At 38.1% G+C, this 72,089-nt stretch overlaps 2 protein-coding genes, 2 long non-coding RNA genes and 2 other non-coding genes across 6 annotated transcripts; 5 read left to right on the top strand and 1 right to left on the bottom strand.

Annotated features, from left to right (window-relative positions):
- The first annotated feature begins 417 nt into the window (after nucleotides 1-417).
- Nucleotides 418-16,911, top strand: LOC118805020 (B-cell receptor CD22-like). The gene is made up of 12 exons (XM_036565623.1): nucleotides 418-428; nucleotides 2,425-2,477; nucleotides 2,654-2,693; nucleotides 3,668-3,711; nucleotides 9,031-9,072; nucleotides 10,289-10,558; nucleotides 10,680-10,919; nucleotides 11,006-11,099; nucleotides 13,925-14,042; nucleotides 14,185-14,271; nucleotides 14,421-14,454; nucleotides 16,383-16,911. The coding sequence occupies exons 2-11, from the start codon at nucleotides 2,435-2,437 to the stop codon at nucleotides 14,424-14,426; spliced, it is 984 nt and encodes a 327-aa protein (XP_036421516.1). The 5' UTR covers nucleotides 418-428; nucleotides 2,425-2,434; the 3' UTR covers nucleotides 14,427-14,454; nucleotides 16,383-16,911.
- A 2,830-nt stretch (nucleotides 16,912-19,741) lies between these two features.
- On the top strand, nucleotides 19,742-21,474 carry LOC118805328. The gene is made up of 5 exons (XR_005007046.1): nucleotides 19,742-19,853; nucleotides 20,236-20,316; nucleotides 20,829-20,879; nucleotides 21,069-21,126; nucleotides 21,318-21,474. It is a non-coding gene; the product is annotated as an uncharacterized LOC118805328 (long non-coding RNA).
- Nucleotides 20,923-20,995, top strand: LOC118806257. Its single transcript, XR_005007093.1, has one exon. It is a non-coding gene; the product is annotated as a small nucleolar RNA SNORD49 (small nucleolar RNA).
- LOC118806255 lies at nucleotides 21,180-21,251 on the top strand. Its single transcript, XR_005007091.1, has one exon. It is a non-coding gene; the product is annotated as a small nucleolar RNA R38 (small nucleolar RNA).
- On the bottom strand, nucleotides 21,473-46,331 carry LOC118805327 (fas-binding factor 1 homolog). Its single transcript, XM_036566054.1, has 29 exons — nucleotides 45,891-46,331; nucleotides 43,567-43,594; nucleotides 43,437-43,481; nucleotides 43,178-43,256; nucleotides 42,776-42,836; nucleotides 41,829-41,879; nucleotides 41,091-41,226; nucleotides 40,900-40,980; nucleotides 39,887-40,012; nucleotides 39,361-39,493; nucleotides 37,729-37,910; nucleotides 37,432-37,528; nucleotides 36,060-36,536; nucleotides 35,220-35,288; nucleotides 34,531-34,613; nucleotides 32,874-32,995; nucleotides 32,642-32,776; nucleotides 31,910-32,010; nucleotides 31,464-31,670; nucleotides 30,490-30,597; nucleotides 28,504-28,643; nucleotides 27,810-27,928; nucleotides 26,980-27,102; nucleotides 25,558-25,743; nucleotides 24,408-24,584; nucleotides 23,175-23,312; nucleotides 22,487-22,586; nucleotides 22,048-22,187; nucleotides 21,473-21,580 (listed from the first exon to the last, which is right to left on the bottom strand). The coding sequence occupies exons 1-29, from the start codon at nucleotides 45,891-45,893 to the stop codon at nucleotides 21,497-21,499; spliced, it is 3,531 nt and encodes a 1,176-aa protein (XP_036421947.1). The 5' UTR covers nucleotides 45,894-46,331; the 3' UTR covers nucleotides 21,473-21,496.
- A 15,271-nt stretch (nucleotides 46,332-61,602) lies between these two features.
- Nucleotides 61,603-64,633, top strand: LOC118805021. Its single transcript, XR_005007023.1, has 4 exons — nucleotides 61,603-61,868; nucleotides 62,838-62,872; nucleotides 63,629-63,743; nucleotides 64,587-64,633. It is a non-coding gene; the product is annotated as an uncharacterized LOC118805021 (long non-coding RNA).
- The last annotated feature ends 7,456 nt before the right edge of the window (nucleotides 64,634-72,089 follow it).

Here is a 72,089-nt window from a genome sequence, read left to right on the forward strand (position 1 = left end):
TGATTTTATTACTGCCATTTCTACGGCAGTAATAAATGTCACAACAAGTATATAATAAAGAAATTATTGTCTTAAGAGTAACAAAATGATGCCTCATTGTTATTAGGGAGCCCAATAGACACACAGAAAAAAATCTCTAAATATCTCTAAATGCAATAGTCTAAAAAAATATATTTTTCATTATGAATGTAAGCTGATCTTAACTTTCATTTGTAAACAATATTTGTTTTTCAAAATATACAAAGTTTTACTGTTAAACTGTTGTCCTAATATAAAGGACATATATTGTTCTATTACCGTAGAATGACTGCATAATTCGGACAGTCACGTGTAATAAAGACGTTAGCCACGTGTGGCCTCAACGCATTAAAAAAGCTCAGCATTTCCAGGAACTCATCATTTGCTGTACGTGTTGGGGTCTTAATAAGGTAAGAGATTTTATCTTAGTTCAAGGCAAAACAATTTTTTAAGAACAGATATTAAAACTAATCCTTGCCTATTACTGACTACTGATATTCTGAAAAAAAATGTTTTGCAAATTGAACATGCATAAATCTATCAGTCTATCCAGTGATGTTATATTTAAAATTATTGTTGGCATCTCATTGTTTTATTGTTTAATCAACACTATGCATTATTATTTTTGAGATAATTTTAGCATTGAGAATAACTTTTAGTGATATATTTAGAAATCTTTCCATAATGTTCTTCAGAATAAGACTGGGAATAAAATTCTATACATGTAAAAAAATATATAATCTCTAAACTGAGATTTTTGGCTCTGCATATAAAAAATTATCTTTAAAAACAATTTTAAGCATTAGCCAATGTCCACATAAGCATAACAGGTCAGTGCATGATAAATGTAATTTATGAATGGTTTTCAGAAGCATGTTGCACTTTTTAAAAAAAATGAGTTGAATTGTAAGGTAATTACCAGTTGTACATAGTTAAATAGCTAATGTATGTAATGTTGTGGCAGGATGAGCTGCCAAATGTTCAGTAGTAGCTGCTAAATGCTTTTAATTAACAGAAACTGAAAGAAAAAAAAGAAAAATCCTAGCAATTCCAATGCAGTTCCACCACCTACATGCTTTGACCCCTAAATATACGTTTATGACTTACAGCTCAGAACATTGAGGCTGTTGATGTTGCTCAGTGACAACTGACATTGGCTTTGAACCCCACACCTTCAGTCAAGAACCATTTTGGTATTTTTTATCCCAATTTTCAATTATTTTATTCTTGGTAAATTTTATTAGGAATTAAATTAGCAAATGTTTTCAGTTTATGTTTATTTCAAGTTTGGTCACAATTGAGTAATCCTTGATATAAGTATAGGCCATTGAGTTAGAATAACCCAGGCCGCACTTGACTGATTCATGTGCAAAAAAGTATTTTTTTTTTTTGGTAATTGTTTACAGCTAAACAGATTCTCTATCAATTTTGAGAAAATAACATGAAAACTGAGTGATTAATTGGTTAATTGGCTTTATCAAACTTTGTATAATCACCAAAAAAAAACAAAACGATTTTCTAAGAGACTTTTATTTGGAAAACTGTCAGTCTTGGTGCACTGGATCACAAGAACTTATTTTCATTCCCACAAGACGAATCCAACAGGACATATGCTTTTTTTTTTTTTATGAATAGTTAACTTCCAACTTGTTTTTTTATGAATAGTGAACTTCAAACAGTAAGTTGATAAAGCATAAAACAGATTCTTGTTCCTTTAACTCACTATTTGAAATTCAATGAACTAAAAATTTTAAGGCAGCTCAAATCCTTACTTTTTAAAGTTAAAACAACATTTTTGTGTGTGTGTTTTGTGGTTTGATGAGTTTGGTGTGTAGGAACTCCAGTGGCCTGCACAGAGCCCTAATCTTAACTTCACATCAATCGATAATGCACTTTGGGTTGAATTGGAACGTCAACTGCGAGCCAGTTCTTCTTGTCCAACATCAGCACCTGACCTCTCAAATGTTTTTTTGACTAAATGGGCACAAATTCCCACACAAGCACTCTTGCGGAAAACATTCCCAGAGAAGTGGAGGCTGTTGTAGCTGCAAAGATGTCCAACAAGCTCATTTAGTGTGATGGTCAGGTTTCCACATATTGGCCATGTAATGTATAAATGGGGATGAAATAATAAAATACTGCACAGTAATTGAGGATTAATAATTTAGTTTGTTTACATTTATTTCCCAATGTTGTTGAAAGTGCAGATAAACACAAACAGTTGACTGACATTATTTTTCAGGTCTAGATTTTATTTGTTAGTAATTTTTTTGGGGGGGAATTGTTGTTATGGTGTGGGGGGCCTCCAAAGACGTTTACGCCCAGGGGCCCCAGTACCACTGTGTTTCCATGGAAAGTCAGAAAATAAATGCTCTCTTTACCTCTTTTTTTCAAACTTTACAACAGTATAAGTGAAATGGTTCATCCTCTATCTCTGGTTCTTTTGCTCATGATGCCAGGTAAGGCTCTGCTGACACATCATCACTTCAACAACAATGCATTATTTTTTTTTTCCTGTATAAACATAAGCATATCAGTAGGCGTATTGATAGATTTACATGTTTGATGGTGTGTTCTCACTGGTGAGTCAGTGCTAATTTATTTCTTTCTTCCTCCAACCTGACCGATCAAATAGCTCAGCTTGCAGCGTACCACTGGTACTGGGAAAATAGCACGTAAGTTTCTGTCGACCATAAATTATTTTATCAGTGTTGTTTTTTTTTTTCTTTTGGTGAAATCATCATAAAAAAATGTAAACATATATATCCTTCAAAGACATAGCTAGAAAGATATCTCAAGGGATCCAAAAGCCTGCTAGAGGAAGTGAAAAAAACTGTCTATGTTGTCTGAGAGTCATCAGAGACCTCTGACAGGAAAGAACCGGATTGACAGGGTGGCAGGGGGTGCCTCTCCACCCTGCTTGCCACCCAATTCTGCAGTCCCTAAATTATGATGCAAAATTGTATTCAGCACAATGTTTTTTTGTCATTTAACAACTACTTTGAGAATATGCTAACATTCATACAATCTCAGTGTTACAAAAGTACATAGAAATCAACAAAGAAAAAAAAAGAAAAAAACATATATGCCTTATTCAAAGTTGCTGAAAAAAGTGCAGATTTGACTGCCTTTAATTATGTACAAACTACTCTGTGACCTCATTCATAAAACGTTTGTTCGACGTGGAAAGAGGTGGAGGTTGAAGCACAAATGAATAAGCAACTTCAGTGCTCAAAATCAAGCATCATCTACCTGTACCTGATTTACATATCACTTATATGACGCATGCCCTAATTCAAATGTTTATGGATACAATAAAATGTCAGCAATCAGCGGCTCGTGAGCCAATGGCTGTGCTCAGCTTGAGGTGTTTCTACTGTCCAGACTCTATAGTGTTAAAATTACATGACTGAAAAGATGTCTTTATGTGAAAGTCACACGCACAGGCTCGAAAAGAAGGTCCTGCTAAGTGTTCGGGTCACAAATGTAAAATCAACTTTATACTGATGATGGTGACAATAGTGGATCATTCACTTACACCTCAGAAGACACACCTTTCACCATGTTTTGAGTTCACTTTTAGGACAATGTATCAGTAACCACAGTATTTCTTTCTCCACTGACTTATGTACTATCCTTGTCTCTGCAGGTCTCATATAACAACATCTGACATTACAGAATCTGAATCAAGCAGTAAGTCACTCTAGGTATTTTTATCTACTGTAATTTCACCATAAGTGTGTGTGTGTGTGTGTGTGTGTGTGTGTGTGTGTGAGTGTGTGAGAGAGAGGGGGTCATCCTGGCAGTAATGCAAGCTATCAGCCTTCTTTCCACACTCACCAGATAAAATGAAAAAAAAAAAACATAACAGTTCGACCCCAAAAATTCAGCCAGAAAGTTTTTCAGAACTTTGTCTCACCTCCAAGATACATCATCAGAAAGGGGTTTTCTTAGTCTTAAAACCGGAAACTCTTACTCTAGAGAGTACTGCAACACTGCTGCATGCAGAGTCATGATTATTTTTTTTTATTATTTTGGCCAGAGTATCCCTTTACACGTCATGTTCTCTACACTTCTGAAACGTACTGGTTTAACTTGAGAGGTATCCAGGAGGTGTGTTTGTTACTCGAGTAACAAATTTGATGACTTGCAACTCAACTTTGACTACAACACCAGTGACTGACTCGGACTTCAGCCTTAAGACTCGGAAAGACTCGAAAAAGTAGAAGGAACGTAGAGAGAGTCTGACTGCAGACTGCTACACAGTCGATTATTTTTCATGTGGTTGTCAGTCGATCTGCAAAGCATCAACAGCATCAATGCGCGTTCAGCACTTAAACTCCGCTCTTACTGGAGAAACTCACCAGGCAACTGACCATTTTCCTCATGATAGCAGGACAAAAGAACAAAAGAAACACAGCTCTCACTGTTTGACTGACAAGCGCCACATTCACCACGAAACTTTGACTTCTTCTTTGCCAGCTTCGTACTGGAATTTGTCGTTCCACCTTAAATGGTGCAGCAGTGGCTGTGTTTACATGCAAAGATTTTTGCCAATCCGATTGAATACAATCCGATTACAGATTCAGACTGAGGTGTTTATATGCACACTCTATTCAACGATTTGATGGAAAATCTTCGTTTGCATGCTCACTACAAGTAATCCGATGCAAAATGTTGCGCATGCGTGGAGTAGCGCTTAGAGTAAACGTTACCATGACAGCGAACATCACGTGAGTCCAGTCAGAGTGAGATGAGCAGCAGTGAGCAGTGCTTGTGTTGTAATTGCTTTAAAATGATGTCAGACACAGGTAAACATCCTTCACATGTCCTTATTAAAGAAGGCCGAGAGGAAGAAGTCGTGTTCTGAGACACATAAGCTGGACGTCCATCCCACCGCCGTCTTTTAAAGATCAGAGCATAAACTTTGTCTCCCCTGCAGACCAGTTTCTGCTCCGATCTTTAAAAGACGGCGGTGGGACGGACGTCCAGCTTATGTGTCTCAGAACACGACTTCTTCCTCTCGGCCTTCTTTAATAAGAACGTTATAAATGTTATAAACTTATGTTGAACGTTATAAACTTTCGCCATGACGCGACGCACATGATCAGAACGGACTTAAACTTTCTGATTGGAATGTAATCAGATACAGGCGTTTACAGGGATATTACTTTTCTATTTAACGGATTATTTAGAAGTTTACTCACCTCGTTTAATCAGATAGAAATTGTATTCCGAATAGGCTCAATCGGACTAGTCTATTCCGATTAAGGTGTTTACATGGACGTATTCTATTCCGATTGAGCTATTAGTCGGATTATTAATGGATTATCAGGCTGCATGTAAACGTGGCTAGTGAGGTGCCGGAATGTTACAGCTGCACCATTTAAGGTGGAAAGTAAAATTCGACTAAGAAGCCGCTGGGGGGAAAAGTCAGCTTCAGCTTCATACATTCACCATCATCTTTCTGTCTTTTTTGTAAACTTTGTTCAGCTCGGTTGTTTTGGTTTCTGTCCCACTTCTATGTTTGATTTTGTTGTTAAATCTCTAACGATTGCTTACACGTGTAATTATTCTTAGTTTAAATTGTCAAAAAGAATCAAGCAAAATAAAAAGACTTCACATTCTGAGTTGGTAGAGAGAGGAAAAGGCTTCAACCTTCATTCAAACATAGCTCAAAGCATTTTAATGGCAGAGGTCTCCGGACAACCAAAGCACAGACAGCATTTAAAACAGCTTAAATACCCTTTTTTGGGGGAGGTTGGGGGAGATAAGGTAACTCCCTTACCTTGTTTAGCCATGTAGTGTTTAGTATTATTACTTTTGGTCCTCCTAGGTGCAAATGCATCCTATATTAGGTTTTTAAAAAAAGAGCCTTATCCAACTGCCTTCCCTTTAAAAGACATCCCATATAACATGGTTATATAGCTCTTACTCAGCCTTATCCAACTGCTTTCCCTTTTAAAGCAATTCCATACGCTTATGTAACTCTTCTTAATCTAATATTTCTCCTTTTCATCAATATCTAACCTGCTGATTAATAAGATATTTATTCAACTCAGCCATCAATCCCCCTTTTTCGTGGCTTTAGGCACAATCCCTATAAATGGTTGTTAAATGAATGTTAAACTAATAGTTAAGTGACTATTACACTCTGTGACATAATACTAACTATAAACTATAAATAACTATAAATATTTGAGTAATATACCAAAATATCGTTCAGAGGTAAAACTCACAGAAAGTAAAGTAATAAAGTAAAAGTAAGGTAATAAAGTGAAATCAAATCCAAATTAAATCCAATCCAAAAATCAAATCCATCATTCCCTCCTCAAGTAGTCAATGTTTGTGAATCGGGTGTCATACAGGCAGTGAAATGCATGCTGCCAAAATTATGGCAGCTTTTAGAAATTCAATCATGAGTCTGGTGAGCTTCACAAGGGGCAAGAAGAAATAATAGCAGCAGTGGGCACAGTTAATCTGGATAACCCTGGTTAAGAAAGCCATCAGGCTTACTGTACCAGGTGCTCCAAAAAAACAGTAAGCCCTTGGTTGACCTTTTCCAGTCCCAGTTCATGACCCCAAAATAGATAACCGGTACTTAACTCCTTGAATATCACTAACCAGTTTTTCATGTCATGAAGTTGTTGTGCAGATCAATCTCAGCCAATGGACTGTTGGTTGTTGAAGTAGAATTTCATCTCTAGCTGTAGTCAAAACCATTTGCCACAAAGGTGTTGGAAAGTCCACTAAAACTCCATCAGCTCCAGCTGGGCTCTGCTGTTGAGCTTTGCCGCACTGTTTGCTTCACCGTCTTCCCAAGCCAGCCGTCTTTCTCTTGGCTGGCTGGACCTGTCCGGGGCAGGCATAACACTTGGTATCCCCGTCCACTGGGTTCTGTCTTTTTCACCATCCGCCTTCCAGTTCATTGATGTGCAGCTCAATTTCTTTCAGCTTGGTGGTCATATCCCACTTCTGACACTAATGTAGTCTAATGTAATGTGTTGGCTCAGAAGAAGATACAGTAAACATAGTGCGTAGAGGTGACTGCTCTTTGATTTAGAACAGGCACGCCAGCAAGAAATGCCCCACCCAGCGCTTACCCCACCACGAAGCACAGGTGAGGGGTAATGCGGTAGGACATTACAATCAAGGAGGGTAGACACTTCTAACTACTACTTAACTGCTAAGGCACAGTTTACTCTAAGCAACACAACTACACTAATAACAGCAACACATCAGCAACAACAGCAACAATGAGTGCCCTTCTTACCCAGGTGTGTGACATGCTCCACTGCCACTTTGCATGGCTGCACCCCTTGAGGTCCTCATGGCATTGGGCCCTTGGCAGATGCCACATAATTAAGAAGCTATTAAATGATAGATGACATAATGCAATTTTCTATTTTCAGTAGTGTCTGCCTCAAGATTTGCTCATCACTGTCTAAATATGAGTTATTGTGGATATTATTTTTTATAAAAACATAATTCTTGATATTATACAGTTTTCTTAGTCATCCTCATTTCTGTCTATCATTCCATATACACTATATTGCCAAAAGTATTCGCTCATCTGCCTTCACACGCATATTATATATATTCTTAATCCACAGAGTTTAATATGATGTTGGCCCACTCTTTGCAGCTATAACAGCTTCAACTCTTCTGGAAAGGCTTTCCACAAGGTTTAGGAGTGTGTTCATGGGAATTTTTGACGATTCCTCCAGAAGCGCATTTGTGAGGTCAGACACTGATGTTGGACGAGAAGGCCTGGCTCGCAGTCTCCGCTCTAATTCATCCCAAAGGTGTTGTATCAGGTTGAGGTCAGGACTGGGCAGGCCAGTCAAGTTCTTCCACACCAAACTCGCTCATCCATGTCTTTATGGACCTTGCTTTGTGCATTGGTGCGCAGTCATGTTGGAACAGGAAGGGGCCAAACTCCCCAAACTGTTCCCACAAAGTTGGGAGCATGAAATTGTCCAAAGTCTCTTGGTCTGCTGAAGCATTAAGAGGTCCTTTCACTGGAACTAAGGGGCCGAGCCCAACTCCTGAAAAACAACCCCACACCATAATCCCCCCTCCACCAAACTTTACACTTGGCACAATGCAGTCAGACAAGTACCGTTCTCCTGGCAACTGCCAAACCCAGACTTGTCCATCAGATTGCCAGACAGAGAAGCATGATTCGTCACTCCAGAGAACACGTCTCCACTGCTCTAGAGTCCAGTGGTGGCGCTTTACACCACTGCATTTGACGCTTTGCATTGTGCTTGGTGATGTAAGGCTTGGATGCAGCTGCTCAGCCATGGAAACCCATTCCATGAAGCTCTCTATGCACTGTTCTTGAGATATCTTTTTCTTCTTCTGCTTCTTCTTCTACTTATATTATTAAATCTAAATTAAAATGTAATAATACATTGATGCATTGAAAAATCTCCCTTCTTTCTCCTCAGCAGCATCAATTCAACCTCTAACACCTGCTGTCAGCACAAGCTGCACAGAAGGAGAGTTCATTTAAATAGACATGGTTGTAATAGATTAGTTGCATAGTTGCATAGGTGCAATAGAAATATCCAGTGAAAAATCTTTTAGATTTTAATGTTATGAGTTTGTGCTAAGTAAAACAAGGTGAGTTGAAATTCTTACTAGTTCCTATATCAGAAAATATTTTCAAAGGTTTTGTTGATATATTCACATTAAGCAGCATACTTACTGTGTAAACTCACAAGTTCCATGAATTATCTGTAATTTTTACTTCTAGATCCAACTAATGTCTCAATGACTGTTAGTCCTTCTGGTGAAATAGTGGAGGGCAGTTCAGTCACTCTGATATGCTATAGTTTAAGCAACATGATTGTGATTTACACCTGGTTTCATGGGAGAGCACTTACAGATACCAGACAGAGCTACAAGATTGTCAGGATCAGAGCTGGGGACAGAGGAGAAATCTTATGTTTTAAAAACAGAAAGGGTCCAGGCATAATTTAAAAAATCTCCCTTCTTTCTCTTCAGCAGCATCAACTCACACTCTAACAAGTGGTGTCAGGACAGAAGGTGAGTTCATTTATATAAACATAGTGGATGCAATAGAAATCTCCAGTAAAAATTTTTTTTAGATTTTAATGTTAAGAGGTTGTGGTAAGGAAAACAAGGTGAGTTGAAACTCTTACTGGCTTCAACTGTTTTGTTGATGAATATAGTTCATATAGAATTGACAGAAAAAGAGGGGTGGTGGAGTTGCTATCTACATAAGACATAATAGACAAGCTAAAATTCCAAATGCAGTCTCTAAAGAAAAATGCTTTGAATTCTTTAAAGGGGGCCTAAAACAGATTATTCCTTTGTCATAGTGGGGATCTACAGGCCTCCATCTGTTACTTTTTCTGCAGTTGAGGAAACTTGAACTTTTATCACTGCTACAGAAGTGCTGATCCTGTGCAATTTTAACTGGTTGAGATTAAATCCAATTGTTTAAAGAAAATTTGTGGCAACCTCTCCCTTGCAGTCAACTAGACCAGATCTTAGTACGTCCACCTTGATCAGCCTCCTCTTATCTAATGAATGTGACAAAATTACTGCATTTGGTGTTTTCATCTTGGTTTTAGCAACCACTGCCCTATCAGATGCACTCGACTAAAAAACCGCCTTGTGCATAGTGGTAAGAAGAAATTTTCAAGATTTTAATGAGCAGGTTTTCTTCCTGACTTCCTGCCAGATTCAGACATCACTAGACCATTTTAGCAAAACATTCTTAAATACGGTCGATAAGCATGAGAGTAGTCCACCACCAATCTCATTAACAGTGGTCCCGTGTCCTATATTGTACTTCTATATAATAGACCTATAAGGTAGGAGAATCTCAGGAATGTTCCATTAAGTGGAAGTGCAAGGTCAATTTTTCTAATAAAGGCTATACAAATACCTCAAATGATGTCCTTCTGTAAGAAAAGTATTTTGTTTTAAATCAATTATTATTCATATGTGAACAAAAAGAAAGCAAACTGAAAGTAATGTTTTTGTTGCATGGTGGCAGCTTATTCTGTAATTTTGGAGTAAAAAAAATCTTGCTTTTTTGCTACCAACTGTCAGAAGTCAGATGTTGGCAAAGAACATTTGCATCAAGCCAATAATTATGACACATAATTTTGTTTCAAAATAAATATTCCTTTTTTCATAGGGTTTTTGTTTTCTTCAACTAAACTTACCAGGGTGTTAATAATTATGGGGCCTCTATAGTTATTATAGTATTTGCTTTTATTATTTCTTGCAGATAGCCCAAAGTGGGTCTTGGTGTCTAGCAGACCATCTGGTGGAATAATTGAGGGGACTTCAGTGACTCTGACCTGCAGCAGTGAAGCAAACCCATCTGTGGAGAACTACGCCTGGTTTAAGAGATCAGGAACTGAAGATATACAAATAGGGAATGAGCAGAGTTACAGAATTAAAAATATCAGCATTGCAGACAGTAACAAATACAAGTGCAGGGCATCCAACCGGCACGGATCTGCATCTTCAGAGTACACAGCCTTTGATATTTTATGTAAGTAAAGAGCCATTTATATCTAATATAACACAATATTTCATATATATTGTGCACGTAAGAGTTTAACTCTGACTGAGTTGTAGGACCAGTAGATCAAAATGATGTGTTGTACCTCTAGACTCCCCAAAGAAGACGTCAGTTTCAGTGACCCTGACATGCAGAGCTGTTGCTAACCCACCTGAAATGGAATACACTTGGTTTAAAGAAGGTGAAAGTGAACCTGTGGCATATGGGAAGACCTACAGTGTCGCAAATATCACTGAAGATGATGTTGCTCCATTGCAAGGTTGCTACTATTGCAAGGCTGGTAACAGAATTGGCCATCACTTTGCACGTCCTGTATCAGTCACATACACTGGTGAGCAGCAATGGTTACTTGATCTCTCAATCTCTCTATTCCGTTTTAAAAGACCTTAATTTTATTATTTTAATCCTTTAACTCAGAGGAGAGTCCTAAAGCACAGGTTGCAGCTGCTGCCATCGGTGGATTCTGTGGAGGACTCTTTGTCGCCGTTCTCTTCACCGTTCTGTGGATAAGGTGATGCGTCTCTAATGTTTAAAGCATCTCTGTTTAATGTTTCTCACACTCACAGTCAAACTCTATATTCAGCTGTCCAACATTTAGGGCCAGTTTCCCAAACCCAGTTAAGCCTAGACTAAAAACGTGACTCAGCATTGCAACTGCATTTTAGTCTAAGACTAGTTTTAATCCATGCCTAAAGTGGTTACATTAGCAAATAGCACAGCGTTTAAAAGAGTGTTCTGACTTAAAGCCCCTGTGAACACATTTTGATATTTTTTGAGTTTTTTGCACACAGCCTTGAGACAGAGAAGTTATTTTAGCGTTTTCTAGCTTTTTACTCCAAATTGCGTTTTTCACAGATCTTAGAATTTACTCAGATTTTACAGCCATACATGTACGAACCTACCAATGAAGAGTTTGAAGATGATTCAGAAGTTGCAGCAACAAATAACTCGCATTCACTGCTGGTGACAGAATGGTAGGTTTCTTTAGTTACAACTGTGTGTCCACCGTCTTCTGTGGGAAGGTAATGTCTGTTTGACAGCCTCTCCCTGGTGAAGTCTTGCTGACACTGACATCCAACATCAACTGTGGTGTTTTTCACTGAGTGCTTCGTCATCTGTGTGCAAACAACGTTCGAGAATAAGCTAGACTCCCTCCAAAAGCAGCTAACAAATTAGCCGCTAAGATATTAAGCTTTATACAACAGTTAGTTCCGGCCACGCAAGCTGATTGGTTGAGAAGCGTTCTAACCATTCTGTTATTTCTCCATAACATAACGGGTTTTTCACAAACACTATCACTCCGCTGAGACGCCGTTGCTATGTGTGCAGCGAGTGAGTGGAGGTCATTACTCTGATGTCGCAACAAGCTGCTTGTTAAGGAACTATAATTTGGCGGAAGGAATTGCTAACATTAAAACATATTAAATGCCACGTTCCCGGCCTAGTTTATTTATTTCTTACTTTATTTATTTAACTGTAGTATAAAAGCAATAGAACACTCGAGGTTGTGTGTTATTGCGAATAACATCACAGCTGTGATGATGTATGGCGACCAAATCACAGCCGTGATGTTATTTCGCAATAACACACTACCTCTGGTGTCCTATTGCTTAAATATACAACTTAGCTATAGCCAGTGGAATTTATGACCACTGGTGTTATCTTTTACAAGTTTGCTTAAAGTTAAGGAAAAATACAGATTATGTTGAAGAAGTTACTCACATGTTGTGGCTGTAGACTCTGTTCTTCGTCTGATAGAAGAGGTAACGTTAAAGTAGGTTCAGTACCTAAGAGTCAAGCTAAGAGTTTAAGCATAACCGCATGCCTTCTGAGTGAAGTTACTGAAGCTGTCCTCAGTGAAATGTTTATTACATACACTGTTCATGTTGTAGATGATGCCACTGTGTCCAACCTTATCCAGTTTTTATGTGATGGTACTTTAAAGAAGGTCAGGCTTTTATCCGCTTTTCTGTTGGATGGGCATCCAGGGAATGCACACACATGGAATGTTGGAAAAACTGGGTGAATGAACCTCAGGTGCACCAAACAAGCAAATAGCTGGATAGCTAGCTAGTTTACTAAAATGCTTACTAAGATAGCTTTAGCTCACCAGGTTACTCAGACTCAATGGGAGGGCAGAGCCATGTTAGCTTGTGATTGGTCTGGGTTATGCTGACAGTAGACAGACCCACTTTTAGGACCACCCATTCAACATTGAGAGGAGAGCAAGACTGGTAAAATACAGCAGACATTTATTAGACTTTGGAAAGATACTCATAACACATACTTTGTATGTTTACATTGGGGGCCCTGAGGAGCCAGATTATCTTAATTAGAAAGAAAACTCAGATTTTCCCAGGGGCTTTAAACCAGATGTAGTCCATCAGCCAAGACATGTTTGATGCCCAAATGTTGCTTCTTTGGTTTAGCACTGCACCTATGAGTCTAACATACCTAACACTAGAAGTCAATAGTCACCCAAATCTTTTCCATAAACACATTCCCAAAACTTTTCTCAACCCACTCAAATCGCATCCACGTCTTCAATAAGGTTGCTGATCAAACTTTTTTTTGTAAGGACTCTCGCTGCAGCATTCTGGACTGACTGAAGCTTGTTTAGGCTTAATAGAGGTCCTAAAACAGAGCCTTGTGGAACACCATACTTTTGTCCAAACAGCTGATTCACTATTTATATTCACAAACTGATAGCCTCACTCAGGAAAGAGCTATTCCCATTATTCCTACAGGGTGTTCTAACCTGTCTAGTAGGATAGCGTGGTCTATCAAATGCTGCACTAAGATCAAGCAGAACCAGCAAAGATACGTTTCTTGTTTAGAGAATAACAAATCGTTTACAGTTTTCACTAGTGCTGTCTCTGTGCTATGACGTTGTCTAAATCCAGACTGAAATTATTTATGCATATAATTTCTATGCAAGTAGGATGTTAGTACGCTTGACAGGATAACATATGAGATCTCATATGAGATTAGGCAATGATCTGAAACTGCTGTACTCTGGGGGGGTTTAAGGTTCCCGCTAATGTCTGGCACTTACGTCATCAGCATAATCATACAGGGGCTTAGATGGATTTATTTTGTTCATGTCTGTAGTTCACAGTCATACTGTGTCCTAAACCTTTTGAAAAATCAGTTTTAATGAAGACCTAGATTAGTTTCAGTAGGTTGAGAGAAGTTTAAAAGATGTATTTACAAAAGAAAAAATTTGGGTGACTATTGACTTCACCACCATTATGTTTAACTGAAACAACACTGCTATGATAATAATTAAGTATGATAACATGCAATGTAGAACTGTTGTCATTTATTGCCTAAAAGAAGGAAGAAGTGGACAACAAATGGAAGTGAACGTGGGACAACAAGTGGAAATTATTACGTTACAGGTGAAAGCAGGAGGAAGAAACAGAAGAAGACATCAGTAAAAGATGATTATGAGGTATGTGATCTATTACAATGTGTGCATCATTATTCATCCTGGCTTCCAGGTAGGGTGCAGAATCATGCAGTGCTGTTTAGCCATACACTTGCACAGTGAGGCAGCTGTTCATGGTGCTGATGTACTCTTTTTCTTCAAACAGAATTTTAGCCCGGAGAACAAGGACGACACATACACAGCTCTTAATCCGATGACCAAGTCCACAGATGATGTGTATGATGCTATAACAGTAAGAACCTTACTTCAAAAACCAAATTCACCCAGAAAACACAGTTCCAAGAATGAACAAATGAAAATATTACTGCAAAATTAATGAGAGTGTTTAATCCATCTTCCTCTCTATTGCTTTCTCTTGCTCCTCCTTTTGCTATGATGCAGGTGTAGGTCCTTAAAGCAGCCTCTTCTGACTCCAGTAAGTGATTTCATTTGCACTTGATGCTTTGTCAGTGTTGGTCAGTGTTTCAGTGTTACACAGAGTTAGTAGTGGGCAGTATATCAGTTCATATTTGTATACCGGTATACCACAAATATGCACAGATAATGCAACATACAAACAGTGCAAATATTGCTAACATTAGCCCGTTTTAGAGCTGGGCGATATGGCCAAAAATGTTATCACGATAAACAAAATACATATCGTTCGATATTGATAAATGCGATAAATGTCAATTCATTATGTCTTTCAAGTTTGAAGGCTGATTTTTGCTCCTGGGTGGTTAATTGCTGTTTTAAACTATCCTTTATGGTATAGTTCATGGGAGAGTGTGAGAAACTGTCTAGTGAGCTGCTTTTTATCAGCTGGAAAAGCACAGCCGCAATTTTTGTAATAGTCATAATTTAAGAAAGAAAATATTATTTTTAGCTGTCTGGTGATGAGTGCTCGGCTACGAAGTTAGCTTCTTATTTAAATATCTTATTCCACCTTACATGAAGCAGCAGTTATGCTAAGGTGTCTGTACAGGTGACAGAATGTAAATGCTCCTCTATTTAAGTTGGGACATAAAATTTGAACAAAAAAACTGCTGAATAAGAAGCCAACTTCAGCCTTGTAGGAATTCAGATGGGAATTACTATTTTGCACAATATAAATATTTCAGATTTACTTTGCGTGTAAAAATGTTTATTAAAAAGTGAAAGAAACTTAAATAGGTTAAAAGTAGGTTAGCATCTAAAGCATTTTTATTTAAAAGTATATGTATGATGTATGCCCAAACTGTCAGAAATTTTAATTACACTGTGATATACATTTTTGGCTATTTTCGGTGAACCTAGCAACAAAGCTTTTGCGAGCACAAACAGCTGACAAATTAAAAGAAAAACTTGAATAAATGAGTGGGTAAACATACTGAGGGTAGATGCTTCTAGCCAGATGTACTGCATGATACAATTAATCAGTTATGCCCTGTAACATGTACAAATATGCTAGGCAGGCCCAGTTGACCTTGATTTAGGCTCAAGGTGGCAGGTATAAAAGATTTACGTGAGTTTGGAAGAGGGTTCATTATTGAGGCACAGATGGCAGGAGCTTCATTTACTAAGACTGCTTAACTGGCTAATGTTTCAGCAGAAACAGTGACGTCTGCATTTAGATCAATTGGAAAGCCATTTTAGTAAACTGTTTTGGAAATCATGGTCAATAGTGCACATTCAGTGTCCCTGATACTCACATTGCTGCAATGTGTAAGTAACACCAGAAGAGCAACTGTTCCTTAGGTGACTGAGAATGTCAGTGCAGGACATGTCCACACTGTCAGCAACTGCACAGAGAGGGATATTACAGCGGGGTTACAGTAATAAACCCCTAATTACAAAGATGAATGCACATTTGAGAGTCTAGTGGTCTACAGAGATGTGGAAACAAGTGATATGGTCAGATGAGACATCCTATGACATCCTACATCTTGTCCTATCCAGATATCCTGTGATGAGAGTGGTCCCTTCTAGAATGACAGTGCTCTTGTTCACAGGGCACAAAGGATCACTGAATAGTTTGATGAGTGTGAATATGATGTATGTCATATGCTACAGCCTTTACAGTCACCAGATTTCAGCCCTATTGAACATCTTTAGGAGATTTTGTACAAATATGTTAGGTAGTGCTCTCCACCACAATTATCGAAACACCAAGAATGGAGTTTTATCCCACCAGTACAGTTCCCAAGGCTTGTAGAATCTATGCCAAGTCACACTGAAGACCATTCTAAGAGGTTTTGTTGTTTTTTCCTTTAATTTGTCATCTCTCTGTATGTCCATTAATGTAATAGAATATGTCAGTATGCTGATAGTGAATGTTATTGTCTTGGCTTTTAGCACTATTACCTGTGTGTGTTCTTGCCTTAGACTCATCATCATCAGAACCATCACAGTGGATACAAAGATGGAAGAGGAGGAAAACAAAGAATGAGATGTTAATGCTAATGCCCATAATACAGTGTTTCTTTTAAAGCATGCAAGTTCCACAATTACCTGCTAAAGCTTTGCAACAGCCTGTTTGACTTGTGTGGCAAACCAGTGTATTAGTCAATTAAGTACAGGGTGGAAAATACTTCAGTAGCTGTAATTTGTTATTATATGTTGTGTAGTTTATTCAAGTATCACTGAAATTGATTGCTTGTGTTTTTTCTGTTATATTTCCAATATACATTTACTCCTTAAGTTTTTATTTAAACTCGAATGTCCTTATTACAAATTTCAAAGGCCATGAGATTTTTCAATGCTCTGTGTATTCGAATTTTGAATTTAAGAGCTGATAGGGACAAGACAGACGGACTCATCTGGGTTACTTACATGCAGCATGATCTGTTAATACCCAGCATTAAAGTTAATTTAATGTTAAGAACAATAAATGAAGGATGAGCAGACTCTACTTTTTTATATACTTAAGGTTGTTAAAATGTATATTTTTTTTACATTAACTCACGTTGATTTTTGCTTCCATATTTCAGTATTAATACTTATTAAAGGGGATTTCCGGCCCAAAACTAGAATTTAATTATTATTTTTCAGGTTATATAATAGTTGGTAGCTCATTATTGCATACCTCTGTCTCATCAGTTTGACAGACTTTATGGTTTTGTGTCCTTTTTGTGTTTTTGCTCATCAGTTTTTTCTCATTGTAATACCCAGCATGCATTATGCAAATACTTAATACAATCATTGGAAACCCCCCTACCCCACAACAACAAAGAAAACCACTGATGTACCACTGAAGTGGATGTTAATACAGATGTGGTATTCAGCTTCCTAGCTGTAACATTATATGTTGGGGTACCTAGTCTTTAAACAACACCAACTGTTGTTTAAGTATTAAAGTATTAAGTGTCCCTATTAATGCTAAAGTATCAATGCTTTGTTGCTAAAACTCTCTTTTCCTAAAGTTTTACTCAAAATAAAGTTTGATTTGGAGTACAACACAGCCTATTGCCAGTGCATTCTCATTACATGTTCAAGTATGGAAGCTGCTGAATCCACTTCAATCAGTGCTCAATTCACTGCAAGGCAGAGCTGACCCCCCTACACAAAAAAAACTCTCCTTTCCATTTGGATTCATATTGTCATTTGGTATTAATTAAGATGTCTATTAAGCTAAAAAGTTTTAATTTCATCCATATTTGAGATGTTTTGACACCAAGTTGGCTTAGATGTATAAAAATACCAAACCTCATGTAAAAACAACAGAACATTATTTAAAATCTCAATTGGTTTGGAGGTTTGCTGTTTAAGTTCATAGTTGATAACCAGAGATATGTGAAAAGCCTTTTATCCCTTCACTAAAATATAAAAAGTATAACAGAATACAGAATAACACAAGTATATACATATACATAAGTATATGTGTACATATAAGTATAATTAATGCAGTTAATAAAAAATGACCCCACACACCCACACATGAATCCTTCTTGTTGCCCATTCAGTGGTAAGATGTTTCAGAAAGTAAAAAAAGTTCAGAAGATATTCAGTTAAATAGATAAACTTGATGAAGCTGAAGTTATAATTTTAATATTAAAAAAATTACTTTCTGTAAGATTTTTTTTCATTATTCACACATACACAGAGAGCACCCCTTCATCTCTTCTGAATTTAAAAAGATGAGCATCTTCTGTAGAAGTGAAAGATAAAATTGTGAATGTATAAATATATATATAAACAAAATTGCCTTTAAGTACAAGTAACTCATTTTTATAGGCTCCAGCTCAGAGGTTCCAAAACTGTAGCTCAGTACATTGTTGAAAAAGTAGACAAAAATTTATTGGCCACCTTATAGTCCAGACCTCAACATCATGTGTTCGGAATTACTTGGATTGTGAGAAGCTGAAAAGACAACCAACTTCTAAGACCAAACTTTGGAGGTGTGTCCACTTTATTAGAAACACGATCTTATACTTCGGCTTACTGAGCAGTTTCTGAGATCTACCTACTTCACGTGTCGTTTGTGTCGTATGCTGGATATTGTACAATACACAGTGTTGAGTATAAAAAGATGCAGTGTGCAGTGGGCAGTGACCAGTATACAGTGGGCTGTTTTGAATGAAACGGTTACCGGTTACACGGTAAACCGCGGTAAAATTAATGACTGTTACTGGTACCGTTTGAACTTTAAAGTATCGTGTGAAAAACTCGCTGTACAGAGTCAAACAAAGGCAGAATCATTCTCTCAGATGCAGCTGTGTGTGTGTGTGTGTGTGTGTGTGTGTGTGTGTGTGTGTGTGTAGAGGGGGGGAGGGGGAAGGGGAGAGAGTGAGAGGGAGAGAAGGGAGAACATGTTTGTGTGGTTTAACTTATGCTTATGGTTCGTTAATAATATAAAATGAAGCTTTTAGCGTCAAAAAAAGCTTCAAAAAAAGACAACAATCGGTGAATCAACTGTGAATCGAAACTAAAGCTTTTAACACATATTTCTGTGGAGCAGAGTCTCCAAAATGAGCTCTGAGTTAAGCCACACAAGCTCTGGAACGAGACGCTGCAGAAGTTCAATCTGCACAGCTCCCCTTTCTGAGAAGACAATAACACTGTCTCAGATCACTCAATGTCCCATACATAGTGCAGCACTTCTTAGAAGTAGTAATTTTCCATTAAGACCCACCTCAGAGTTGGTCGAGGTTTAATTCTCTATGCAGGGAAATCCCTAGTTATTGTAATTAATAATAATAATAATAATAATAATAATAATAATAATAATAATATAATTACAACAGTAATAATAATAATAATAATAAGAATAACAGTAATAATAATAAGAAGAAGAATAACAATAATAATAATATATTTGCTATTACAAGTATTGTAAGTAATACAAAAGTAATACTAAAAATGTATTGACCTTATTTTTTAATGTTTATGCAAACAAAAAGTGCATATTGCTGCCAATTCTATTTGTGTTAATATAAAAGTTGGTGAAACGAGTTTCAGTTTGTGTATCAGTATTTATTTATTAATTATTTTACTTTTCAACACATTTGAACAATATCATTGATATCATCAATAATCGTGATAATTTTGGTCATGATAATCGTGATATGAAATTTTAATATCGTTTCATCTCTAGTTTTGAACACAGCCACTATAAATTCTCTAGTCTTATAAAAATCGCGGTAAAGCGGAAACACGTTCTGGTTCCCCATTGGACAAAAGTCATGTGGATTGTGATGCATGTGGTGCTATAAATCCCGCCCGCGTGCATTTGCTAAGTCTTTTCTCATGCGCAGCTGCAGGAGGCGGACAGGACGGACGTTACGTTTACGTAACCCCTTAAACATGTGTAAAGCACGAGGAACAATGGGCGACCACTTGAGACCACCGTAAGAAAAGGTAGGTTTATTTGTGTCTTTTTTTAAGGTTAAAGTTTCTTAAGGTGTTTAGCTGCTTTGGATACCTAGATTAGCGTTACTGCAGGCTAACCAGCCACTGAACAGAGAAAACCGACTTTGCTGTGTTTTCTTTCGAGCTCCATTAGATGAAGGTCTGAAATTTGAGAAATATGAGCGGCATTATCTGAAATGCAGCAGAAGTGCTTAGTTAACGTTAATCGCATGCAGGGGCGGACTAATGTTAATAGTCCTAGCTAGCTAGCTTAGCTTATAGCTAATGAGCACTGTGGAAACGTTAAGTAGAAATGCGCGATGGATTAAATGTTGCCTTTCCGAAATGCAGCACAGTAGTTAAGTCTTACGTTTTTGATTTTTCCCTCAAGGTTGGACAGCTGAAGTGATTCTGATGAATGTCTGACTGAACCGGACCACATGGCTCTTGGCTCTTGAGAACGATGGCTGTGGTAAGTTAGGTTAGCTATGCTGCAGAAGTCCCACCTTAAACTTTAATCATTTAAAAAAATTAAATTGATAAGTCAATGAGGGGTTTGGTGTGACATGCTTTGTTGTAGAGAAACTTGGCCGGTCAGAATTGTTCAGTGGTTATGAAGTGATGGAGAAAGCTTTTTGAGGCAAATGTGAGGCAAAAAGTTATTACATGAAAGGGCTATTAATGTTGCCCAATGTCCCAAAGAAAACTTTAATTCATTGACCATTATTTTACCATAAATATTGCATAGACCTTGAGACCTCTGGTTCTTGTAACCACTTCTGTAAATTATGTGTTGGTATGTTTCTCTGCAAAAGAACTTCCACATCAAATCACAGACCTTTTTAATCTTAACTGCTGAATTCTGGAGAAATTTAAAAAGAAAATTGGTGGACTTTCCCTGTAAATCAAGTATTGAGTGTGAAGAAAACGACTAAATTTGCCTGAAACCATATCCACTTATGTCCTTTCTCTCCCCTTCTAAAGGTATCTGGCATGTGACTTGACGCTACTGATGCAGCTGGTGCAACAGAAATGGTAAATATCGATTATGTAACCTAATTACAGTAGTTAACATAATTCCGGAGATGAAAATGCTACATAGGAAGTGCCGTCTGATGCGATAACTGACGATGGTAAAAGCCAAACTGTTCTGAGGAATGCTCAATGTGCACAGTATGTTCACTGTTTCCTGTACAGCATATCTGATGTATGATGTCTTGGCAGGTGGTCTCTGGCTTGCCTGGCTTATCCTGGATCCACAATGTTATGCATCAAGGTGCAGGTATGAGCTCGCTTACTTGTATCTTTAGAATTATGAATCCTAGAGATTGTACCTCAAGCCAGTGATGATACAAAGTTATCCCTGTCTGAAATGATCGTGTGGAGTCTTGGTAACCTGAGGCTTGTCTTGATTGTGCATTCAAGATGTTACATGATTATTCTTGCAGTAACTAACTGGTGTTTTTGTTTCAGGTGTTGAAAGCTGAATATTTCCAGTGTGCCTCAGAGCTGGAGTCCACATGGATAGTTGAAAAGCAAGAACAGGATGCAAATTAATACAAAACTTTTATTCATGTGTACAAACATTGACCATTTTGGCTTAAATAAAGGAATGTAAATAAAGAAATGGCACAGTTTGCCTGTCTTGTTTGTCATGCAGTGTGGAAGGCTGAGTTGTAGGGTGCTTTCTTAAGTGTGTCCAGGAAAAACTGCTCATCCTGAAGGAAGTCCCGGTCCTAAATTAGAAAAGTGATTAGTCAAGGAGAAAAAAGGCATTTGAATTGATAACATGAAGTGATTCCAACCTCAAACAACCACTTAATGAGTAATTGCTACTCCAGGTGTTAAAATAAATGCAGTAACTATAACCTACACAAAGTAAAAATAGACAAGCCAATAATGATTGTAAATCTTAGTCAAAGGAGGATCAGAACACATCTAGTAACTGATTTCAAAAACTATCCTAGCATTATTGATGTTTCGGATTGTGGTTTGTATTTTGTGAAAGTAATGGCTATAGGACCCTTGCCAACTAGGGATTTTAAATGGGGAGATGTGCCATTCCTAGCATGTTTATAGGTGTTGGTATGAGTGCCAACACCTATAATCTAATCCATATGTAGCTCATAAAATGGTCAATGAATGTTTAGGCTTAAAAATCCAGCAATTGTACCTCACTGTGAAGGTGAGGTGGGGTCTATACCTTTTCTGCTGTGTGTCTCAGCAACGCCAGTGTTGCCTGTAGTTCTGGAGAAACACCACTGGAGACAGTGTTCACTACAGGAGGAGGAGGAACAGCCACTGTAGCACCCACCTGAGTGCTGGCAAATGCTGGGGAAAATTCTGAAATAGTGATAATTTTTTGAAGCGAAGTCTGGCATGTAACCAGAATCCCTTCTGTTACATGTTTTTTGTACTATTCCAGCCCAGCCACAAGAGGCCCATAGGGAACCACAGTATTCTAAGGTTACTTTTTCTGTTTGTTGGATTCCTGTAATATTCAGACTGGACCAACAGAACATTTGTTCATGGTTTCTGCACTTGCAATTCAGTTATCAATACAATGTAAATGAGTAGGTTGTTCCATTCTCTCACGTTAATAAAGTTGAAGTGTTAGTGCTTGGGCCAGTGTGTACATATACCTGTTAATAACGGTGCAGCTGAGAGAGGTAAAGCGTTGATGGGAAGGCTTTGTCTCATTCTCTCCACCTCTTTGCGATGATCAGTCATCATCATTCGCTCCTAGAAGGGCAAGCCAACAAATTCTCACACACAGGGACAATGAACCTAAACTGTTAAAATTGGGTAGATCCTACTCCAAAATCTGATGGGCCTAGTCACATTCAAAACTGCTGTAGAACACAACATATACACACAGTACAACAAGCATCAACTGAATCTCTTAGTGAGCAACAATTCTAGTATTGTTTTAGGATTATTACTATGATTATTAATATTCAAACATTATTTATTAAACATTGGTGTATTTTGTAGCCATTTTATAGGAGCAATAAGCCACTTGGGCCATGCATCAAGAGCCTATTTTGGCTAATTGCTTGATTTCCTTGATCTGAGGAAACTTCCTGTGCACATTCTTAAAATGTGATCTCTCTCAATGTCCTTTGCAGTGCACTATTTCATTGTGGAACCAGTATTCCATAACCAGTACATGGCTTCTAGACTAGAGTGTGAAATGTAGTTGATCGGTAAAATCACGTTTAGTATCCTGAAGTAGGCGTCTTTAGTTTCGCACTAAAGAGCTATGTGGCTGATGTAGCAAACAAAGTAACTGCATGCTTAAATCCTCACATTGTAGAACTAGAAGGCTACCTGCTGTAGGCTCTGCTCCTGCTTCCTGAGTCGCTCCATCTCGGTGTGGATAGTGTGAAGTCGAGCCTTGTGTTCTGTCTCCACCTGCCTGGCCTCCTGTAGTGCCCGCTCACCCTCCTCATACCGCTCTGACGCCAGCTACACAAGACAAGATTAAAGTGAGAATTCATAGGAGTTCATGAATAATAACTCTTAATATTAATAACTGAATAGTAAGCCTGGGATTTATGAGGTTCAACAACTTAAGTTCGTTTACGTGCACTACTAAAACTTGAAATTGAAAAAAACAGTTTGTTGATGCAAATTAGCAATGAGTAAAAAAAGCATAGTGGTTCTTGAAAGCATCAGTGACAGCAATTTTCTTTTATCTTTTAGACTTATGGCATGAGGTCCACATGTCCAAGTTTATGTCATATGTATCTGTAAATATCACTGGACAAAAGGAATGGGAAAGGGTTCTGTAACAGAGGGAAGGCAGGTAGTGGCATGGCACGGTGTCTTTGAGGCTTCACATACCCCTAATCATCAATTTATTCATATGAAAATCTGCCACAGAGCATCTCTGACACCCAGGGTAAGGCATTTAATGTGTTTAAGTCCATACTCTTACTGTACTACTTGCACATATGGGACACTGGGGACTTTTATGCACCTTAATCTCTTCCCTAACAAACAGGCCCTTTCCATGGACCCCGACCTTCACCTTCTTAATGATGACTCAAGATTCCCCACCACAGAAAGCACTCACAATATCTGCCTGGCTGGCTTAATAGCAGCTAAAAACAGCATCGTCCAACAATGGTTACCCCTTTGTGATCTGTCCTTATTTACAGGATAGCCTCTATCCGAAACTATCATCCACCAGAATCAACAGCGCAGCTCCTAAAACTCTTCATACATGGAATGATGGAATAACCAAAGTGAGGTGCCTTTTGCTTTCTTAACTGTATAATGTGTTTGTGTTGTGACCGGTGTTTGGAGTGTCCTTTGCTGCTTGTATGATTAGTTTCTGTTGAAATGGCCCAAGTGGGTTTGGGTGGGGGATGGGAAATAGATATTGTTTGGCATTTTTTTAAAGGAAAAAAATACAACAAAATACAAACAAACATATTAATTTGGATCAACTGTGTATCATTTCAGTGGGTTTGAATTCTTCGTCAAGGTACTGTTTATGCACTTTTCTCAGTGTGTTTAGTGATTAAGTTTGACAGTGCTGTGACTGTTTAGCTGTACCTTGCTGAAACTCTCCACCTCCTGTGCACGGCTTTTGAGCCGTAAAGCTGCTGCACTTAGTTTCTCCTTCTCTCTCTCCAGCTCCTCTCTCAGCTTATCCAGGTTCTCTCTTTCTCGCTGAAGCGCATCCTCTCTCTGCTTCAGCTCACCTGCTCGCAGCTTCAGCTCGGCCTGCTCCTGAAACATAAACAGTCCTGTCAGATTTGGCACTGCAGGCTTATGATGCAGTTATTCATTTTAATGCTTTTTATTTAGTAACTACTGTCAATAATTCAACAAATACTACTGAAATAAAGTTGTGTAGTTATGAGAGTGTGAGTCATTTGAGACTCAGACCCAGCACAAGAAGAGGGCACCACTGGATTGGTACTATATAAGACTAATGTTAGCAGTGTTCATTTGGTGATCAAAAAGTACTTATAAAGTAAGTACTTTAATTCAAGCCTGTTATATTAATGATGGAGTTGTTTAGGCTGTTGGCTATCTTTTAGCCTGTTAGCTAGCTGACCAGCCTAGTTCTAGTTAAGAACATAAGTTGCCAGCCCCTCAGTTCAAACAAAAAGCAGGTTCTTAAGTCATCAATATACTCGGTGGTCCATGCGAGCATTATGAGAGTCAAAGATTATTCCATTAACAGCACAATGGTTTTTTTCATGCTGTGTCACAATAATACACAGTTGAATTGTTGTGAGATGGTCATAGGTGTGCGTATATCATAGGTTTTACAACGGCTTCTAACGCAGCTCAGCCAATCAGATTTTAGAAGCGCAACTATCCGTTTCATAAAATGCTTTTTACTGTAGGTACTGTCACAGAGCAGCTTTACAGAAAAAGTGTAGTGAGCAAACCAAGGGAGAGAGTGGCAAGAAAACACTCCCTAAAAGCAAAAGAAAGAAACATTGAGAGGATTCAAGACTCAAAAGGGGAATCCACACTCTTTTGACACCAGATAGCAAAACATTAATACAACAAGAACAATATGAATAAAAGATAAGACTCTACAATTAATATAAAGTACTGAATATGGAGGAAAGAAAGGAACTGGCTCGCTGTTGGTCAAGACTGAATAAGATGATAAAACAAAAAAAGGTAAACAGTTCTAATGAAAAGTTCCACTCTGATGTGTGTGTGTGTGTGTGTCTCTCCCCACCTGTGCGATGCTGATAATGGTTCCCTCTCTGTGCGCCTCTCTCTCCATTGCCCGGCTGGCTTCACGCTCCGCTCGATCCTGACGCACTTTCTCCTGAGTGTGGAACTGCGTCCACTCCGCTGCAAGCTTCCTCCGCTCCTCAGCACAGCGCTGCATCACCGTCTGCTGCTCCTCTAACAGAGCAGACTGAGACAGAACAGAGAGAGAGAACCAGAAGAGCAAGATCGCAGAGCGTCAATATCAACTAAAATGATTTGAAACACACCTCAAGCAGGTAATGAGGGGTTCTGGAATGCTGATCATGTCTGTGAGTGATGCTGATGATGATCAGGAGGGTGCTATTTCTATATTAATCCTTTAATGCTGAAGTAAAAAAATGGCCATTTCTGCCATTTATTCTGTTTAATTTTACAATCCTGTTGCTGCATTTATTTGATATGTAAAGATCGTGATCTACCGAAGCCAAAAATATGTATTTTTTTTTTTGGTCACAAACTACATTTTTGAAAGAGCAAACACATAAATATGTAAATCACCCATCAGCTTAGTTTTATCGTTACTCTAATAAATCTAGCTTACTCATCCAAACTGTGCTCTGAATGAGCTCCTGTGCTCACTCATAAAAAAATCATAGTGCATCCACTGTCAATAAACTTTATGTATCTTTTACACAGTGATAGAAAACATAGTAGCACACAAAATGCTGAATCTACACACTGATCCATTTCACTATGTGCAGCATGGACATGCATGCACTATAACCCCTCTCATCACAGACACATGTTTAAGGGGTCCACCAGCAAGGCCCTCAATATGGTTAAAGCAAATGCTTCTGGGTATGTATGGGGTAAGAGAAAAAAGATCTGTACAAATAATATTGCAATATTTTTGGTGAATAAATAGTAGAGTTAATGCGCTATGGTGAAAATATATCTGCCACACTTTTTATTTTTTGGTACAAACAAAGAAGAGCTACATTTCAAAAATACTAACAAAACTGTGTACAAAGTGATTTGTATTCAGCATTTCACATACTGAGCTGCATTGCTGACTGATGTAGCTGATGTAAGCTGATGACGTCCACTGAGGAGAAAAGACCTTGTGTAGAAGACGACGAGTCACCTTCAGAATCTAGCGTTGTACCTTTTAGTCTCAGCTCATTGGCTCCTCTGAAGAGGCAGCTTCTGTTACTCATCCAACATGAAAACCTACCAGTTTCAATCAGCTGATATTAAGTAATAAAACAAATTTTAGCCTCCAGTGCTATCATCTCCTATGCTAATTTTGGTCAAAGTCATTTTTTTCCCGTTTTATTGTTGTTTTTCTTCCCTTTGGTCAACCAGATATCTGTTCAATAACTCATTAAAAGAGTTAAAATGATTAGGAATGCATATTCCTAGTGTGTGTGCGTGTGTGTGAGACCTTGGCTCTCTCCAGCTCCTCTCGTTCCATGGCAAAATGCTGCATCATGCTCCGTCTCTCCTCCTCCAGGCCCCTTAACGCTGACTCAGCTTTAGCCTGCTCCGCCGTCACCCGCCAGCGCTCCTAAGACACACACAAACACACTTCTAACTCTTCTTCTTGTAAGCTTTTGGGCAATAATCAAACATGTAGAACAGGGATAGCCTGTGCAGTGCTGCGGCCCTGAAGAACCAGGTTCTCCATCTCTAGTATAGAAAATGACTGAAATCAGTTCCAGTACAGCTGAAATTGTTAGTCCTTTCAGACCTTCACTAAGGCCTGCCTGCTTCTGCATAACATTGTTTACAGTGATGTAATTTTACAGAGTGACTTCAAGGGCCTGTTTAGAACTTGCATTAATATGTGTTTTCGGTGACCAGCTAATTTTTGGAGTTCGATGCGTAGTAGTGATTGAATTGCAGTTCGATCTCTCAAGCCACATTCAGAGACTAATCTTGACCACATTTAACACAAGCGTAAACAGAATGCATTTTCGATATCCGTATACAATTATGTGTGTAGAAATGCATCTGACTAGCAAGTGAGAGAATAAATAATAAAATGAAAAATGGAGAATAAGCAAGGATGGAGTTGGTAAAACGTCACTGGGCGCAGGCCTAGCTCAATATCTCCAGTTTCAAATGAACTGTATATCTTTTACTCAAAGAACTGAACGGCAGCAATGATCTAAAAACAATACGGAATTTCATCTGATAGTTCGTCTAATAGGGTTAAAATGTTCCAACAGTGCAGCTGTGAGGTGCTTGGCACAGACTCATGTAAACACTCACCTGCTGAAGCTGCCTCTGCTGCTCAGCCAGCTGTGTGTCCATCTTGGCTATGACCTCTTTCAGTCGGGCTCTCTCCTCAGCCATCTCCCTCTGCTGCTGGGTCAGGCGCTCTTGCAGCACTAAAAGAGCACACACAATTACAAAAACAGGAATACTACAGTATACCTCAACAGACACGAACATGATAGGTCATACGTGCCAGCACTGTATCATAAAAGAACAAAGTTTGACTTGCTGAACAAGGACAAGTGTCACTGATGCGAAGCACAGCTCGTAATAAGCATCATAAAGCTATTTGACAGCTGATGGCGCCCCCTTTTGGAAAACTTTTAACCTCCTAAATGTTAGTAAGCGAGTTATCGAGTGATTGAAAATTAACTACAAGCCAGTCATGAAGTACTCTAAGAATTTATGCCTCTTAAAGCTCCCTCACATAAAGTTATTACATGAAATGTTTATGAATATGTTGCCTGAGACATTGAATTATGATAGTTTTGATATAAAGTTCTGGCCTAAACAACTTTTTTACAATCCACTCATGGCAGAGAGATACATGCATGGCGTTGTAAGGCAAAATAGTACTCAATGATAGAATATATGTTCAGAGTTACCACTATTTTACCATTATCAACATTGCATATAAAACATATATTAAAAAAGACAAGACTAACAGGTGGTCTGTTGTTTGCTGTACCTCGGAGCTGCTCGTCTCTCTGCCTGGCCCCCAACTCCAGACCTTGTGCCGTGTTTTCATGAGTGATCTCCACACGAGACGACAGATCACCCAACCTGCGAGAAAACTGCTCCATCTGCTCAATCACTGCTGTCAGAGACCTACATTAAAAAAACACAACAAAAACAAAAAAAAGCACATAGACACATAATTAACACTCTCAGAGATACATCCAGCACTGCACAAAAGTCAGAGACCAGCCTTCATTTATTTAGTTTCCAGTCAAATCAACAAATAAGTACAAGTTATTCATTTTTCAGCATCAGGGAAAAAGGTAGAAAGCTTACTAAACTCAAAATCCTCAACAAATAAACATAATATTAACTTTTTCAGTATATAATGTGTCCATCCTTTTCCTTTATTACAGCTTCCATTCTTTTCAGTGGACTTGCTTTCAGTTTTTCAAAGAATTCCGCAGGGATATATTTTCTACTCCTCCAAAGTTTAGTCTTAGAAGTTTGTTGTATCTTCTGTTTCTCAAGTAATCACAATTACAAATGTAGACTCATCAGTCAATAAAACTTTACTCCACATCTCAGATGTTCAGTTTTGGTGTTCTATGGCCCTTTTCTCAGTAAGGGCTTTTTGAGAGCTACACATCCTTTTCGGCCCTTGGCACTGAGTGGTCTTCTCACAGTGGAAGGATGGACAGAAACACCTGTGGATTTTATTATTTTTTTTTATTTGAAGCAAGAGTGGGGCTTGATCTTCTCCTATCTCAAAATTGAAAGCTTCAAATACTGTTTAACTAATCTTGTCAGATTTATCCCAGAGAAAGAAATAACCTAAATAAATAAAGGGTGGTCTCTGACTTTTGCACAGTACTGTATATCCACACATATTCCCAAAGAAAACACTGGGGAGGAAACTGTGACAGTGTATGAGAGAGACATAACATGCAATGTAGGTACGCATGTGTGTAAAGATATCTAGTGCCTGGTCAGGGACACAGCAGGCTGTGTGATAATTAGGGCTGTCAAGGTTAACATGTTCCTAGTTTGACCACTCTAACCATTCAGTGCAGGCTGAAGCCCAACTGCTCCTGCACTGCATGTTACAGACTCCACAATTGTAGCCCTTTCATTCAAATGCAGCTTTTAAATGCCTTTTAAAGCGATACCTTCAGCACCTCTGGCAGACTATGCTGGACAGTGCTTAATGATCAATGAGCAGCAAACTAACAAAAGAAATAGCTAAGTGGAATGCTCCAGTTCCTCTCAAGAGCCTTCACCGTAACAGGAATCCACAAGCTGTATGAATGAGAACTAGAGCATAAGGCTACTATCACGGAGGAGATGGAACCATTGACTGTATGTATACGATATACATTACCGTGCAAAAAGGGGACAGCTTTTCCTTTTGTTTTCTTTAAATGTTGAAGTTTTGTGGGTAAAGTTTCAAACAGCTTTATACAAAAAGAAGAGTCAATATTTTTCCACTCAGCACTGATGGCTTCAAACATTTGAAAAGCATTACCAAGCTAATTTGTGTTTTTGTGAGACCAAATATTCTCTGACCAGATCAAAACCATTGGCAAAAAAACAATACTATGTTGGGCCCGGCCCATTTTTTGTTGCACGGAGTGTACGCTCATTGGTTGGAACATGCAGCCACTTCAGTGATGAAAATTAGAAACTGCATTTACTCTGTGGATATCATGTGATTTTTCATGTTGAGTTGATGTGAACCCTTAAAGTAGTAAGTACATTCTGATTACGCTTATAATGTCCACGTACATAGCTATAACAGAACATAGTGCTTTTTAAATGGGTCAAATGGGTCAAATGGGCCTTTTTTAGGGTCAAATTTGCGCACATACTGTGATTATTTGCTCAAGCCCTAGTGTCCATACCATAGCGTCTTGCCTGAGAGAGAGCACATATATCTGTATATTAGCTGTAGAAAGTGTATACATGTGTGGGTCTGTGTGTGATTAAACTGCAGTACCTAGTCTGTGAGGTAGCACTGGTTACTGCATCAATCTCCTCATCCTTCAGCCTCCTGAGTCTCTGCACCTGTTCCTCATGATCTTTCTTCATCTCCAGTATGGACTTCCTATGGGACGAGTGTACACAATAAGCCAAAAGCATGGACATCTGTAGAGCAGTCACCTACCTTGAACCTACACTCATTAGCCATTTTGTCAGATACACTTTTCATAGATGTGCATTATGTAGGTTTACAGACTGTAACCCATCCAAACTGATGTTTATCAGCCCCCCACTATTAACTTTCATTTTTGATCTTATACAGCTCTCAGTCATTTTAGAGTAATCTACAGCTCTGTTCATCATTAGGCTCAATCTAAAATTGTCTTTTTTTCTTTACAGCTTCATAGTTTATTACTAATTATTTGGAAACTGTGAAGTCGCACAGAGCGGCACATAAAAATAACTTCATACACTTATATGCTACCAAATTGGTTTTATGTTACTGAAAACATTGATCCCAAACTTTTGAAAGAGCAGTGTACAATTTAACTAAATTAAGAAATAGAAATCTGTAGTGTGTGTAGTTTTTACAGTCTGATGTGAATAATTCTGGACTGATTTTTACTCCAGTATGAATCTACAATGTGCAAAGTTCTTCAGAGGCCTTCTGTAATTATCTCTCAGTTATAGTAGTCCTGTTCTAATCCACCTCTTGCTAATGGAATAACAAAACCAGGTAAAGGACATGGCCATGCAGCATGTTGTAACTGTTACTGAGTGAGTCTTGTGACATAATGCTAACATGAACATCTGGGCTATGACCTTTTATCTGGGAATAAACACATATTCTTTATCCTGAACCAACTGGTACACAACGTTCTCTGGGAACACTATTCCAGATCCAGTAGTACTTTAATGTGTGAAGGGGACTAAGGTCACCTGGAATAATTAAACTTTTGTACAAGAATGTAAACAGAATAAATAAGGCACCTCTGGAGGTCACGGAGTCTCTCCACCTCTCGGTCGCGGTCCTGTTGGCACTGCGCCAGCCTACGCTGGTTCTGCGCCTGCAGCTCGGCTCTCTCCTGCTCTGCCATGCGAGTCACTGCAGCAAGACGTTCTGCCAGGTCCTCGTTCTCTTGCCGCGCTCGTTCTTCCCGCTGGGACCCAGACTCCTCCAACAACTTCACGCGAGCTCTGACAAGACAGCAAAAGTGACCATGAGTGTGTGTCTGATCCACAGACCAACCATCCCTTCATTTGCAAAGACAAATCTGTGAAATGTGTTTGTCAGCTGAGTAAAACTCATGAAGTTTAGAAAGTTTACTGCTTTTGACCATCAGTGCTGTATTGTATCTTTGAATGTTTGTGTTATGTTGTGTTTATATTTATTTTATTTATATAATTTATATAATTATTCCCTGTGTGTATGTTACCTGTGTGTGTTCTCCATAAGCTCTGTGTCTTGTTTGTGTCTCTGTTGGACGCTGTCCAGCAGCATCTGGATCTGATCCTTTTCCAGCTGAAGACTCCTCACCTGCCAGCCAGCAGAAGGAGACATCTGTTAGCTCTGTGTGCATGTGTGAGTTTGTGCAGAGGTGTGTGTGCACACATTTCTGATGTAATGTGGGTTAACTGGGAGCAGAGGTGTGTGTGCATACCCCTCACTGGAGCTGGACAGATTTTACCTGGGAAGGTATGCTAATTTAAGTGATTACTGACAACACCCATGATTTTTTAGTCTGACGGTAGTAATTGTGGAGTGATTTTAATCCAGTATGAATCTGCAATGTATGTAGTTTTTACAGACTAACATTAATAATTGTGGATTGACTTTAATCTGATATGAATCTGCAGTTTGTGTAGTTTTTGCAGTTAGATAGTAATAACTCTGGAATCATTTTAATCCAGTATGGATCTGCAGTGTGTGTAGTTCCTACAGTCCAACAATAACTTCAATCCAGTGTGTTGTAGTTTTTAGAGTCTGGCTGTAATAATTTTGGAGTGTTTTATCCAGTATGAATCTGAAGTACAGGCAGTTTTTGCTCAGAGCACCCTCAGTAATAGTAATCCTGTTTTAAACGCACAGCCAGATTTGAACAAATTCGAACGAATTCCATCTGGTAAAACTAATCCAGATTCAATAGTGTGTTAGTGAGTGAAGGTACCTGTCCCTCCAGCTGTATGATTTTAGCCTGGAGTGAAGCCACTTCTCCAGGTTCTTGCTCTGCATCTCTCCTCTGTCTCTGCAAAGAACCCAGCTCCAATGGCCCTCCTAAACCCCACAGCTGAGCCTGCGCCAGCTACACACATGCACACATTATACATCATTATTGTATTTCCTTTTTACATTAAAGGAGAGAACTGGTGGGTATTTAGATGAAAACATCATTTTTGTACCTGCTGCTGCAGTAAGAGCTGCTGAATGCCGTCCGCAGAGAGAGTCACTTGTGGCTGTGTGGAAGAGAGAGCCACCTGCTGCACAGGTGCCGTACGCTCATCTCCAGTCCTCTGCTGAGGCACTGAGTGAAAAAAAACATTCATGGTTCAACGCTGAAACTAACACCACTTCTTTAGCTTCTTATTTAAAAATATGAAAGTAAAATGAGATATAGACTCAACTACAGAAAAAACGATTACAGAAATATGCTCTACTGTATGTCCAAAAGTATTCAGACTCCTGACTAACCAACATTTCTTCCAAAATTTAGAGTTTTAATAGTGGGTTTTTAGGTTAATGTGTAGGATTTGTTTAATTTTACTGTTTAAAAGCTATTAAAAGCTTTATTACAGCTATTGTAAAACACTGTCTCAGAAATCAGGCAGCATATTCATGACCCTATCATGGCATAACCTTTACAGTCTGAATGACTTTGTTCATGACTTTTTTTGAAATTTTGAAAACTAATTATGAGAAGACGCATATCATCTTTTTTTGCACATATACAACACAAGAAAACTATACTACACAAAATACCATACAACTCTAATGTCACACAAATCTATAGTCATGGAGGGCTACAGCGTTACGAAGTGTAGTCTAACACACCCTATTCAACATTTCACAATATGAATCGGATGTACTAAAGACATCATTTCTAAATCCTACCCCTGCTCTATGTAGAATACCTACACCACATTGCATTGGGCACAGTGGTTGGCATATGCCAGCTCACAGTTGGATGGGATGGGGGCATTTGGCTCTGTGTTTCCTGTTGTGAGTGAGCTCTAGGATCCTGGATGTATGAATGCTGAGTAGCTGAGAGAGCACAATGGCAAAAGAAAGTGGAACAGCAGGATTATTGGGTAACTACAATCATCCTGTACCATTTAAGTATTCCTACTCTAAATAAGTCTGGTCATACACTACTACAGCTCTAAAATACCTGACCGTACGTAGGCAAAATTCTAGATAACGGGTTGTTCCAAACTCTGAATCCCTCTCAAAAGCAAAGTACTCTTCTTCTGCTAAATTACATGTGTGATTTTTGTTGTTTCTGTATACAGTTTGAAGATTTTAACTTGAGCAGTTACTTATAAATCAAAACAACAGAAATCACAAATGTAATCTGTGGCATCCATATTGTGACATCCTGGATTCTGCAAGGGACCCCATAGTTGTCTGTGTTCTAAATCACATACACAAGTCTGTGCAAACTTAATGAAGACCTGGATGTAGTTTAAGTGGGTAGAAAGTAGTTTTGGGGATGTATGTACAGAAAAATATGGGTGACTGTTGCCTTCAAATGTTTGTTACCAATGTTAGCCTCATAGCTCCAGCACTAAACTAAAGAACGAAAATTTGGACAGAAAACATTGGCTAATCGACTACATCTGGGGTAGGCAGAAAACTGTGCAATTTTGACTCTTGCAGTTTATGGAGTTAACTGCATTGAAAGGAAGATCCCTTCTCAAATTATGCATATTAAATCTATTAAATCTATCTATGTTTATTTTAGCTATTGATGGTCATTACAACTATTTTCAGTCATGGATCAGTATTACATGGACTATATGTGCTTGGCCTCAGTGATTCAGTGCTATTCTGTGAACGTACCAGACATGTGCTGGACTCCTGTGTTGGGGACTGGAGCAGGTGTGGGGCTCTGCTGTCTGCCAGAGACAACCAGAGATTCACTGCTGATGGGAAAGACAAAAACAACCTCAATCAACAGATTCATAGAAAAAATAGGATGCAGAAAATCATGGCCTAACATTGGTGATTTTCCTCCTCAAACACATACATCAGGAATTCGTCACCATGTTTAGTAGGATATGAGCGCAGAAAAATCAACACACTGACCAGAGATAGGCTTCACACACTGTAAATTCACACCGGTTTAACATCATCCCATAATTAACACTAACAGACTGTTAAAAAACACACACTCACTGCAGATTCATACTGGATTAAATTCACTATGTTTGGTTGTAAAAACTGCACACACTGTAGATTCATACTGGATTAAAATTACTCTGCCATTTATAGTATTAGACTTTAAAAATGGACACACTGCAAATTCATACTGGATTAAAATCACTCCACAATTAATGGGTAAGGGTGGATGATGTGGCAAAGATGTAACATCACAATACTTTAAGTTATAGCATATCTATCTCAATATTCTGGTTTGTGAGCAAATAGGAACAGACAAAATGCACCAGCAAAGGTGTAGTGTTACATTAAAAAAGTGTTACATTATTTTTTGCTACACTGATTTCAGTGAGGGTGATGTATTGTGATACCTGGGCTGTCTGCGAGGCATGGCTGTGTCTTCCTGTCTTCTGCGTGGAGTAGAGGTGGCATTTCGTTTACTGTGAACATGACAAATTCCAGTGTTTTCAGGAATTTTAGTGTTTTCCGGAATTCTGAAGGCTTGATTTCTCAGCTTTTCAGCTTTGACAAATAAAACAATGGAAACTGGATTTTTTTTTTAGTGTCTGAATTTTGGATATCATGCTTTAAGTACAACTCAAGCATCGGCATCCTTCTTCCTAGAAGAACTAGAAGGAGCTATGAGTGAGAAGTAATTAATACAAAATAATAAAACTTTTTTAACTTTAAGCAGGAGAAAAATATTTTAAATTATTGACTAAATTGCCCCACAGCCCCTTAAACTCCAGCCTTACTGAACAATCATATTGCAGTTATCAATCTTAAGACATTCAATTATTGCTATGAAAGTAATGTGTAAATTATGTAGTTATTAGAGTGAGCAACTGAAGTTGTGGATCCACATATAGAATCTTAAGCTGGTTTTACACTGTGAAACCTTTGTTTGAGCCGTTTATTCTTCTTTAGCCTTCTGTTATCTTGATCTACACAGCTGGATGTGTAACATGTAAATTGTACATGTAGATATATAAATTACATCTCTCGAGAATGATGTGGCATATCAATAAATATGAGCTGCTAATTTGAATAACTAGTTGGAGTAATCAACTGTGTGCAGCTTTGCTTCTGAATTGCTGTGTGTAACTGTCTAGTTGCATGAAAGTTTCACCGTGTAAAGGAAGCCTTTGAGTTTTGGGGTTTAAAGTGTTCTTTTGATCTAGCCACCTGTCCATCTTTCTGTTCATCCATACCTGAGGAATGAGTCCATCTCCTCTCCGAGCCCCAGAGACTCCTCCTGCCTCTTCTCTCTGTCATCTGAGTGTTTAACTGTTTGAGTTTTTCTCTTACTGAGTGCCCCAGCCAGCCAGTCCTCCTCTGTTTTCTCCTCTTCTAGCTGCAGCTGGATGTTGGACGCTGTGGGTTTGGAGGTTTTTGGAGAGGATGTTGCTGCTCTGAGTACCTCTGCAGGCTTGGAAGTTTGTCCTCCTCTGCTGGGGGGCTTCTCTGACCCATGTGAGGGAGAAGGAGGGGGTTTTAGACTCTCAGCTGCTCCTGTAGACTCTTTCATCTGGTCCTTCTGCTCGTCCTCTTCATTTTCGTTTTCGTCCTGTTTGAGGCCGAGCCAGTCTGATGCGGGCCGAGCAGGTCGTATGGAGGTGGGGGTGGACGGGGTGGAGGGCTTGGTCCTGCGTTCTGGAGAATGAGAGCTGACATCTTCAGTGGAGAACCTGGAGAAAGATACAGATCACAGACAGAACTTGACTACAAGCTACGTACCACACATTCAAAAGTCTGATTGGCATTTGTAGGCCCACATAAAGCGTTTCAAGCGATAGGTGCATAGGTGAAAAAACATTAAGCCGGCAGCATGTACAGCTACTGAATCGCTATAGGAGAAAGGACATAGAGTACGCGCTACAGAAGAAAGCTTGGTTAAGGCCCCCTATAACTCCTCTGGCTGCAATAATCAGAATGCAGCTTACATTTGTGTTGCATTTTGAATTTTCCGTTGACTCATTTCATATTGCAATGATGGGTGAAATTAATTTTGCATGGCTTGAAAAGGTTGCATTTGTATATTTCCTCTGTCAGTCACAATCAGCCCCAAAATGTGCTGATAATAAATACTGTTAGAGTATTGCAAAAAGGTAAAGTACCAGTTTATCCCAGCATCACATCTTCTGTCCATCAACCCAAGTATTTAGTAATGAAGTAAAGCCTTAAAACTACTCTGCGATAATTCTTCTCTGTTGGTGGGTGCCAGCGACTTCAGGTGAGCTTTCAATATCATTCCCATGTAGCTTGAACTCTTAGTGGTTTAATTGACTTTTTATTACATTGAAAACTTTTTTGAACACTGCAGCAGTGCAGTGTTCAAAAATGTTATATGTTATGGGAAAGTCCTTATTATTATAGAACCAAAAAGTAGAAAGCAGAGAGTTCCAGCAACACCTAAGAATTTAATCTGGAATTTACAGAAATTCAAATGGTAAAACTGCTAATTCTAAAAGGTCAATTCTATTGTAATTTTTGTGATGAGGTAAAAAAGAGGAAATTGCAAACAGAAAGTAAAGAGAAATTACATTAGCGGTAAAATAAATGTGTAGGAGTGTGTTTGCTCACCGGACAGACTGTCTGCGGGACTGCCGTCCCTCTGGGGTTGACACAACTGTTGGCTGGTATGAGCCAAAGGTGAAATCTTCCTCACCAAACACAGAGTCTATATTCAGACATGGATGACCAAAACAGAAACAAACAAAAAAAAAACCCAAAGGAAAAAAAAATTATAACCGCAGTTATTTCAGTGTGGTGAGGAAATATCTCATGATAATTAAAAAGTCAAAAAATGGGAGATGGTCATAAGCTTAAGCTTTACAAAGAAAGAACAGGCCAGAGTAAAAACGAATGACTGGGTGTTACCTTTGCCGGCTGAGCTTTTCTGGGGCTGTCTCTCTGCGGATCTTTCTGATGTTTTCTCCGCTGGTCTTTCTGGCTGTGTTGTGTCTTTTTTCTCACCAGTGGCGGGTCTCTCTAGCAGGCGTGGAGACGTCCCGATTCCCAGAATCTCATCCAGTCTGGTGCGTGCCCTCTGAGGAACCTCACTGCACAGGAAATACAGGTCTCATTACAAGTCTGAGGTCATTATCCTAAACAGCCTTGTGGGATTAAATCAATAATTAACCCCATTACTCTAAATGCAACCCATCAGACATGTTCAGTGAGGGACCTACACGGCTAGTGTAGCTAACAAGTAATGGAGTTTTATTCCTCACCAATAAATCATCACAAACTTGCCTTAAACTGTGCCGCGTTGTTAAGTAACCTCAAATGGTATTGCTCATGTTGTTTCAAATATAAAATGTTAGCAAACCAAAGTACAGACAAAATTCAGACTTCAGTATGGCTGTTACTGCTGTATTCAGCTATCCAACATATGTTCATCAATTTTAGTAGATTGCAGAGTGTCATAAAGGATAAGGGGAAAATTAGATTTTTCACCAAACAATGAGCCTCATACACCAATATCTTCCTTCCTTTTTTCTTAAATTTGTTCTAAGAAAAAGTCAGATTCATGACGTGTTCTTAAACCACAGAACTGCTCATGCCTTTGTGCTCTTGAGTGTGTGTAGATTCTGTTCTTACCTCAGAACAAACGTCAAATAAGAAAACATTGGAGAATGTCAGAATCTTCCAGAAAACTGTGTATGTGGGTTTTTAAGTATTTAAGTATTTATATGGTTCTCTTGCGACCATCTGAAAATGATTATTGTGCTATGGTGCTTTAGTGATACTCTAATTTAAATTTGGAAGCTTATTACAAGCATCATCCCTCATCAATTTCAGACATCTTTCAAATTTGGACTTTTCTTTTTTTTTCGGTGCTTTTGGTTCAAGTTTAATAGATTATTTACAGTGAGAAGCAATAATACTGAAACAGGTGAAATGGGTTCTTTTTATACTATTCATGAAAATGTGTTCCAGATCAATAGATGAGCATGAAATTATGTCGACTTTTATTTCTGGTCAATGTTTTCCATACAACATAAATAATGCTGTTTTTTTGTTGTTTGCTGTGTGAACCCAATTTTAGATATCCATAAGTATTGGGACAAATGAAAGACAACTGATTCTGACTGCTCAGATGTTCCCTGTTCCCTTAATTGTAAAGAGCTGTAAATATGTGGGATCGTTTGTAGAAAAGTGCAGAGAAACAGAGGACTGGATTGGCCATGCATGACCGTTTCTGAGAACGGCTCACTGGTCTTTAATGATGTAACTGGTGATTGCAGCAGCAGAATGAATTCTGAAGTGTAAATTAATATTTTGTCTTTCCACATTCAGGCAGTCATAATGCAGCAAGACAGTGACCTGAAGCATATTGCATACTTAACCAAGGAGTTCAATGGAAAGAAAAGATACAAAGTTATAGACTGATCAAATCAGTCCCCTGACATACACCCAAATAGTCAAAACACCCCAAAACAAACCTGTTTCACCCATTATTTTTGCTTCTCATTGTACAATAGGATAGCATAGGAAGTCAGACTATACCTCTCTTTTTTGGGGGTGAGCGCACTGCCTCTCACTTTCAGGCTGTCACTGAATCCTAGTGCATCCATCAAATCATCTTCATCATCATCGAAGGTTAGCTCTTCTCGTTTCTTAGACACAGGCGCAGGAGATGCTACCAATGAGATATAACAGTCAGTCAGAAATACTTTGGGCCACATTCATCAAAGCACACCAGCAATTTTATGATTGGCTGATGGTTGGGCAATTTTCGAGCACCAGTGATAGCAAGAAGCTGAAACATCTGCTCAGTTTGTGCCTGGTGTTTGTACTGTATTTAATGGAATAAATATACGTCTTTGCTAGACTTGTCTGATTTTTCAGCAGTATGCAGGCAATACATTTCCCACTCCATTGCGATTGTTTGATTAACAGATGACTGAACACCCTCTTGTCCTTTCTTTTACACTACATAATTTCTCTCCAGGTTTTGTCATAACTGTAACTGTGCAAGTCAAGCATGAGCTAATGAGTCCTGTAGGGAAAATGGCTACAATAATGTACTGACCTATGTCCTCTTTCTTTTGTCTTAATGGGGAAGGTGAGGGTGACTTTTCTGTTTTCCCTGAAAGAGTCCTCTTTGGCTCCTGATCCAGATCATCCAGCAGGTCACCCAAAGGATAATCAAGGTCATCTGTGTGAAGACAAAAATTCACTCTTTTATTCTACAAAGACAGTTTCCACAATTTCATTTCAACAGTATACTTGAATGCTAAAATTGCAGTTCTTAATTATTTTGTTTAGATGTAATATGCATAAAATCAAGTTTTTTTTTGTTCCTGCTTAGGCATCCAAAAAAATTATTTATTATTATTTTTTTTAAATGTAACCTAATGTATTTTTGTGTTGATACCTTGTTTGGCAGGTGGAGATTCAACAGCTTCATCATCATCTGAAGTTTTGCAGCATTAAATGAACAAAGAGAGGCCATTTTCATGAACTGCACTTGTAACACCCCTGGTGCATTATCACCAGGCCATGAGATATTCCTAATGGAGCTTTATTAAAGTGAAAAAAAATCAATTTTCAAAACTTCCCCTTTATCCTAGATGCTGTCAGTCAGCCAGAGCCGAACGATTTGTGGAAAATATCTAATTGTGATTTTTCTTAATAATTAATTATGACTTTTTATTAATTAGGCTCCAGGCCTTCTTTCACTAAGAGGATCAGCACATTCATTTTCCAATCTGGATTTGAGGCTGTAGCGTTGAATGTAGTGTGCCTTGTAGTGTGTAGTGAGACTGCCAGTTCATAAGCTTTGTGTTTTTAAGTAAAATTTTCCAACTTAAAACTTAAGGTAAGAACAATAATAGATTGAATAATGTTAGTTTTAATAAAAAACGCAGCTCTTGTGGTTGGAAAATTGCATTCCTTCACATTGTGATTTCGACACAAAAACAATTTATTGTTCAGCCCTACAGTCAGTACCTATGTTTGCTCCTTGTTTTGCATGATGCTGATGGCTAAAAGCACGATGGTGTGAGATCAGGTATAAATACTGTGTGAGATGAATGCACTCACCCATGAAGCTAAATTTCTTGTAGCCTCTAACTGTAGCTGCTGGAGCTGAGCTGGGCTTCCTCTCATCTGGCTCTACTGGCTCTGTATGGAGACAAACACTGAGACACTGTAGGAGAAACATGCCAAAGAACCACAAGTCTGAAGATATAAAAACATGATGTGTGCCGCAGGCTTGGTCAGTGCTAACTCACGGTTGCTTGTGACCTCAGCTTCTAATTTGGCTGCTCCATGTTTGGATCCTACTGCTCCAGAGGTTTTACTCTGAGCTGGGGCCGAGCTGGGCTTTCTCTTTGGGCCAAAGAGATCAGCATCCATGTCATCCATGTCCTGAAGGGCAGCACAAACCCACCATAACATAACCACTAATTTATAAATGTCAGTCACACCAACAAAAATGTCAGGCATTTCTGATGTAAGAATGAACCTTTAGAAGTCTTGAGTTATTTATAACATCCTGCAATATTGTTTCAATGTAATTACATACTTACACAATTAATTGCATTAGTTAGTTACATAATGCATTACATATATATTTGATTTACATTCTGTATCTTCATTCTGTAACTTTTTTCTGTTTGTTTTAATTTCAAACAATTACAAAAACATTTCAGTAACAGTAACTTTTCACAAAATTCAAACCATAATGAAATACCTCCTCTTCCACTTACAAACAAAAATATGTTAGACTGAATGTTTAGAATCTGCACGTTTGATAGAAATTCTCTGCTTGTTTCAATGAGCTACAAGTTAGAAATACCTAGTATAATATTACACCATGATTTTAATATTGCCTGCAGTAATTGTGACTTCCAAAGGATAAAATAACTAGACACATTCTGAGATAATGTATGTATAGGTCTAGATTTTTACAGAAACCTCTCCTCAGTGATTTTGGAAATTTAATCACTGAAAAGCAAAGAGCTGGTCACCTTCATGCTCTCCAGCAAAGCCTTGGGATCTGCCTCGGACACATCAGAAGCCTGCAGACACAAAAGTAACATTCACGTTTAGACCATTTGGCAGACGCCCTTACAATTTAATCATGTTGCAGAGATACAGTATTGTGCTAAAGTCAGAGACCACCCTTGATTTATTTCATTTCTAGTCAAAATGACCATTAAGAAACAAAATAATAATTTTTTTCTGCATCAGAAAAAAAACAAAAACAAAATATAAATATTTAATAGAAAATGACACAGACGTCCCAACAACCAAATATACTATTATGTTTTTCAGTATTTACTGTGTATTTGTCTTTATTATGTCTTCATTTTTTTCAGATCTGAAGTAAGAGTGGAGCTTGATTTTCTCCTCTCTCTCAAAGATGAAAGCCTTAAGTACTGTTTATCTGATGGTGACAGCATTGGTGGTCTACCAGGTTTTGCATGGTTGTTAGGAGCCCCATTTTCTTTGTATCTTTAATCCACAGTTTCCTGTCATTCACTTATTTTCCTAAGACTTTACTCTTATCTTGTATTTAATGTCCTCAGTAATATCTTCTGAAACATGAATAATTGTACTTAATGGCAGTTTTGACTGGAAATTAAATAAATGAAGGGTGGTCCCTGACTTCTGCACAGTACTGTAGGTGAATGTAGTATTGGGAGTCTTGCCCAAGGACTCCTGTTAGTATACTGTGGTCTGATTCCCTGAACAAGGAATCAAACCTCAATTTTCCATGTGGTGGGCAGCAGTGTTGCTCACTATTCTCTAAGAACCCAAATGCTTTCATCTCTTCAGGTTACATTATTTGCCTCTGTTAACTCCAAGTAAATCTGCACAGACAATATGTGCCCATGCAGAAGAAACAGCCTTGGAGTTGGAGTAGGAGAAAAAGCAGCATTGGATAAGTGGGTCAATGAATAACATGTCTCACCTCATCTTCTTTCTCAGCCTCCTCTGCCAATTTACTAAAGAAATCATCGTCCAGCAAAGACCTAGATATTTTCAGTATAGGACAGCACTGGTAAACTTAAGCAACAAGCCATGACATGCATTACAAAATCTCTTTAACTTTGATAAAATCACTGTTATATTGGTTTTATAAAATGGTGACAAACTAAATACATACATTTGAAAAAGTACACAAATCTTCAATAAACATTTTAATTTCACATTATTATGCTAATCACAATAAACTCAGTAGTTTTCAACATACAAAATTTAATTCACATGTAGAGTCAAATGTGTATATAAATATGTATTTTACAGCAGCTCCAACCAGATTTTAGAACCAGAATTATTATCCATTTAGAGAACGTTAAAAATATATTTTCACCTCTTGCCACTGCGGGACGGTAGGACCCCTGTAGGCCGGCCGAGTCCAGCAGCAGGAGATCTGGTTTTCATGGGTGGGTCTAGAGGACAAAAAAGCAAAAAGCACTTGGTTGGTTATATTATTCACTGAGTTCCAGTTAAATTAAGCACAAAATTACACAGCCAGGGTGAATGGAAATCCATTTTAGAGGAGAATTATACCAAACAGTACAACCATTTCACGCAAAAAACTATATAGTAATAACACTCAGGACTCATACCATCACTGTCTCCTAAGAGATCCCCCAATACGTCATCAATTGACCCTAAAATCAAGGCAAATGTTTGACTTAGCACATCTGAAAGACATTAATAGGCTTTTCAAAACGACACAGAGTTTAAAGCACTTACCTCCCAGGCCCTTCTTCTGTTTTGAAGTCTAAAGGGATTGAAGAAAAAGAAAAGTTTGGACAAACAAAACTTGTTGCCATTAGATTTCTTTATGTTACAAACCAACTACTCTCATATTAAGGTAGCTATAACCAGATTAATGGTTGAAGACATGCCATTGCATTGATGTGGTTAAGTAACCTAATAAAAATAAGTTAAACAGCCGTGGTGGTATTCCAAATCTTCAGCACTTAAAGGGCCCATATCCTATGTATTTTATTATGTTCTCCGAGGTCCACTTATAACTTCGCCCTTCATCTCTAAAACTTAAAGGCTGTTTTTGTTACTGTACCTTTAAGATTGATATACAACCCTGTTTCCCAAAAAGTTGGGATGCTGTGCAAAATGGAAATAGAAAGCAATGATGTGGAAATCAATTAACCCCTATTTTTAATTGGAAAATAGTACAAAGACAACATATCAAATGTTAAAACTAAGAAATTGATTGATTTTTTTTTAAATATATGCCCATTTTGAATAGGATGCCAGTAACACATTTTAAAAATGTTGGGACTGGGGCACGTTTACCACTGTGTTGCATCACCAACACAGTAAGAGTTAAGGAACCGAGGAGACCAGCTGCTGTAATTTTGAAAGAGAAATGTTTTCCCATTCTTGCTCGATACAGAATTTCAGCTGCTCAACAGTTTGGGGTCTCCTTTGTTGTATTTTTAATTTTATGTAACAAATATTGATTTCCACTACAGAATCATGTCTGTTTTTAATGCAGTGCCACCTAAGGGCCCGAAGATCACAACCAGCCAATATAGGTTTTCATCCTTGTCCCTTGCATACAGAGATTTTTCTGGATTTTCTGAATCTTTTAATGATGTTATGTACCTTAGATGATGAGTTCTTTGCTGTTTTACATTGAGAAACTATTCTCAAATGGTTGCACTACTTCTGAAAGACTCCCTTTCTGGGATGCTGTTTTATGTCCATTCATGTTACTGACCTGTTGCCAATTAAGCTAATTAGTTGTGAGATGTTCCACCAGGTATTTTTTTAGCATTACACAACTTAATCAGTCTTTTGTTGCCCCTGTCCTGACTTTTTTGAAATGTGTTGCAGGCATAAAACTAAAAAAGGGCATATTTAAAAAAAATTATAATAATAACATTTTTAAGTTTCAACATTTGATATGTTGTCTTTGTACTATTTCCAATTAAATGCAGTGTATAAATGATTTGCATATCATTGCATTTTTTATTTACACTTTATATAGTAAACATTTAAATATAGTGTGCCTCCTCTGAAGCGTGCACTAATAATTTAAAAGTCAGAAGTGTTGGGACAGATTTCACAGTTTTTCAAACCACATCATCTTAAAAGTCTTCGCAAAATAAGGTCACATACAGAGTCTAAAAGAAGGTCAGGCTAGACACCTGGGTCCCAAATACAAACTCAACAATATACTGATGAACATATGATGACAATAGGAGATAATTCACTCGCATCATCAGAAGAAATGTCCTGCACCAAGTTCCCTTTGAATACTATTTCAACTCACCCAGATTCATCCGCTTGTGGGAGTCCAAAGCACAACTGACGATGCAAATGCAATTACACATTTCTACCAGAGAGGTCTCCAAAATGCTGCTTTAACCAATTTTTCTTTACAGCCAATTTAATATGAATTGACTTTGTCTTTCTAATACTTGCAGTAAGCAAGTAAAATATTTTCACTGTTTTTCTGTATAAATGGCAAATATCGTGGCCTCTAATATATTTGAATTTAACATGAATATAAAATTGTTTTAAAAGTATAATTCAAAACATTAATTATAAGCTGTATGGTCAGGATATGCAGTAAAAATGCTAAATATGTGATTTCATATTTTTACTTATGTCATACTTTTATTCACAATTAAATACTTGTAATTATTACAATAAATGTAGTGATTAAAAATTCAATCAGGACAAGCTGAATACGAATAGTATCACCACTATCACTGGTTCCTATCATCACCAGCACTGTAGAGAACTCTCCCTACAATCAACTATTTAAGAACAAACCACTCAGAAGGACTATGTTTATTCAATGACTGGATTTTATGGATTTTGAGAAATCGGTGGAGTTAAGCTGTGTAGTAAAAGTCCCCTTTAAGGACTTTTACTACACAGCTGCGACGTAAAGTCGTAGCTAATGGTAACCAAACCTCTCAGGGACGAAGGAACAGAGGTTAGCCGGTGTCCCAGTCTATAACATTGGGCGAATCTGATGTTTAACAAGAATCTGTCAAGTAAAGAGAGACAATAAAAAACTTAATCTAAGTAACTCTTACCATGGCCAGTAATGTCCAGCTTCTTCAGATAAATCAGAGCGGGCTGAGCGTCCACGTCGCCATTGGCAACCACAGCATGGGCTAAACCCAAATTTCTATTAATCCTGATTAACAGTTATTTATTCGTCAAGCATATTCGGTTATTTACTATCTCGACTATTCTCAAAATCAGCAGAGCGCTATTTGATCCGTTTGGGATTCATTCATTCAAGAGAGAACTAACGGCCAGATTAGCTGTTAGTTAGATAGAATAGTTAGCTGTGGCTCAGTTAGCCTTAGCTTAGCCATTACTAGTTCTGCAAAAAAATGGACCGCTGAGAATTTGGCCATCCGAGGATATTACCGAAACACACTGATAAATAAATATCCTCACATGGAAGACCTATATTCAATAATATTTTTCCGGCAACAAAACAAAAGCTGTCGCCCTGCAGTTTTGAAATCCCGTGTCTGCTCTTTACGTATTTCCTCTGTTAGAATTGTGGGTAATGTAGTTCTCGTCATCATACAGTCTTCTTTGGTTGGCTTTCTGACTAAATTTATCATCCTCATTTGCTGAATCGTGGTTTGGGAGAAATGACATTCACTGCTAATTATCTTTTATTACATATCTGTTACATAAGTGCTATTTACCGTCGAAAATGAACGAATCAAACACGCTTAAAAAAATCCAGTTAGAGTATGATGCTGGTGTGTGACGACCACCAGGGGGCAATCACGGTGCGTTTTTTCTACTCTTTCTCTCCAAAGCACCGTGCAAAATGTAAATTAGCATTTTTGGCAGACTTAACCTTAAATTGCAGATGACACTCAACAAACCCGTAGCGCAGACATCCAATATTATAGGCGGAAAAGTACTAACAGGATTAGTAAGCATGGGGTTAACATGCCTAAGGAGACTTTAGGGGTCAAAGGGCCACAAACCACTTCCATACTTTACTCTTAGCCACTGATTAGAAAGTGTTTGCAAAAAGAGGATATTTCAAACAGAAGGGGTAGATTGACTGATTGTATTCCATCAATCTAGCTAAACTAGCTGTCTTTTGATCTATTTTTAATTAATTAATTAAGTCATTAATTTTATTAATACATGTTTCCCTTTTCTATGCTGATACTGCTGCCACAAAATTATGAAACTTTAGCAGCACAATGCATCTGTTCTAATCCAGTTTACTTGGATCTCCTTGGGTTCCTTTAATTGTTTTTAATGGGATTTAGACATGATACAATGAATTACTACAGGCTATAGCAACAGAAAATAACAGGGGATTGTTGCCTTTGTATTGGGAAGTAGATGCTGCTGCCCTCAGGCTGTTAGGGAAGGGCTGACCCACACATTTTCTGGGCCTGTGACTGACCAAAACGTCATGCATGACTAATGAACCTTGTGGATTACATGCCATATATTACCAGACACTCTGCTTTAAAGATGTCTTCAGGCATACATATGTTTTTTCAATCTTTAGGCATTTTCTCTAATGTCTGGCTTTTTCTTTCAGTTTTTGATGTGCATTTCAGAATTCGCAGAAAAAGAATTGGATTGGATGGGAAAAAGATTTAAGTGCATGATGTAAACCAAAACGACAACAAACAAAAGACTAAGTAAATCTGAAATTCATGTAAATATTTCAAAGAGGCTACTTTTTTCAATTACTTTCATAAGAGCATTTTCACTAGTCGTCTCTAGACTTTTATATCTCACTGTACACAGACACATATATGCATGCACACACACACACATAATGCAACAGAAATAAGAAGCAACAGAAACAAATCTAAAATTGATTGGATGTAAAAACCGTGATGGTAAAAGCATCATTTATTGATCCAAAACAGCATAATATAGGGTGGGAGGTGGTTGGTGTGTATTGTACACACATTACAACATTCAAATGAATCACAAAAACATGTAGTCAACTGAATTAACTATCGCATATCCTTCTTAATATGTTAAATCACAATAGCATTTAGACTGGCATTAAGCAAAAGGCATTAAGCATAGTTTCAGAAGGTTTCTTTAATGCTTTAAATTTATGTAACAATGTAAATTAAATACTATACAGTGAATTACATAGTTACACAATGAATTACATTTAAGCCTGCACTTCTTACTTTTCGTCCATTCTGAGATCAAGAAATGATGAAAACAAAAACATTTTTGCAAGACAAGGCTGTATGCATTGCAATAACTTTTCATGGAATTCAAACTCTCTTCTACTCAGACACATAAATGTGGTATGCAACGTTTAAAATCAGCACCTTTGATGTAATTTCTGTACTTATAATATTGCAATGTGGTTTTGTTATTGTCAGCAAAAGTGCAACATGTAGGGGCTAAAAGGCCAAGCAGTGCTCATAGCTGAGGAAAACTAAAGTAATGACCTTTGAACATACACAACAGCAGCTACATTGCACCTACTGGCCACTCTAATCCATCATCCTTCAACACTGACCATTACTGATTCTGCCAGATTTAGAAATATTTGGGAGAAGGACCAAAACTCTGAGCAGTTTAGAAACATCATAGAAAACCACATGATCAGAGAAATATTTGCTCTGACATACACCATTCTTTGAGCTACGATGCTTTGGTAACCCACTGCTGTTCCTCACATCCGCTTTGATGTCTCTATCCTGTCGTTTGGAGCAGTGGCGTGTGTTAGCTTGTTTTGTGGTGCACTTTAGGAAGTGCTGGAAATCCCAGCTCCTTTCGCAAGCTTAGCTCTCTAATCCTACCCCCACTTCTTCTGATTCATTCAGTACGCGGAACATCCGAAGTTTATACTACAGTCCGATTAATGTGTTTTTCCCCTCAGCTAAAATATGGGGCAACAGTAGGACGTTAAGAGTGTTTCGTTGTAGCAATGCATTTTTTAGTCATTTATGACTCTCCACTATGTTTTCTCCATAAAGGGGCATTCTGGCCTAAAACTAGAGTTTAATATGTTGTTTGTCATGTTATACAGTATTATGGAGTGGAGCATTGTATGCCTCAGCCTTGTTGGTTTGAGAGAATGCACAGTTTTATATCTTTTTTATGTTTTCGTCTATGTGTTCTCTCACGACAATACCCAGCATGCAACTCCACCCCCCCCAAGTGTTTAAGATATCCGTTGATGTAGCACGGATGTAGAGGCTAATAAATACATATGTGATGTTCAGTTTCATAGCAGTTTCTTTAGCTATCTCCAGGCTTCCTAACAACCTGCCCTCATATAATGACCCCAAAGTAGTTGTTGTAGTTGTAGTTCCTACCTTCAAAATACATCATCAGAAGGGGGGTTTTCTGGTCTTCGACCTTTAAAATCTCTCACTAGAAACTATTGTGGCACCACTGTAGAAGGCAAGTAGGCATGTTTACAACAGATAAAGCAATGATTCAGTTTTTCAGTTTAGCCAGGGTGCCTCTTTAAATCATTTGCTCTTTTTCATAATAAACACTCAGGCCACATTTAATTTGAAAATTCAGTTGACTGCAGTACAAAAAAAATACTTTGTACATCAGAGTAGCAAATTCTCTAGTTGCCGTAAGTGCAAATTGTGGTTGGTAATTTGTTTTCTAAAAAGAAAAAAATAACACATAAAAAAGCTGCTTGTTTAGGCACTAAACATTCTCCTGTAAAGTGTTTCTCCTCCTTATTTGCAGATTTCAGCACATTTGTGACCAGAAGGTCCAATTGTGTACAACTTAATGAGCTTTTATAGGTTAAGCTACATCACAAGAACGTGGTCAGGCAGCATACACATTCTCAGAACTAGACCTTCCTTGAAAGTCGGATATTTCATGGTGTGGGCCTGCAGAGAGCAGATGGTTTGGATGATAGCCGGTTCAGATTTCCTTCTTTCTTCCAGCTGTGTTTCTCCAACTGTATTCCCATGGGATTGGGAAAGATTGAGTTCACATCAGTCGGAAGGTTTGTGGTGAATAACAGGCAGTGTAACTGATTGACGTTGGCTGGGGCATCCGAGAGTAAAGAAGGGAAGGGCACCTGTGGAGTCAATACATCACAAATCAGAACATCCTGTTGCATCAGGGGTCTGCCTCATGCTGCACTCCTAACCTGCTACAGGGCATGTTAAGTTATTAGTCAGTGGCAGTGACTAAATTGTCACTGCCACTGACCAAATGCTAAATGCTAAATGCTGTACTTTCAACATATTCATGTAGTATGATTGTTAATAAGTTGCACGACTTTCATGCATTTGGCTGTTCACCATAAATGTCATGCTTTCATTTGCAGACACGCAACCATAGTCATCACTTGAATCTGAACCAAGGTTCACAGAGAAAGTTGTTGTAAATCAAGTTAACTTCAGTTGCATTTGCTAGGTTTTGTGAATCTGAAACTTAGTCAAGAATCCATTTTACGTTGAATATGCTTCAAGAGATGGGCACCAAGTTCTAGTTAACCCCTTAAAATCCCAGGCTTTTTACATACTAAAGCTTATTGTTCAGTAACTACAGGGATTGCAATGCAAACTAGATGAACAATTCTTAGGGCATATAAGTGTGTAATAAATCCATGTAATAACACTGGCAGGCCCTGGCTTTTTAAGGGGTTAAGCATACATGATGCTATGATGCACCCCATTTTAGCCCAATTTGAGGATGTCATTTTGAAATGTAGTTGAAACCGATTTAACATGCTACCACTCACATTCGCAGTCAGTGACGTTTCTAGGACCTCCAGAAGGCCGAATTGGTCAACCATTGTAAATTAAAATGTGATTGGTTGATTCCATGGTTTCTTCATTATTATGCTAGTAGTTAGTTCATATGTGTATGACCTTCAGTTCAGCTCATGAGGGCCTAACCAGTGGCAGAGTTCTACCTACATACCAACAATGAAATAGGAGTAGTAGTGTAATATTTGCAGAGTTTATATTCAAGCATGATTCTACCAACTAAAAATGAACAAAAAAGGCATTGTTTTAGTTCCCAGAAATTACACAAGGCCATGGGTGTTCCCCTCTCGTAGTATACTTCCCCCCATGGTTCTAATCAAGGGCATGTCTGAAGTGAAACCTGTTTGTGTGCCTGAGTGCTTTTAATTACATGTGTATGGACAGAGAGAGTCCACCGGCTAGACATTCTCCAGCTGTGGAGCCAGCAGAGAGCAGGCCAGGGATTGTGAATAGACATGCAGGAACGTGAATCATTCATGGAGTCCATGTGACTGGACTGAGTGGATATGGATTCATCTCTTCTTGTGCAATAGGTATGAAAGAGATCTCGTGTTTCTCACGGAGAGGGGCTTTACGTGTTCTTATTTCCTTGTTTCATTTTTTACTGTACAGTGAAGTAACCCATGTTGAATTACCTCTCAGAGAGTTCATTTGATTCCAGCTTAAGTCTGAATGGTGGAAATTAGACCCTAAAGAACATGGCAATAAAATAATATGGGAAACCACACTTTCACTGTTTTGAAATTAAAGAGTTTGATGTAAAATGTAAACATGTTAGTTAGTTTCAAAATGCACCATTTACACCCCAGTCCATACACGCAAATGGAAACTAAGCTGCAAAGACGGCCTGTTTTGAATTAATTGTTTTTCTGATGTCAAAATCATTTACTACTGGCAAAGCAGCTTAACTACTTATGTTTAACAAAGATTAGGGTTTGGGAGGGGTATTTTGAAGATTGTCAGTCTTATTGACAGTCTTAGGATCCTGTACGGCAAAAGGTACCAGATTTGGAATATTTTTGTTTACCACAGCATGTGATAGCAACAATTTTCAGAAACACCATTCATTTTCTCCACAGAGAAAGAAATCAGCTTATACCTAGTATGGGCATGACAGAGTCTACAGAATGACACAATGCCAGACGTCTATACAGGACAACTAGTCAGAACAGAGGCCATTTATATACATCAGTCTTAAAGGCACAGTAAAAAAAACAGACAGTTTTAATCTGTAGGATAAAGAGGTTGGAACGGGTCATATAAAATGAATTACCATTGTTATTAGTACATAAAACCAGACTAGGCGTTGCACTATAATTTTTACTGGTCGACTAGAATGTAAAAGCAGTGGACTGGTCGCCATTACCACATTCCAGACATCAGTGTAAAGTATTTTGTTAGTAGCTTGGCAGATGACAAAGTTTGAGGTGTGAGATGTGCTATGCAGGCACTCTGCCCACAGAAGTACACAAACTGTGGGCCAAAATCACCACAGCCCTCAAAAACTCCCCTAAACTGGTTCTGGATATTTGCGTTTCTCTTACCTGGGTTTCTGAAACGATTGTTTATCCAGCTAAATGCTGGTATCAAGTGGTTGCATCCCTATAGAGTCCTTTTAGAGACAGGGTCACTGAACCAGGAAGCATTCGTGCTCTCTCCTTGTTCCTAATTTTGTTTAAAACCATTGGTAATTAGTTTGCCATGCGTTTGGTGAACGGTACTTCAACACCAGTTTGTGAGTTCAGACCATGGTGGTAGTATGAAGGAAGACTGACTGAGGGAATGGGGAGAACTCTGAGAACTTGGGCTGGAGTTCTGGGCAGCTTCTGCCTGTAGCTAGAAGGCCAGACCCCCCCATAGCTGTAGTAGGACTGATGCAGGACTAAGGAACAGGGGTGGTGGTGGGGATTGCGAACCCTTCGTCACAGGAATGGAAGGTGAGAATGTGAATTTATAGGGTGTTTCAGGCATGTTCCTCCCCACAAACTTCAGTTATAACATAACTACATTTTGTTTTTGTCAAGAGTACATTGCACTAGTCAACTAATGCAACCACTAAACTAGACATATATGGACTACAGAGAACATATACAACATGGGTCTTTGATCTGCACGTAATAAAAATAATATAATACAAATTCTTTATCAGCTCATTAGTGTATGACAACAGTAAATAATTTCAATAGATCATACTATGCTCTGTTTTATATATTGTCTTGTATTATTGAATGTGTCAATTCTGTTTCCCAGTTGACAACAGAACTGCAGTTGATAATTAGTGGTTGAAGTGGCACATTTACACTTCCACTTACATCTTATACTAAATGAAGTGAACTAATGATTTTGTTCCAGTAATTATCCAATAATGTATGACCTGAAAAGCGAGTCCTTCTGTCCAGTCTTGCACAGAGCTGCTGTCTTGCTAGCTTTAAATGATTTAGTGAGCTGTGCGTATGCTCATGGACAGTGCACTTAGGCTAAAAGCTCAAAAAGTGGAGCAGTCACCATTGAAAAAGTCTCATTTTATAGGTCCTCATTGGCCGTGTTGTTGTCTTGGCTGTCTGCTGTCTCCTTCTCTGCTCTAGTTTGTTTAAAAAGCTCAGGTGCACCATGTTCACTCCTCTGGGTCACATGCCATATATTTACATTCTTCTGGAATAGCTTGGGGCTGGTTCAGACTAGCCTTGTTGGGTTTGGATTCAGGGTAACATGAGTCAGTTTGTTTTTTGTTACTCTCTGGTATCCTGGTGTGTATTCTGCAGTAACAGCTTCTACTCTTCTAAGAAGGCTTTACATGAGATGTTGGAACCTTGCTGTGAGGATTTGATTGCATTCAGCTACAATAGCATTAGTGAAGTCAGGTACTGATGATGGATGATTAGTAGTTCTGGATCACAAATGCCACTCTAACTCAACACACAGGTATTAGATTGAGCTCCATCAGTCCAGAGAACGCAGTTCCACTGCTCAATAACCCTATGCTGGGTGCTTCCCCCTTGCTAGTCAACACTTGGCATTGGGCCTGATGGCCTTAAAGCTCACATGCTGCTGCTCCAGAGCATGCCTTTCTATTAGCCATGCTTTACTATGGAGATTTTACAAGCTGTGTTGAAGGCTTTGTCAACAACAGGTGTGTCTTAAAGTTGCTGAATTTACTAATCAGAAAAAGTGTAAGGATGTCCTAACAACACCTCTTAACCATGGTAAAATCACCTCTCATGAGTCTTCATGAACCGGGGTGAATGGAATGAAGGTAAACAGCCAAAAAACAAAACAAAACAAAAAACATTTTGGATTATTTATTCATGTGGAAATTTCCTTTCATTTTGGAATATGGAAGGTTGTATTTTGTTACAAAATCTAAGAAAATTTACCAGTGGCATTCAAGTCAAGCAGAGCATACCTGATTCTACTAGTTTAATCTGTTAGTCTCAGTCTTCAAACAGTGGGGTGGGGTTTGTTGGAATGAAAACCTGCAGCCACACTGGTCTTTTGCAGATAAGATTGGTCACTCCATCAGTAAAATACATGTACAAATATATTTTCCAGACTACTATTTGTTCTGCCATTGTGTAACACAAATAAAACCTTAAGAAAACAACCTGTTGTTTACTTAATCTGTTTTATGTGGGCTAACTGATGTATTAGATGTATATTCAGATGTATATTCTGTCCCCACACAAGCCTGCAAACAACCGAAAGTGAGCAAGAGAAAGAGAGTGAGCAAGCGAGAGATAGGGACAGAGAGAGAGCGCGAGAGAGCGCGAGAGACAGATGTGTAATGACAGGACTAGAACTTCAACTGATTAATTTAGAGTGAAACTTGACTTTTTAATGTCCAGCTGAGAGTACCAATCGGACAACAGAGCTTAAAACTGTCCAGTCCAAAACTGGACACCTGGCAACCCTAGCTAAGTCTAATGTCAGTTGGGAATTCTCACCTTGCAGTATATGCAGTGATTTGTAGCAAGGTTTTTAGTCCCAGTAGGTTGACTAATATGCTAATTTGCTACCCAGCACATACTGCAAGAGTGTTTGTACTGTAGACACTTTCATGACACAAATGCCATGCAGCCTATGGCGTCCTGCAAAACTAGGTTTGCACTGGATTGGTGGAATTGTGAGGGTGGGTTGGTTGGTTTGGAGAGCTTCAATATTGTACACGTTCTACGGTCTCTGTACATGAAACCTTGATATAATAGTAAAACTATAATAATCATATTGTAAACCTTATAATAATAAATACTACCTGCCAGCCCCATCCTTCTGTGTGCCCCCCTCACTCAATCTGGTCATTTTCCTGCAGAGTCACCATCGTTCCTGGAGTATGGCGTCTCTCTCTCTCCCTGAACGTCTGGCTGCCTGGAATTTTGGTTTTGGGGAGGAGGTGACATTTTAGAGCATGAAAAGAAATTATTAAAAAATTAAGCATTTTGTAAAAGAATCACAACCTCATTATGTTGTAGTATGTTCATACGTTGCAGTATGCTTATACAAAGTAAGGCTGGCTTTACACAGTAAAAACTTTCATGCAACTTTCATTGCTTGAAACCTACATGCAACTAAATTGCACTTGAGTTGCATAATGTAACAGGTGCATCTCAACTTTGGGGAACAAGTTTCAAGAAACAGCCAGTCAAAATGGCAGTAATACATCATGTGACCACATCTAATCACATACTTTCAAACCACTGATTTCACCAGATCAGTGGACAAGAAAATAAAACAGAAGATGGTTTATTGGATGGTGGAAAGGGAGATCCTCCTGATCGATTTGAGGTTGTTAGTTTTCATATTGTAAGTTTCCTGAGCAATGACAACAAACGTTTCTGTAACCAGCTGCATTAATTGGCCAGCTAACGATGATAGCTGCTTAGACGGCTGTTTGTGCCATGCATTTATTCTTTATTCTAGTCTGCTGTTATTGTGATCTACATATATTCATTTTCTCCTGTTTTGATGCCCCCTAATTTTACATAGAGCTCAGATTCACTTGGGATCGAAACCATGAAAATTAGTACAGAAAATATGAAGAAGAGTCCAAGATGAGATTGAGGGAAGGGGGGGGACTCTGAGAACTTGGGCTGAAATTCTGTACAGACCATATATACATACATATATACATACATATATATATATATATATATATATATATATATATATATATATATATATATATATATATACAAAATCAAAACAAGTAATTGCCATTCATTCAACCTTAGTATGTTTTGTTTGTGACACAGAACACAGCTTTTACCAAAATGAAATATAAAAGAAGTGGAATTATATAATAGATAAATATTAGGACTTATAAGCTAGTAAGATTAGATAAAGTTAATATCCATATTAATGTTGGTACTCAGAATCAGCCGATACTTAAGGATCAGATATTAGTATCAGTGCATCCCAAGCTATAACTGTAATGGCTACTTAAACAAATTAAAAACCTCAAATATTTTGTAAGAAACTGTAAATAGAGAGAAAGAAGACAGATTTATAGACATGTAAAAAGAATGGCAATGACAGCTGCATAACTGTCAGGTTGCACAGAAATTATATTGCAAGCCACTCAGAACATGCAACTAGCCGCATGAAAGGTTCACTGTGTAAAGCCAGCCTAAGAGGATACAAGCATATTTCAGAAAACTCATTACTGATTGGACTTCAAAATCTACTTTCATGAGATTTTGTTAGGAAACATTAATATCCATCTTTACGCCTAATAAAGTTTGTGTCAGAGCTGTGTTGGGATATATTTCTGTTGCCCCAGGTGTGGTTGTGGCCCTACAGGGTGCGTAACCCTTATATGGCGCGGAACTGCAGGGCCACTGGACTAAGAGGATTGGGCAGTTGATTTGATTACAGCCCAAAGAGGTGTAGACTATTTAAAGCTACACACACCGAGGCTGTGTGTCCAGCTTACCTCACTCATGCCACAGTAACCTGGCTAGTAGGATTAGCAAGTGTGTAATGATCTGATTTTCACATTCATAATTGTTAAAAGATTTGTAAAAAAGAATATATTGTTGTATTGTTATATTGTTTTTTGCTTTTTTGTTTTTTGCACATTATCTGCAGTGACCATTCCATAGCTGAATAGAAATCAACTCAAATATTTTATTAAATGTACTCAAATGTTTTGTTTTTTTTTTTCAGTAAATTTGATATCACATTAACTAAGACACTGTTGGACGTCTGTGTGTGAAATGTTTGGTGCATTGAGCTGCTAGTGCGTAATGAGGGGTGAATTTAAACACAGTAGAAATGCTTATAAATATATAAACATGCTAATACTGCTATAAAGTTATACCCAAGGTGTAATTTACATGTTTGTTGCATTTTCATCATCAGTTTTGATAAAACACAGCTTAAAAACGCTAAACAGATCTATCTGAGAACTGTGTGGGTGTGGCTAATGCGCAGCTTGATTGACAGCTCTCTGTTCAACACTCCAAGCCTACTCTGCCACTCATACAGAACTATAATCATTACCCAGCTTTTATGTGGCGGTAACTGGATTAAAAGAGTCACAAACAAACAGGTGCACAGACTGTTCCAGATGAGTTGCAGGACACATTACATTATGCAACTCAAGTGAAATTTAGTTTCATGTAAATTTCAAGCAACTAATGTTGCATGAAAGTTTCACTGTGTAAAGCCAGCCTTACAATGCAATCCTTAATATCTAACATAGCATTTGATAAGTTTGGCACAATAGAGTACATTTTTTAGTTCAGAGTTAAAGCGATAGTTTGGCAAACAAATGCAGTCTTATGCAAAAGTTTGAGTGGGTTTTGGGTTTTGTTTATTTGAAATAAGTTAACACATCCTCTACAAAGAACACACTTCTGCACATTTTAATGCACAATTAGGGTTCATTTGCTGAATGTAACATATTTGGGGAGAAAATCATAAAATATGGTGCAAAAGTTATGGCACATTTTATGTTTTATTCTTTTCCTATATGTAAATAGAAATTGTGCACTGAAATTGGCAGAAAACATCATACTTATGTTTGTTCCCTGTATGACAACTTATTGTAATCAACAAAACATTTCATTTGACTGGGAATGCTCAAACTTTTGCATGCGACTCTAAATTAAAAGCACATCACAAAAAAGCATTAATGGCTACCTCTTGAATCAAGTGATGTCATATGTAAGTATTTACTGTAATCTAAACACATACATTTCTAGACCAACAGGGTTCTCTAAGCCTAATATCTAAGCCTATACATATATCTATCTATCTATCTATAGGCTATAGGTTATGTAGGTTATAGGCTCACTCTACAGCAACATAGTAGAAATGTCCACACCAACATGCTTGTCCTCCTTTTGTTGGAAAAAGAAGATATTTTCATGTGACCCTTGAAGGAGGAGGAAGATGAAGAAGAGAACTCACGGTCGGACTCTGTTGAAGAAGTGTCGGCGCAGCAGCAGGGCCAGGGTGCTGAGGACCATCATGGTGGTGCACATGGCTGCCCCTGTCCCATGGAGCCACACTCACATCAACCCACAGAGAGAGAGAGAGAGACTGAGACAGGTACACAGTGTTCTGTCTCTCTCTCTCACACATGCGCTCACACATGCACACACAAGCTCTCCTAGCACATGATTGAGATTAGCTTGGTGGATTAGTGATGATCAGAATTAGAGAGAAATGAGCCAGGCAGCAGCATCAGGCTGGGCAGCTAATCAAGGCATGTTGTTGTTGTTGTTGTCGTCAGGATAGATCAGGATAAAGGCCTTAGTTCGCTTTTTTGTCTGCACGCAAACACATACACTCTCACGTTCATACATGACTAGACATCTTGTATCCTTTTCCTGGTATTAATTCTTTAAAAAAAAATTCTTTGTTGATCTGCAATTGACTTCATGTGTTAAAAACTATACAGATTCGTTTGGGGAAAAAGCTAGCAATATTTGTTACAAGCACTAAATAAAGTTTGGCACCACTGTTTTCATGAAAATAAAACTAGTTTTAATACAGACCACTTTTAATTTATTTAATGGCCTGTCAAAACTGTCATTAAGTACTTATTCATTTTTTCAGGAGATATTTCTAAAGACATTGAATACACTCTCAGAAATAAAGGTATGAAACTGTCACTGGGGCAGTACCCTTCTTGTCACTGGGGTGGTACCCTCAAAGGTTCATCTTAGTACCTTTAGTCAGTGAACATAATTGTACCATACTCCACTGAAATTGTATTTTCTATGTTGTACTGACTCCACACACCCCTTTATTAAGCTATTTTTTTAAAACCTTGAAATATCCAACGAAGTGTTATTTCAGTCCACACTGTGTAAGTTGTTATTTAATAGAAATAACTGCAATTATTAAAATGACAAGTGATTCCAAACTTTTGAGATTTTGAACTTTGAACCTAGTAGCAGAGGTCAACCTCACAGTCAAGCAGCCTCCCAACACACTTCAGGAGTAGAGGAATTTGTTGTGGATTTACTACTTTATGGGTTTCAGCATGGTGCAATCCAAACAGGTGTTTCAGCTTAAGCTGCCGTGCTTGTGGTTTTGTAAAACAGTGTAAATACATGGCTCTCAAGCTAAACAGCCATTAGCACTCATGAGCAGGCCTACCACACACAGGCCTGGCTGTGAACACACAGCACGTTTTGGGGTGTAACCACAGTTTCACAGACTTCAGAAGTGACATGTTTCTGTAATAAATACTGGGAAGCGATCTTGTCTTTTTTATTTAGTCAAAATGGATCACTAAGTTTTCTGCTGCAGATGTTTCTCAAACAGAGGGAGGCTTCACACGTCAAAAGCCAAATGAGGTTTAAGACTAGACTGAAGATGAACAGTTGTATGCAAAAGTCTAAAATTACATGTTTTGTTGATTTTCTAAGTGAAAATAAGTTAACACATCCTCTACAAAGAACACATTTAAATATGTAATTTTTCTGCATATCTTTTTGCACAATGTTTTTTTGCTGCATTTGTTTGCCAAACTATCACTTTAACTATAACCTAGAAATGTGCCCTATTGTGCCAAACCTACCAAATGCTATCTAAAATATTAGGGATTGCATTGTACGGCTGGATTTACACAGTGGAACTTTTATGCAACTTTAATTGCTTGAAACCTACATGAAACTAAATTTCACTTAGGTTGCATAATGTAATGTGTCCTGCAACTCAATTGAAACTCAGTCATAACAGGTATGTCTCAACTGTAGAGGATGTGTTTACTTATTTTTTCTTAGAAAATTGCAAAAATATGTGTCAACTTTTGCATACGACTTTGTCTTTCCCCGTCATTTAATGGGTAACATGAAATCAATCTCACAGATGCTTTCTGGCTCAAATTAAAACTGATATATTCACTCATCTCATCAATAACACTGGTCATTACCCAATGTCCACCTCCAGTTCTGAGGCATGTTTTAGCTCAGAAATGAACAGTTTGTCGCTTGAAGAACCCTGAAATATGCTATAAAGGTGGGTTCTCGTTCTGGAATGGCATGTTCAGTCTGCAATAAGCTATAAATAGGCCCTAGAGACTAATCCCACAATCCCCTGCTCTGCTGAGTCAGTAACAGGAAGCAGTGGTGTGGTAAGTGACTTCATGGATGCTAATGCTCTGCCCGATAATGAAATGAAACCTCCATAGATAATGTGAGAGGTGGGGGGATGCTTCATATCTGAAGAATCATAGAGATCTAATCTATATATGCTTTAGAGATGCTGTAGATGCAGTAGCTGTAGAATACTGTGGACTGTATGCATATAGTGACGTGGGCAGTGGTGGACAGCTCAACAGACTGTGCTGATCATATACAGGATTGCTAAGCATACAGGGGGACAACATCTGTTCCTAAGAGATATCTACAGAGCTTATAGCACAAACGTAAAGCAGTCAGTCATACTGGTTGTCTATTGGAAATCCAAACGTGATCCAAACAAACGTGCCCTTAGATTTAGCTCTGTAAACAGTAGTTAGGTGTTTGAGAGTGTGTTGTTAGCTCAGGAGGGAGTTATATATTTAGGTTTTATGTTTATTTTATACAACAAGCCTCGCCTTTTGAAGTTCGGACTGAGCCATACAACTGCCACAATATCAAGTTTAGCTCAGTTTTGTCATTTTTTGCTAGATCAATATTAATGTTGTTTTGTTCCAGCCAGTCTGTAAAGCATCTTACAGCCCATTTTTTATGGTGAATGATATTCGGTTCATTTCTGGCTAATTCCAGGTTGTTTATGTGTCCTTCTGTCACAGCTGCTGACTGAAAAGCTTGCTCAGTGGTGATGACAGTTTAGGAATTTAGTGTAGTCTCATCTTCAGAGTCTGACCAAATCGGCTTGAGGTAAGATGTGATCTTAATAGTATCCATTTTTTGTTTGTGAGCAAAGTAAGAATTTAAAGAATTCAAATGGCTTGAGCGTCTCCTACAGCTGTCATACTCATTGCTTAGCAAAGGCGTCTCAGCGGAGTAATACAGTGTTTGTGAAAAATTGTGCTGTTATGGCAAAATAACAGCACAGTTAGAACGCTTCTCAACCAATCAGCTTGCGTGGCCGGAACTAACTCTTATATAAATATATACAACATGTTAAATTTGTGTTAAAATTGCTGTAATTTAAATAATTAAGTTATTGTTAATAATAATCGACATAAACAAGTATTCCACCAAGAAATGTAGTTCCTTTAGAGTATGGTATCGTTGCTAAGCAACCATTGACCGCTGAATGAGGGGAAGAACGTTCGGTCACCAATCACTGTAAACCACAGACATTTCATGATTTGTTAAACTTTTTTCCGTAGAACAGTGAACATATGTAACGCAGCACTGTTTAATGCAAAAACTTTCAGTTCATAAGTACTTTTTGGTCACCAAATTACCACCTTCTTCTGCCAGTCTGACGACGGCACTTTACTCAAACAGCTAACTGCTCCCTACATAAAGTTAGTGCACTACATAGGAATGTAAATACTGGCTCCAGCAGTCCAACATGCAAAATATCGCTAAAAATGGTCATTTCCCACATAGCAGCTGACTCCGCGCCAGATCCGCCTGCGTCTCCGCAAATCCGGCAGACGGTGCTATCTGCATTTACGCATCTGCACCGGAGTCAGCGTAACGACTGTGTCACTCTGCGGAACAGGGGCGCGCTTGCTCCACATCCGGGAACGTTACGGATGGCCAATCGCTGTGTGAATGCGCTGCGGATCTGATCCAGAGCCTCGCCGCGAGACCGTTCAAAAATTCGCAACGGTTTCCAACGGTCTACCAGATTTTGGCCAGGATGGAGCCATTAAAACTGGTTGGTCACATCTCATGTCTTATTAGCTAATACTGCTATCAGAGTCACGATTAATAGTCGTATTTTTGATAAGAAGGAAACTTTTAAGTGTTATTTTTCTCTTTCTTTGTATCGTTAGCTAGCTAGCTAGCTTGAGGGCTGTACGTTAGCGGCTATGCTAGCTAGTTTATCAGTGACACTAATGTTATTAAAGACGAGAAATAAATCTTAAATAAGAATGTCTGGGCGACGTAGCTTTATAACGCCAGTTAAATTACCGAATGAATGTGAAATTGACATCTTATTAGCCAGTTTTTCATTCGAATGGTCTGTTCCACCTTAAAAGGCGCAGTAGTCAGTAGCCCTGCTGCACCGTTTAAGGTGGAACGGAAAATTCACATAACAAGCTAGCTAACAAGACTCTTCAGCCTCATTATTACGACAGAGGCAGGTGCTTTTTTCTGGCAATGTGAGAATACTAATCTTGAACACGAGTTAATGTCCAGATAACTTTGTTTTTCGTTACTAGAGATACAAATACAACTAGCCTTTACTTTGCTAGTTACTGTACTAGCTAGCTAGCTAGGTTAGCTTATCAGTAACGTAGCTATCAAGCTAACGTTAGCCGAAATGTACTTATTTAAGATATAAGTTAATTAGCGTTATTTAACTTGGTAGTCACACAGCCCTTGCTACGTTTGTCTGAATGAGTGTAAATTATAATGGACGTGTTATTTTTAGTTACTCAAAGAATTTTTCATTTTTATTCACTGCTAAAGCTTGTTAAAGCAGTAAATTCTGTGCCAGGTACACACACGTGAAGAAGTACGTACGATATGAAGAAATATGTAGGAAATTTAACAGATGTACATTTCAAAAGGATGCTTTCTGTAGTGATAAATTAAGTTGTACACCACTAAAAGTAATGCACACATGCATTCAGTTAATCATTATTTGTTTTTAATCATGATTTATTACTCATTTTTGCAGGTTGTGTCTTGTATGGAGATGACTGAATATTGAAGGTAAGGCTCTTTATTCTCTCTTTCGCAAGTATAGTGTATGCAAATGAAACTACATTACCCATTTTCCTGCATGTTGAATACACAAAGTTTGTCTCCATTTCTTTTATTTTTTATTGTCCCAATTCCTAAGCTTAATAGCCAAATTGAGAGTCTGTCTATATCTACAACTCTTTGTCTGTCTGTCTGTCTATATCTATCTACAACTCTGTCTCTCTGTGTCTGTGTACAACTCTCTTTGTCTCTCTGTGTATATCTACAACTATCTGTCTGTCTATAATCTATCTACAATTCTGTTTGTCTGTCTGTCTATCTACAACTCTGTCTATTTGTCTGTCTACAATCTATCTACAACTCTCTGTCTGTCTATCTACAACTGTCTGTCTATCTATCTACAACTCTGTCTGTCTATCTATCTACAACTCTGTCTATCTATCTACAACTCTGTCTGTCTATCTACAACTCTGTCTGTCTATAGTCTATCTACAACCCTCTGTATATCTGTCTGTCTACAACTCTCGGTCTATCTGTCTGTCTATCTATCTACAACTCTGTCTTTCTGTCTATCTACAACTCTGTCTATCTGTGTGTCTGTCTATCTATCTACAACTATTTGCCTATCTGTCTATCTACAACTCCCAGTCTGTATCTGTCTGTCGTTTTCTTTTTTCATTTCACACTTTTTATTATTTTGTTGCTTTGCAAGCTCTGGTATTTCCTTCAGGAAATGCATATCTAGTTACTTATGTTTTCACGCAGGAGCTGTACGGAAATGCAAAGTGAGCAGCAACACCACAGAAGAGATTTCCAAACATGCTATCCGATGGTTCAATCTTGCATCAGACCGCGGAGGCGGACGCTGGGAGAGATACAGGTTTGTGTTGCAACCTGGTTTGAACTTACAGTGAACGATATACAGGTTCATCAGAGTTTTATGTTAAGTTTTTTGCCCAGGAGTACTGGTGCCCCTGATTTGAAATAGGAGAGCAGGGAGCGCAGAATCTGCAAGCACCAACTTAATATGAACTTTTTATTCTTTTTTCTTTATTTCTCAGAGAGGATGGTAATACAGAAATCAGATTTTCCTACATAGTCCAAGCCCTTAAGGGTTACCTGAACAAAATTAAGAACTGCCATTTTCAGTTATTTAACAAGTATTATGTCCATTTCTTGCAGTTTTCTTAACTTTGTATTTTTATCTAATCAACACAAAAGCATGTTTTTGTCCCAGTAGTCCTTATTAGTTTAGCCTGTGATTCTTTTTTCCAGGTAGACATTTCTTACTGTAACTTCTTGATAGTTTCACATTGATTGAAGTAGTATTTTCTATCAACTAATCAAATCAGTCTGCCTTTCTTTAAACTTGGAAGTACATTGAGGGTGGCTCTCATTTTAAATAAAGCTAAACATATACAAAAACAGGGATTGAAGGAAGCAATAACACAAACAATAAATCAGTAAAATACCAAGTGAAATTTAAGAATATAAGTCAAATCATAAAAAAAGAACATTATTTATACTCCTGGCTCTGGTCTTTTGTAGAAATTTCTACCAATTCACTTGTACGTATACTATGTACATGCTTTTGAGAAGCTCTTTTGTGAAAGCTTAAACATGTGCTCAGTGCTACTCACTGTACTTCCTGATTACATACAATTATGAACTAATTGAGTTTATCAGTCGTGATTTTTTATTTCTTTCCTTTTCCTTCTTTCAGGTCATCTACAGCTCTTCAAACCACAGAGGGTTAATAATTCACTTTTGGAAAACACAAAAAGGTGCTAAATGTTAAGTGTTCAATAAATATTGTATTCATATTCAATACAGTTTTTGAATTGTTCTTGGTTTTACCTGTTTTGTAACTGTTCTTAACTGACTTTTTGTGCTGTGATTGAAGAGTTAATTTATGCAAGTAAAAGAAAGATTCAGTGTTGATACAGATTACATGAAAAATGAATTTTACCTCTATCTGATTTTGTAATGCTTAGCATATTTAAAAATTATTATTATTATTATTATTATTATATATTACACATTAATAGGATATCAGTATTATCAGGATATCAGAAACACTCCATTCTGGAGAATCTTATAAAGTCAGAACTCTTCACAGTGGTGGTAGATGGAACCAGACATCTGAACCTCTAAAAGCTCCTTCATTACACCAAATGATTACACTCCCTGAGATGCTGTTTCACCATAGTCTGGAATAGATTTCAGGTCTAAAACATTTTTTAGATACATTAGAAGGATATGGCAATATGGTCCCAAAATAATCTTTTCAGGTTTCCCACTATTTTACCCCAACATTCCATATAAACTCAGAGGACACATGTAGGTTCACTGGTGGTTTTGGATAGTAAATAAAATGGTTATTTGTAGTGTTTGAGTTGTAGTCATGGTAACCCCTGGTTCCTGTCACCACCATTGTAAAGAATACGTTTCAGCAAGAGTCAGTAAGTTTCTCTACAATTAATCATTACATGTCAAACCACCAAAGTTTAATTTTATTTCCCAACTCTTCAATTAGACATTTATTAAGAAATACATTTTGTTTGTGAAATAATTTTGTATTTCAGGTTACCCGCTCTGGTCTTAGAGTACCCCTGCCCTGCATATTTTAGTGTTTTCCTTGATGTACATGATGCAGCTAATGTATTTAACAAGACCTGAGTAATGTGGGTGTGTGGGAGAAGAAAAACACTAAAATATACAGAACAGATAGTCCTAGTCCATGGTATATTTAACACAGAGAAACAAACTAGTCTAAACATCTAGTTATTTCTACTTTTAAAATCAAATAAACTAATTATTATTTAGTTTGTAATTGAATTAAATAATGTCTAGTGTTAGCATAAATTACTCAATTATGTCATGTAAGGAAAGACCAAAACTGCCAGAGGAGATGTGGATCCACGCCAGCAGGAGTGCGGATGCAGGCCGGAGGAGGTGCAGATCTGGGCCGGAGGTGTACGCCTCCGGTCCGGAACTGATCCAAATGTAAAATGAGGATACGGATGTGGCCCGGATTTGGGCTGTATGAGTAAAGAAATCACTGAAAACTGGCCCAGTGCTGGGCCGGTGTTGGCCCAAATCCGCAAACCGGATCTGTACCAGTATTGGCCCACTGTGCAAAAGGACACAGGGCCAGATCCGTTTTATGGACCTGGGCCGGAGCTTTCGGATGATTTGTGCCAGATCCGGGCCAGATCATTTTTGCTATCTGGGTTGGGATTCATCCTCATTCATGCTCGACAAGCAGTGCAGTATTTGACAGTAGAAGCTAGAATTTCTAAACTTAATATTACACAGCACACTGTTTAGGGAGTACAGAGCCGTTTGGGATTCAGCCTGGGTTTAATGCTATTCTGACTGAAGTGTGGATATTTGAAGCATGTAATCCATTCAGGTGACGTTCTTCAGTCTTTTATATTGCAGTTTTCAGTGAATCATATTGTGAGTACTTTAAGCCTGTGATATTAATGTTGGCGTTGTCTAGCATGTTTGCTATCTTTTAGCTTGTTGGCTAGCTGACCAGTCTAGACCAGCCCCTCAGTTTAAACAAAAACGGGTTCTTACTTCATCAGTACATTCAGTGCTCCATGCGATTAGCATTAGAGTCAAATATTGAACCATTCACAGCAGAAGGGTATTTTGTGCCGTGGCGCAGTTGTACAGAGATCAGTTGCTGTGAGGCGGTCATAGCTGTATATTGTGGATTTTACAACAGCTTCAAACGCAGCTCAGCCAAATCAGATTTTAGGACCGGAACTATCCGTTTTATAAATGACTATATGACAGTCACAAGCTTCAGTTAAAACATGGAATATCTTTTAGAAGTTTCAAGTGTCTGTATTTAATCTAGGACTGCTAAAAATGTCCATGCAAATTGCTGTTAGCTTAGCATGAACAAACTAATAGAATCTCCTAGGGACACCAGCAGAGATTAGCATTATTGTAGAGGTGGGTTTTTTCCTCATGTTTTGAGTTTTGACAATTATGGCTCGAACTGAAGGAAGTGAATGATGAATTTCACTATTTTTGCTCTGCTCCCCATACAGATCTTTTCACTTTCCTTCCATAACTAAGTAATACAAAGTGCTACATTCATTAAACGTCTGGTTTGTACTGCTTTCTATTTTCCTGCAATAACTTAAAACAGTATTTCAGATTTATATGATTTATAGTGCAATTTGTAGCCTGTATGTTTTATAACTGAATTCTTCTGTCCCCAAAACAGAAAATGAAACCTTTTCTGCACAGCAGTGGTGATGATTAAGCAAAGATAAACCAATTCTCATGATGACAAATCTCAAGATGATTGTTTAAGTTCTTTAAGTATCCCTCCCAATGTCTGACCACAAAAACCCCATGGTGTCTGTGAGTGATAATGCAACTGTAGTTTCGTCATACACTATTTCATTGCATTGTACTGAGCAATGACAATAAAGTTAAAACTCTGTCTACCTAATAGCCCGATTCCATTTAAGTCCCTGTTGTTACTGAAAATTAGCCTTTGTATGTACAGTGCTGTGAAAAAAGAATTAGCCGTCTTCCCAATTTCTTGTATTTTTGCATATTTGTTGCACTTAAATGTTTCAGATCCTCAAACTACTTTTCATATTTGACCAAGATAACCCAAATAAACATAAAATGCTGTTTTTAAATGATGATTTCATTTATTGAAGGAAAATGCTGTTCAGTCCTACCTGGCCCTATGTGAAAAAGTAAATGCTCCCTTAGCCACTAAATCAACCAGTTAAACTAATTCAGTTGACTACTGGGTTCAGTTTTACTAGCCACACCCAGGCATGATTACTGCCAGAACTGTTGAATCTAAACCTCACTTAAATAAAACCTAAACTAGCCTGAAGCAGGCTAGAAGGTATCTAAAAGCAAGACATGATGCAGAACAAAGTCATTGAAATCTATTAGTCTGGAAAGGGTTACAAAGCCATTGCTAAGGCTTTGGGACTCCAGCGAACCATAGTGAGAGTCACTATCCACAAATGGAGAAAACTTGGAACAGTGGTGAACCTTCCCAGGAGTGGCCGGCCTACCAATATCTCACCAAGAGCACATCAAACACTCATCCAGGAGGTCACAAAAAAACCTAGACAAACATCTAAAGAACTGCAGGCCTCACTTGCCTCAGTTAAGGTCAATGTACACGATTCCATAGTAAGAAAAACACTGGGCATAAATGGCCTCCATGGGAGAATTGCAAGGCGCAATGACCAAAAATAACACAAAGACTCGTCTCATATTTGCCAAAAACATCTAGATGATCCCCAAGACTTTTATTCTCTGGACTGATGAGTCAAAGATGGAACGTTTTGGAAGACATTGTCCTGTTACATCTTGTGTAAAGCAAACACCACATTCCACCATAAGAACATCATACCAACAGTCAAACATGGTGGAGGTAGTGTGATGGTCTGGGGCTGCTTCACTTCTGCAGGACCTGAACGATTTGTCATAATTGTTGGAACCATGAATTCTGCTCTCTGTCAGAAAATTCCTGAAGGAGAATGTCGGCCCATCAGTTTGCGACCTAAAGGTCAAGCGCAGTTGGGTTATGCAGCAGGACAATAATCTGAAGCACACAAGCGAGTCCTCCTCTGAATGGCCCAAAAGAAACAAAATTAAGGTTTTGGAGCGGCCCAGTCAAAATCTTGACTTGAATCCCATTGGCATGCTGTGACAGGACCTTAAACGGGTAGTTCATGTTCAAAAACCCTCAAACGAAGTAAAAAAAAATATATATATATATGTTTCTGCAAAGAAGAGTGGGCCAAAATTCTTCCACAGCAATATAAAAGACTCACCGCAACTGTAGTTTCGTCATACACGAAACAAACATTTGATTGCAGTTGTTACTGCCAAGGGTGGCAGGACCAGTTATTAGGTTTAGGGGGCAATTACTTTATCTCATGGGTGATATAGGTTTTGAACTCTTTCTCTTCTATAAATGAATTGATCATTCAAAAGCTGCATTTTGTGTTAACTCATGTTGTCTTTATCTTTATTAAAATTAGTTGGATGATCAGAAACATTTATATGTGACAGATTAGCAAAAATAGAAATAAAAAGAAATTGGTGAGGTGCAAATACTGTTTCACAGCGCTGTAATAGGCCTGGTACTTTAAGGGGTTAATGTCATTTGTGTATCTGTACTGTACTTCAGTGCCTGAAGAGACTGATGGGACTACATGAGGAAATGTAACTAATGCTGGCTCGTTTGCAGTGATGGTGTAATTTGATGGTCATGTATGAATCACTCTAATGCAAACTCATTAATAAACATATGAAAAAGAGAATAACGATAAGCTTTTAGATAGTACAACTGCACTCATTTATCAGAGCCTAAAGCTGGGAAAGTTTACTAAGCCCAAGGCTAAGAAGACCTGAAATCATTCTTCCTTCTACAAAGTGCATGGAAAAATATTCCACTTCAGTCAAGTGGCATGTCTGGGCAGTACTACTTTCTGGAAATCTACATCACCTTGTATCATCAGGATAAATTATGAGTATGATATGAGTTTGTCCATGACTAATTACACTCTGGGAACAATGGGCAGAGTGAGAGTAAATATGGAAATCTGTGATGAACGGAAATCTACTTTTAATTGGCCAGGTGGAAAAGAGAACTGTCTGTAGTACAGAAAACAGAGCATCTCACCCAATCTCGAGCTTTTGATCCTCTTTGTATTTCATTATATGCCCGCATTGATCTGTTTATCATTTTTTTCTCATCTGTCATTTTTTCATCCCTCATTCCTCTTATAGACTCCCATTCATTTTTTTAACAACACATAGCTACCACTTTGCAACCACCTAAAAACCACCCATACATCATAGCAACTGCCTAGCAACACCTTAGCAACTGTGCAATCACTCTGCATTTTCTTCAGGAAATGCACTACTCTAGTTTCATTATATGACTCAAATAAGACAAGTAATCCAAAAGTAACAGAAAAAAAATCCAGTTACATCACTGTAATCCAGTAATTCTTCAGATTAGGTTGCGGTTATTATTAGATTAGCTGTGCACTAAGACAGCAATGATTTAAGTTGTAAAACTTAAAATGTTCATCCCAACGCCCAGTCCTTAAACCCTGCCAGTTTCAGCATTGTATTTTGGGATTTTTCTAGGGTAACCCAAAAACACTGGTACTAGCCTGCTATTTAGGCCTACTAGCTAACAAGACTATTAGCCCTGAACTAAGAATTTTCATCTCTTTGTTCTGGGAGCTTCCTTGGGCTAACTATAAAAAGCTGCTGCTAATTATTTTCTTAAGTTGACTAGCACTAAACCACTACTAAGTGCAACATGACTCCAAATGAGTCAGTCAGCACAGGGCTAGCAATATCCTTTATCCTGACAGAATAGACATATTCATGACTGTTTATGAATAAACTGCTTAATAGGAGATGTGCAGGAGGGACAGCTATGCCAGCAAGTGTTTATTTTGTTCTTGTTCAAGAATCTGTTACCTCAAGTGCCAACAACATCTGGGTGTTTCACCATGGAAGTAAGTGGGGTGAATCCAATTGGCACTGTTCTCCATAAACACTGGAAGAAGACCTGAATGACAGCAGCAAATTATGACTTTTCTTTGCAACTAGCCATTCATGTCCACCTCTGAGAACACTGAGAAACGTGTCCAGGCTGTACTATTGCTTGAAATTCAACTACAATAACTGCATGCATAACATTATGAGCAAAACACATGCCTACTTGTGATTGATTATACTCTCAGACAGTAAAAAAGAGAGTGACAGAGATTTCAGATAAGACATAAGATAGCACAAGTGTAAATAGTCTTGACCATTATGTTGCTTGGCAACCATGACCTACTATGACGAATTACATTGCTTAACAGAATCTTAAATCTAATCTTCTCTGAAATATGACTTTGATGCAGTATTGTATATTGGGCTAGTGAAGTGTGTTATCACAGACGGCTGATTAAACTAAATACATAACATAACTCAAGAGTCTCATGTTTGCAGTCCAGACTTTATTTGAGATAACCAAATATGAATGGAATGGCATTTATACAGCCTACAACCAAAGTGTTTATACAAGAACTGATTATGCATCTCACTTTATAGCACTGATATATAATTGCAGTAAGTTTGCTTTAATCTTATACAGCAATTCTTTTAAAAATATTTCCATTTGAAACATCATTTCCATGATGTGACCACTGCCACACACTGTCATCACTATAGTCCACAATATAAAACATCTTATTTGATTAAAACTGGGATTTAAACCTTATAATAGGAATAATTGGACTAAATGAAATGTTATAGGACATTGTAGGACATTATAGGACATTATTGGACTAATTTAAAGTAATCATAACAATTGTCCTATCAGTTAACAAGTAATACCCAGACATTTGTATAAATCAAACAAAAAGAAAAGCTTGGCACTTTGGTATTGTGGGAACAAATTTTTTTTATTGACATTTTTTCATATATACAGTACATAGATACAACAAAAATGTTTACATAGTTTACAGTTAGGCCTACTAAGGATATGATGAATAAGACCAAGCTGACAATGCAAGTTTCTCATAGTGGGGTGAAATAACGTTTTGGACTGTTATTTTTATGGGATTTTTATTGCACAACATGATCCTCTGCAGTGTTTAGCAAGAATACAAGAAATACAGAAATGTGAAAATGCATTTACTATTATTACTATACTGTAAGATTCAGTATGTCATTGTCAGTATCAAAAAGGCTGTTATTGTATATGCCATTTACATAAAGCTATACCATATATACATGTACAGTGTTTAAAAGTTTGGAATCAATTAAAAGTTAGGAATATCATGAAACCAATCTGGTTGGTTTAATAACTGTATGAAATGATTTTAAGGCTGGCTTTACATGGTGAAAATTCCATGCAACTTTAATTGCATGAAACCTACATGAAACTAAATTGCACTCAAGTTGCATAATGTAAAGCATCCTGCAGCTCATTTGAAACTTAGCCGCAACAGATGCAAGCGTCTTAACTTGTGGAACAAGCTTTATGAAACAGCCAATCAAAACACAATATAATTTAAAACTATTGATTTTAACAGGTCAAAGGAAAAGAAAATGCCCCTTCCTTCTTTCCCAGTCACTCAGTGTTATGCTAGCCAATGCCTAGCTGATGTAACACAATCAGCAATTAGTCTTCTCCAAGTGTGTTGATATG

Source organism: Colossoma macropomum, unplaced genomic scaffold, assembly GCF_904425465.1.
Source record: "Colossoma macropomum unplaced genomic scaffold, Colossoma_macropomum, whole genome shotgun sequence".
Taxonomy (NCBI): Eukaryota; Metazoa; Chordata; class Actinopteri; order Characiformes; family Serrasalmidae; genus Colossoma; species Colossoma macropomum.

Bases quoted from the DNA above. Each gene is read 5' to 3' on its own strand.
- LOC118805327 (XM_036566054.1), bottom strand. The intron at 43,257-43,436 runs GTATGAGTCCTG...TTTGTCCTCTAG, and splicing joins TCTCTTAGGAGACAGTGATG to ACCCACCCATGAAAACCAGA. The intron at 31,671-31,909 runs GTAACATACACA...CTGTCTTGTCAG, and splicing joins CTTATGGAGAACACACACAG to AGCTCGCGTGAAGTTGTTGG.
- LOC118805020 (XM_036565623.1), top strand. From the start codon at position 2,435: ATGGTTCATCCTCTATCTCTGGTTCTTTTGCTCATGATGCCAG. The intron at 9,073-10,288 runs GTGAGTTCATTT...TATTTCTTGCAG, and splicing joins AAGTGGTGTCAGGACAGAAG to ATAGCCCAAAGTGGGTCTTG. The intron at 10,920-11,005 runs GTGAGCAGCAAT...CCTTTAACTCAG, and splicing joins TGTATCAGTCACATACACTG to AGGAGAGTCCTAAAGCACAG.